The 72,089-nt window shown below is 42.3% G+C and overlaps 1 protein-coding gene across 1 annotated transcript; it reads right to left on the reverse strand.

Annotated features, from left to right (window-relative positions):
- Positions 1 to 12,097: 12,097 nt before the first annotated feature.
- NMS (neuromedin S) lies at positions 12,098 to 46,665 on the reverse strand. The gene is made up of 10 exons (XM_088454070.1): positions 46,390 to 46,665; positions 45,296 to 45,351; positions 42,846 to 42,896; positions 28,711 to 28,770; positions 27,593 to 27,619; positions 27,459 to 27,506; positions 20,948 to 20,983; positions 16,284 to 16,325; positions 15,201 to 15,253; positions 12,098 to 12,362 (listed from the first exon to the last, which is right to left on the reverse strand). The coding sequence occupies exons 1-9, from the start codon at positions 46,532 to 46,534 to the stop codon at positions 15,215 to 15,217; spliced, it is 504 nt and encodes a 167-aa protein (XP_088310196.1). The 5' UTR covers positions 46,535 to 46,665; the 3' UTR covers positions 12,098 to 12,362; positions 15,201 to 15,214.
- Between the last annotated feature and the right edge of the window lie 25,424 nt (positions 46,666 to 72,089).

Genomic DNA, 72,089 nt, shown 5'->3' on the forward strand with positions numbered 1-72,089 from the left:
TATTATCTAAAACTTTCCTCTCCGAGGTCCCGCCTCCAGTCTCTCAGCGCTGCTCAAAATGCCGGAAAATGGCTGTCGCAACCATTTTTCTGGCTTTTGAGCATGCAATGTGGGGAAATCGCCGGGAAAATGATGGCTGCACCATTTCAATCTGCGCATACGCAGTAAACTCTGGGCCAGGGTGAGAAGTGGGGTCCCACGATGAGGGATGCACACGGGCCCCCTCCTCTCTAAAGACGCCCCTGCCAACATCCCTTGGCTCCTGTGAATCAGTCTCAACTCTCTGTGCTCTCAGTGTTGCGGCCTGAATCCAGTTTTCCTGCAGTATCCAGCAGTCCGGTGATTTCACCTGCTGATCCTAATCTGGAATCCTGCTCCGTCAGTCTCAGTCCAGAAATCTCTTCAGCCGGTCCCAATTCAGAATTCTGATCCGCCAGTCTCTTGTAATTCCTTTAGCCAGTCTCTATCCGGAATTCTGCTCCGCCAGTCCAAACCCTTTAATTCTTCCAGCCAGTCCCAATCTAGAATTCTGCTCTGCCGGTTCTAGTCCAGTAATTTCCTCAACTGGTTCCAATCCGGAATCCTGCTCAGTTGTAGCAGTCCAGTGACTCATCCAGCTATTCCAACTTGGCGTACCATCCAGTTGTTCCAGCCTGATATACTGAAGTATTTGCTCCCAGCCTTCAGCTTCCAACTCCTGGCAAGTTTGATGGGAATCCTAAACATTCTCGTGGATTTCTTAACCAGTGCTAGATCCACTTCAAGCTGTTACATGGGAACTTCCTGACTGCTAAAACAACAATTGCTAACATTAGCCCTGGACTGGGCCTCACCTCTTTGAGAAAGATCTGATCCATTATTAGTATCCTTTCCAGAATTCATTGCCACAGTCAGACGAATATTCGTTGAGCCAGGCAGGACTACCTCTGCGTTCGCAGATATGTTACATCTATGGGCCTGATTCAGCAAAGAATACAGTTGCTTATACGCACGCAATCGGTCGATTAATTCGCACTGTGCATGCATATGCATCGCAGTGCGCGTTCGCGAGCTAGGCGCTTCATTAGGAGTTGCAATCGTAGAGGGTACGCAGACCCATGGCAGAGTGATTGACAGGAAGTGCTGTTTGTGGGTGGTGACTGGGGGGTGGTCGGGCGAACGCAGGCATGCGAGTGCGTTTCAATGCCGTTGCAGGGGCGTTCATAAATTATCCACTGCGATACCAGATGCCGCCTGAGGCGTCATAGCATGCGCAAAAGTAAGCGATTCCTGAGTACGGTCTGGGCTTCTCTAACTGTCTGATGTTACTCGATATTAACGATTGTTTAACTATGTTGGTCAAGTATACGAATATGAGTAAGGGGAAGTGGGTGTCTTTATGTCAGACTGCAATCGCAATGCGAATGCAAACAGTTACATGGCACTGCTGATATTAGCAACTTTGTTTCGTGCGTAAAAGCAGAATAGCGATCCATAGTAAATCAGGACCTATCTCAGGGCTCACGATCTGTCACCCAGTACGTCATACAATTCCAAACTTTGGCATCAGAAGTCTCCTGAAATGATGAGGTACTAGTGGCTACCTTCTGGAGTGGCCTGTCTGATAGAATTAAAGACAAACTTACCAACAGGGATCTTGGAAAATTTTTATCACTTTGCACTAAAGTGGATCTGTGCATAAAAGAACGTTCCTTGGAGAAGGTCAGAAGCGACCGATTCAAATCACGCCTGATCCCACATCCTTATCCTCAATCCTCATCTGAGGAGAAACCTATGCAGATCACAGCGCCAAAGACGTTGAATGTATGCTTTTACTGGCCACTTACTAAGCACTTGCCCACAGTGTCCGGGAAACCGTTGCTCCTAACCTCTGAAGGAGAAGTAAGATTGGAGTAGCTAATAAAACGTCTCCAAATATAAACCATATTTTTTTGGTGACTTTAGAAAATGCTCAGAAGTCTAGAGTAATCACAGCCTTGTTGGATTCCGGAGCTGCAGGAAATTTCGTCACCTTGTCAGTGGTCCAAGAATTGCAACTTCCTATTGAATCACTTCAACATCTAGCTTGCTTCACAACAGTGGATGGAAATCGAATCCCTGACAGGAAGATTACTCAACAAACTTCCCATTTGAAGCTAAGAGTAGTAGTCTTGCATGTGGAATATCTCAGATTCCTGATTCTTCGCAAAGCTTCTCACAGCCTTGTCTTGGGTCTTCCATGGCTTAATTTACACAATCCTCATCTGGACTGGTCCTCTTGTCAAATTCTTTCCTGGGGTTCCTCCTGTTTCAATTCATGTCTTCAACAGGTAATTCCCCTTCAATCTTCAGACTTATCTAAGATACTGTACCTGAACATTACGACGACTGTGCTGATGTATTCAGGTAAGAGGGGGCAAATTCCCTACCTCCCCACAGAGAATGGGACTGTCCCATTGAGCTGATGCCTGGAAAAACTCCTCCCAAAAGTCGGACCTGTCCACTGTCCCTACCTGAAACCCAAGCCAAAATCTTGAGAAAGCGTTCATTCGGCCTTCAACTTCTCCTGCTGGGGCAGAATTTGTTTTTGTGAAAAGAAAATATGGGGGACTTTGCCTCTGTATCGACTACAGAGGACTGAATGATATAACCATTAAGAATAGCTATCCCATTCCTATGATCAGAGTTGTTTGTTCGTGTAAAGTGAGCAACAATCTTCACCAAATTGGATTTAAAAGGGGCATATAATTTGATAAAAATCCGCAAGGGTGATGAATGGAAGAGTGCATTCAATACACGGGATGGCCATTTTGAATAACTTGTGATGCCCTTGGGTCTCAATAATGCCCCTGTGGTATTCCAACACTTTGTGAACAAAGTCTTCCGGGATCTTCTCTACAAATATGTTGTAGTATACTTGGATGATATCCTCATCTATTCAAAAGATCTGACCTCCCATCATTACAAGTGAGAGAAGTTCTTCATCGTCTGAGAGCTCATCAACTTTACGCCAAGCTTGAGAAATGCACCTTGGATGCCTCTTCAATCCCACTCCTTGGCTACATTATCTCTGGGTCCGGACTTCAAATGGATGCAGAGAAACTACAAGCCATTGTAGACTGGACCCTTCAAACGTTTCTCAAGGCAATTCAAAGATTTTTAGGTTTTGCCAGCTATTACCGGAAACTCATTAAGGGATTCTCCACTCTTGATGCTCCTATCACTGCTCTTAATCGCAAGGAGTCAGATACATCCCAATGGTCCGAGGAGGCCCGTACTGCTTTTCAACTACTCAAACAGGCTTTTGTGTCAGCTCCTGTTCTGTGCCAGCATGACATCTCTAGACCATTCACTCTGGAGGCTGGCGTCTCAGCAGTGGGCAGTGAGTGCAGTTATGTCTCAGTGTGCAGACAATAGGAAAGTCCATCCATGTGGATTCTTTTCTCAGAAATTCTCTACACCTAGGAAAAATTACTCCATCAGAGACCAAGAATTATTATTAGACTAGTATTAGAGGAGTGGAGATATTTTCTCGAGGGTACCAAGTATCCAGTACTAGTATGGACTGACCATAAGAATCCCTTTTATCTCAAGTCCACCCACTTCCTCAATCCCAGACAGGTACTCTTCTTTTCTAGATTTAACTTGAAGATTTCTTACCGCCCTGGCTCCCAAAATCGGAAATCAGATGCTCTCTCAAGATCCTTGGATCAAGAAGAGAACCCTAGTCTTCCAGAGTCACACCCCATCATTGATCCGTTTTGTTTTGCTGTGGTCCAAGTATCTTCCAGATGACCTCTGGGGAAAATCTTTATGACTTCAAATCTTTGGAAGAAACTTCTTCAATGGGCACATTCCTCGCGATTTGCTGGTCACACAAGAGCTCTCAGCACCTTCAAGTTCCACCAGAGAACATACTGGTGGCCTTCAATGAAGTCTGATGTCAAGGATTTTGTAGCTTCCTGTGTTAAATGCAACCAACACAAAGTGCCCCGTCAAGCACCACCTTGGCTGCTACAACCTCTGAGTATATCCGTTCGGACGTGGTGACACTTATCTATGGACTTCATCACGGACTTACCTCCAAGTTCCATGAGTGAAGTGGCCCAAGTGGCAAAGTTCGCCACAAAATGTTTCCATTGAACAACCCCCATTCTATAAAACAAATCTCCTTTAACAATAAAATATGGTACACCTTCACCTTTCACTAAACCATTAACTTCAACAATGGTTTTATATACATTTTGTAGGGTAGCATCATTAAATAGATCCCTAGCAAATTCTTGTAATGAAATAAGTCTTGGGATTGGGGACCAGTCCTCACTTTCATCTGGTGGCACCAAAGTTTCCACAACAGTATCCTGGCCAATGTTTCTCACGTCTTCTTGGGAAAGACTTGGGATGAGTTGCAGTCGTGAACCTGTGTTCAACATCCATAAACAACAGTTCTCTTCCCGAATTCAGTGATAGTTGGATAGGTTACTTTAAGGTTGGATGTTCGGCTGGTGTATGAGTTACTGACAAGTCCAGCTGGATCCGATCACCAATAACCTCCTGGAATAGGGGAATTTTCACCCCAGGATAAGGGGGTATGGTAGTTTTGGGGGCCATGGAAGCCTGTACCTTAACTGTTTGGCCTTTAAGTGCAAGCAGCAGGCAAACCCACTCATATTCCTCTGTATTTCCATGAATGCATAGCACTTTTACTTTAGGCAAACATGCCGACACTTCTTTTGGAATGACAACTGGAGACTAATGTCAACTCACTCCCAAAGTCACCAGGGCTAGCACATCATGTTGCTTATCAGAACAGTCACTCAAAATAGCAACAGACTCCCCTTAGACAGCAACATTGTGCAGCAACTGGTAAAAGTGGGACCTAGTCAAGCAACTGTACCATCCATGGGTTTCTGAGGGCTTTAGGCTATCAGTATGGAAATGCCCTGCTTCATCACATTCATAGCATTTAGGCGGAGAGACTTTGTTTACTGGCTCCAGCATTGGTAGTGCCAACCTTTGCCTGGGTAACAGTTTTGGATTCCCCTCTGGAGCCTTAGACATCTGTTGCAGTGCAGAATATCAGTCTATTGCCATAGTTAGGTCCTCATAAGACTGCGGGTCCGCTTGCAGGACCCATCTCTGTAATCTCTGATCAAGCCCACAAACACAGTGATCAATTGCTAGAACCTCCATCATACAGCCAGGTGAATTGATTTTTTGGGCTGAAACCAGTTCTTTAACAGTTTGGAGAGCTCTGCCAGTTGTGAATGAACTGCTTTACCCTTGATAAAACGCCAATCATGAAAGCACTGAGCTTTCCTTGGTCCTGTCACTCCTATCTGGATCAAAGCTTTGACAGCTGGGATGCAGCTTTGAGAGCCAAGGTAGTAACAGGCTGAGGTGCGGCGTTTGTGGGCCAAGGTGTGGCTAAACAGCCGGGATGTGGCTTTGAGAGCCGAGGTGGTAACAGGCTGAGAATCGGCCTTATGGGCTGAGGTGCAGCTAGACAGCCGGGATGTGGCTTTGAGAGCCAAGGTGGTAACAGGCTGAGATGCGGCCTTGTGGGCCGAGGTTCGGCTAGACAGCCGGGATGTGGCTTTGAGAGCCAAGGTGGTAACACGCTGAGATGCTGAGATGCTGAGATGCGGTCTTGTGGGCCGAGGTGCAGCTAGATAGCCGGGATGCGGCTTTGAGAACCAAGGTGGTAACAGGCTGAGGTGCTATTAGACAGCCGGAATGCTGCTTTGAAAGCCGAAGTGGTAAGAGATGACTACAATGAGCGGCGAGACCGCAGGCACAGCACAACATCGTGTAAGAAGCATATCACCGTACTATTGGGAGTAACGTCATCTCAGAGCTCCGTCGGGTGCACGAGCAAGATGGCTACAGAAGGAACCAGCCAGCGGTAGCACAGCGCAACGGAGAAGGTAGGCAGCTATAGGGATAGTTCAGCACATATAGAGGCAGATGTATGAAGCTCTGGAAAGTGATAAAGTGGAGAGTGATAAACGACCAACCAATCAGCTCCCAACTGTCATGTTACAGGCTGTGTTTGAAAAATGACATTTGGGAGCTGACTGGTTGGTCGTTTATCTTCTCCTCTAATTCCCAATTGTACTTTCTCCATACCAAAGGTGTATTCTGCTGGTTCTCCTTGAAATATATATGCTCACTTCAGTGATTAAATATACATAAATGTTATCATACTTTATATATACAGTATGAATTTGGAACAGAGGCTCTGATTCAGCAGTGCCTGCTGATTGCTTATTCCCAAATATCTGGAATCTGTACTGCGCATGTGCAAACGGGTCATACAAAATCGCACGCAGGCCCCCGTATGACTCTGCCTGATTGATAGGCAGAGGTGTTTGAGGGGTGGTGCGGGGACAGCCTGCGTTTCCGGAAATGGGGTGTGTCGCCCCGTTTTCCAAGAGTGGCAAGGCCAGGATCTGCGTCCATGGACAGGACTGGGCCAGGCTGCGGTAAGATTCAGCTACTGCAGCCTGACCAACGGAGCAACCATCGCGACCGATGGCAGCAATGGTTGCGATGGTGATCTCAAGTGAGACCGATGTCACAGTGCTGCAATCGCAGATGCAGCAAGGAGGTGTCAGACACCTCCTGCTGCATTGCAGGATGGAATTGCAAAGCCACTTGAGTGCAGCTTTGCAATTCCGTCCTCTGCTGAATCAGGCTCAGAGAGTTTTATTAGCCTTCTTCTGTGTTTTTGAGTTTCAATTGCATGCATCCTTCTTCCAAACACATACTCCTTAAGTACAAGTTCATTTAAAATTATTTGATGCACTTCTTATGTCTTCTCATCAGCCAATAACTGTAAATATCTTTAATTGGACAGAAAGAAAGAACATCAATAGCCTCCATCCTGTAACACATCTTCTGTCCCTAGTCAACATAGCTAATATGTTACTGTACAAAGCAATAAGGATAGAAACTAATGAAATATGTATGTTTGTTAGGCAGTATGCTGCTTAAAACAGCCTATATAAATTTACTTTTCCGGTGGCATAGTAACACAGGTAGCAGTGTTAGCAACAACATGAGTCCTGGGGGAAGCACTATTATATTATATGGTCTCAGTGGTCTCAGTGGAGCATGATCCTTTACCTCTCTTTGTGGTCTCAGAAGCAACAGAATGCTCAGGTTAACAGATAAAAAAGAACTTCAAAATACAGTGCAATGTGCAATGACGTCACTCTTGCATCCGAATTAGGGTGTCCTCAAATTGTTGTAGGGCTCTGCCTTGGATGTTACACCATTGTGTAGATTCTCTGCATCATTTATATATAACACTGTCAAATAATATGTCACTGGGTCAAATCCTATTCTACTCTAATGGTGCATATACACGTAGCGATTTAAATGATCGATTTGAACGATAACGATATCGTTACTGGTATCGTTCAATTCGGTCATTTATTAAATGGACCCTACCAACTTACCATCGTCCAGCGATTCGCGGCCACATATGGATGATAGCGATATCGTCCATTGGCCGTGCATGCTGGTCAACTTGCTCAATATCGAGCAGGTTACTGGGTCGCTATAGTCGTTGGTGAGTAGGTGGTGTGCTGGATGATCGATATCAATCATCCAGCACACCAGGGAGGGTGCATGACGATCAGCCAGCGATACTGTATCTCTGGCTGATCGCTACGCGTGCACGCACCTTAACCTTCCCCCACCATCACATGTAATCTCTAAACTTTCTTGATTGGATGTAAATGTGGTGTAACTGTCTGCTGCAAAACTCTTCTGTGCTCTATCGTATAAAGATAACAAACTGACCACCCCACTTAAATGGGAGGTTGACTTACAAATATCCCAGATGGGGAATGCAAATATTCTTTTCTATTATTTAGAGTGCCTAAATGTATTAATCATTCTGAAATTTTCATAAAATATTGTATGGTCAGCTGTGCTTCTGAAGGTGCACGCTCGCAAAAGGGGTGTGGCTTTGTCCCAACAAAGCCATGCGCCCTGATTTATGCCATTTTGGGGGCATGACCACGTGTCACACCCCCATTCACTTCATGTTGGGGGCTTGCCCAGCACTCCGGTAGCCACTGGGCAGCCCCTGCCTCTCTCCTGGCACCATCACCGCTGCTCAGTGAAACCATCCAAGGAGGTGAAACCAAAATAGCAAAGTAGATCTGCTAATTTGGTGTCACCACTTCAGATAGTGTCACCCAGTGCAGCCTGCACCCATCTAGTGATGCCACAGGTTAGTACATCAATATGAATATTGCATTTAGGAGTTACACGGACAAGTCACATAGGTGTATCAGGGAAATATTGTGGCAATTTTTTTTCCATGTTATTCTGATTAGAAACATTGATATTTTTAATTTCTAAAATGTATTTGGTAAGAGAGATACTAATTTGCATGATATATTATAATATTTAACATGTATACTAATATAAAGTATCAAATTAGTGTCTCTCCAGAGTGCCATATAAATCAAACAATCAAGGGACAGCAAATGGGTTGAAATTATAAATGAGTCTCAGCTATCGCTAACTTGCTCCGCTCTCCAGCTACTGTCCTCCATCATTCTCAGCATTATTCCCCATTCCATATATGACCATCTTTATCCTGCTTCTCCATAAACATATGATGCTCCTCTAGACGCAATTTAGCCTAAAATCAGGCACTGCATCTGCTTGTTCTCGATACACTATATTTCTTCCCTGGGATCTTATGTTTCCTCCCATTTCATAGGTCTCCAGATATCTGTCCAGCGGTGCACTCCTCTGAACACTTTGTTTGATGCAGACTGAAGGATAGGAGATTTGCTCAGGTAAGTAGCAGTACAATGCAGGGAACAGAGAATACAGGTGCACACTCTGGGTACTAAGAACAATGATATTCCAAATAATCCTTATAAACTCTACAATTAAAATGGAGTATAAGTGAGATTCTTAGTACAAGTTTGTCCATCCACCACGTCAAGGTGAACCCAATAAGATGGATCCCTAATACTAACTACAAGTCTCAGCATGGTAGCACCTCTTATTATGTTTAAATTAGGTTGTGCAGTCCAAGCCCCCTCCCCCTTTCCAAGTAGCAGTTAGTGTAAGAACATAAGTTACTGAACTCTACCTAAAACTAAACTTTTAGATTTTGATTCTAGTTATTCTTTAAACTAAATTTTACTAAATCATCTCTCAGATAAAAAAAATCTCTAGGCATGGATGTTTCTTTTTCTGTATGCAATGAAATAGTAATAATTCTTACACGTCATCATACCCATTCACCCCAATGATATGCTGGTTAATTTAGCATTCACATCAAATCACAAATGATCAGAACATTGGGGACACTTTCACAATCTATAACAAAAGCAAGGACATTTCTGTTTAATCTTGAAACTTTATTAGAGAAGTTATGGCAAGTTACTATACTATATATTATATGAAAGACATATTGTTGGTACATAAATTCTGTGATTGCCTGGAAAAAATGAATAATAGAAAATTAAACACTGTTATGTAGATATAGGTAATCAATTTCAAATACATGGAAAACTGGGTGTGTATAAAAGATCAACAGTGTACAGTATATATAGGCAGTCAATAGGTCGACACCAGATGGTTGACAGGGTCAAATGATTGACAGTTAAAAGGTCAACATTGATTTAGGTCGACTGTGTCAAATCTTAACATGGTCAAAAGGTCAACAAAAAAAGGTTGACACAGTTTTTATTATTATTTTTTTAACCCTAATACTCACCCTAACCCTGGCCCTAGTGCCTAACCCTCCCCCTGGTGCCTATCCCTAACAGTCCCCTTCCACAGTCTAACCCTCTGCCAAGTGCCTAATCCTAACCCTCCCCTTCCACAGTCTAACCCTCTGCCAAGTGCCTAATCCTAACCCTCCCCTTCCACAGTCTAACCCTCTGCCAAGTGCCTAATCCTAACCCTCCCCTTGCACAGTCTAACCCTATGCCAAGTGCCTAACCCTAACCCTCCCCTTCCAAAGTCTAACCCTATTCCAAGTGCCTAATCCTAACCCTCCCCTTCCACAGTCTAACCCTATGCCAAGTGCCTAATCCTAACCCTCCCCTTGCACAGTCTAACCCTATGCCAAGTGCCTAACCCTAACCCTCCCCTTCCAAAGTCTAACCCTATTCCAAGTGCCTAATCCTAACCCTCCCCTTCCACAGTCTAACCCTATGCCAAGTGCCTAATCCTAACCCTCCCCTTGCACAGTCTAACCCTATGCCAAGTGCCTAACCCTAACCCTCCCCTTCCAAAGTCTAACCCTATTCCAAGTGCCTAATCCTAACCCTCCCCTTCCACAGTCTAACCCTATGCCAAGTGCCTAATCCTAACCCTCCCCTTCCAGTCTAAACCTCTGCCAAGTGCCTAACCCTAACCCTCCCCTTCCACAGTCTACCCCTCTGCCAAGTGCCTAACCCTAACCCTCCCCTTCCACAGTCTACCCCTCTGCCAAGTGCCTAACCCTAACCCTCCCCTTCCACAGTCTAACCCTCCGCCAAGTTTCTAACTCGAAACCTAACCCTGACCCTAAAAATAATGAAAAACCATGTGTCAACCATTTGTGTGTTGACCTGTTGACCACGCCGGCCATTTGACCCTGTCGACCTAAGCCCATGTCGACCTTTTAACTGTCGACTATTTGATCTTATCGACCTTTTGATCCTGTCAACCTACTGCTTGTCGACTATCTGATGTTGACCTATTGACTGTCTATTTAGACACTGTAGATCTTCCATCTGGGTACCTGATAAACTATCATTGTAATACTTTGTACTTTCATGTAAGGACTGAAATCAAGGAGAGGAATACAGTTTTCAAATAGCAGCACGCTTACCATAAAAGTGTCTCTGCTATAGCATTACCATCTTATGTATGTAAAGTATGTATATATTAATTTAGACAAGAAATGTTCAGCACTTTATAAAATATTTGACATAAATTATGGGACATGATAAATACAACTTAAAAGGTGCAATAACACAAAATAAATGACTTAAATATGTTTTACCATAATCAATACATCACTGTTAAAACTATACATTTTTGTAATAAACATAATTAAAATAACAAGCTACTTATAACTGGTAATTCCACAAAAAAAATTGTTTTGTAATATTTTGTTCCGTACTAGGCCCCTTACACTTCACTGATAAAACATTGTGCCTGCCTAGCGTTTTTTTAGGCAAGTGAAATGCATGCAATCTCATGTGATAATAATACCATCCCTTTCTATTCATTATCTATACCTATCAGCCTGCCGTTTCTGGATGCTGCTCACTACATTAGCATGTTGTCATACTTGACATATAAATATATATATATATATATATACACACACATGCATCTATCTCCATGGAAGCACATACGTATATGTACCCATCTGCGGCTACTAAGAACAGAAATCCCTAGATTTCAACTGTGTTTTAATCATTTATTTCTCAATGCAGGCATTACATTTAATGTTCTTTTCATTTCAATGGCGTTTCCATTGTGCCTGAAAATGAATTGAAAGGAATGAAGCTTCACAGCATACTGTAGGTAATGTCGTGTTTTTTTGATGTGGGATGAAAACAGGGAGTCTAGGGTCTCCTTTTCACCACCAGCTAATTATACTTTGGTAACCTGCTTGTGATTTGTGAATGGCAAAAGATAGTTTCTGTTTTGATTAACTAGCAGCAAGTTAAGGTACCTTAGTGTTCAGGCTCATCATTTTCTTTTCTCAGCTTTTTTCCCTTCACTGGACCACAATAGCGCAATTATTATTATTTTTTTATATAATACATTGATTATTGAGAATTGGTGATTATTTTGATAAATTTGCATATAAACTATGCTAATACATAGTGCTAATGTGCATTTTTTTACACAAATGTAACACCACTGGGTAAGGGGCCTTATTTCTGTAGACTTGTTAAAACAGTAAACAAAAAAATACGATTATGATGATTATTCACTACAAGTGCAATTTCTTATGAAGAATTAATATAAAGCAACACTCCAAGCCAGTGTTTCTCAACTCCAGGGACCCAACAGTGCATGTTTTACAGATCGCCTCAGTATCACAAGTGAAATAATTAGCACCACGTGCATCTTTTATAATGTGCCAGCCAGTAATTAATACACCTGTGCACCAACTAGGAGACCTGCAAAACATGCACTGTTAGGGGTCCCTGAGGACTGGAGTTTGGAGACACTGCTCTAGGCAAATGGTTATTTTATTTTTTACCTTCTTAAATATTTAGAAATATTCTAGTTAGAGGAAATAAGGAATTAATGCATTAAACCATACTATTTCATATGGTATAGAGAAGCTTGGGTCCCATCTTGGTCAGGTCATGTAGAACATCTTCAGTGAATTTCTGTAAGGGAAATAATATCTTTCACAGGATTCCAAAAGTAAATTACTTTACAGAGATATTTTCCTCTTTTCAAACCAATGTACAGTTATGACTTTTGCGTTTGCACATTTCATTAGCCAAAACTTATTACAGGTTTGTTACTACTTTAAAATCTCATGTGTTTTGGTTTCGGTTCTAAATCATCGTCGTGTTTTGGTTTTGACAAAACCACTTTCAAGTGTTTTGGTTCAGTTTTGGATTTTGCAAAAAATGAATAAAAAAAACTGCTAAAATCATGTCATTTGGACCTTTTTTTCTTCCTATAGTACAGTGGCTCTCAAACTCGGTCCTCAGTCACCCAGCAGTGCACAGGTGTATTCATTACTCACTGACACATTTTAAAAGATCTACGGGTGGAACTAATTATTTCATTTGTGATTCTGTGAGGAGACCTGGAAAACATGCACAGTTTGGGTTCCTGAGGACTGAGTTTTGACAACCTGTGCTATAGTACTATTAATATCAATAACATTCATTTTGAGTCATTTCCAGTCAATTTTGGCTACCTCACAGCACCTGAAATCACAAGGGAGGGACTTAAATGCAATCCAAAACACGTGAGATCAGGTTTTTAAATCCGAGTTCCAAACTTGACGAGAAGACCTGAATCGGGACTCTGTTCTATTTGGAACCTGAAAGTGATCTGAGCCTCAACTCGGTTTGACTCGGAACCGCACAGTTCAAGTGTGTTTGTTTTTTAGCAAAACCGAACCACTCATCTGTAATTATTAGTAGAGATGAGCGGTTTGGTTTTACTCGGTTATGTTTGGATCTGAAAAACGGCATGTTATTGGCTATCCAGATCTCCTGTGTTTTGGATGGGCAATAAAGATAAATCTGAACTTGTGCTAATTTGGCAAAAAGAACAGAGCAGAACCGAATCGCTCATCTCTAATTATTAGTCCTTTATATCAAAATTTATGGATTAAAAACTTTTCCAAATGCCCTTGAATATTATATATTTTCCCCTTAATTAGACACATTGTATTTGGTTATCAGAGAGGTCTCTGCATTGCATTATGGACATCAAAGTGACTGTGCATTACATTTTTGTATCAGAGTGTACTGTACATTACACCAGAAAATTTGCATTGTGTACTGATCATCAAATCCTCTCCTGACACATGTATGTTCAAGCATAACACTACAGGCTTACTGGAAAAGGAATCTCATTTTATATGATATCACAAAAATACTATACATATTTACAGACATTTAGACTAATAGGGTGATTTTGAGTTAGGATCAAAGCAAAAAAACAAGTAACTATATCTGGATCAAACCATGTTACAATACAGGGGGTGCAAATAAATTTATTGTTTTTGCTTGCAGGGTAAATACTGGCTACTTTTGCATGTAACCCATAAATGCTGGGCAGCTTTATTTTTACCCTGCAATTTAGATTTGAGTTTTGTCGCCCCCCTCTCATACCTTAACCTCTGCACATTTTACATCTGCCCCACCTGCAGTGCAGCATAGTTTTACCGAGGTGCACAGTTACTTGCTTTATTTTGCTTTACTTCCTATTCTAAATCAGCCCTAAATATGAGAAGTGGTAGGGGATATGGGATATATGTGTAACCAAATGACATATTAGTAAATGATCTAGGAGAATATATAGTGTATATAGAATAAAGCCACATTCTAATGTGACAAATTAAACAGCTTACAAAATGTTTTTAAACTTATTAAACATCAGTTGACTTTAGTGGTTCTTCTTAAAACAACAACAGCAACCCTTTAACAAGGTTAGACTAGGTTACTGCAAGAGTAGTACACACAGCTTAGTATATTGCACAGGTTTCGTTAGGTAAAACCGCCACAATATTAATAGCTTTGATTTCCAAAAATGCCATTGTGTTTATAGTAGGGGTGAGCGGGTTCGGTTTTACTCGGATTTACTCGGTTCTTATCGCCACTTTACCGCAAATTCGGATTTATTATATTGGCTATCCAAAACACATGATAGGCGATAGCCAATAAAATGCCGTTTAAAGATCCGAGTAAATCCGAGTAAAACCGAACCCGCTCACCCCTAGTTTATAGAAGTGTGGAGCGGATTCAAACCCGCTCACTAGGATGCGTTCGCTTGTAGCTGGCCGATTTTCGCAATCTGCACATGCATATGCATTGCAATGCGCGAACCAGTGTGAGAGATCGGGAAGCATTCATTCGCTGCGCATAGACCCCAGTAGAGTGAGTGACTGGAGATGCCATTTGTGGGTGGTGACAGGGACTGGCCATTAAAAACGGGGGAGTGGAGGTGCGAACGCAGGCATACCTGAGCATCTTAATGCTGTTTAAGAGGCGTGCATAATTAACAGGCAGCGTCATTGTACACGTCACCTGGTTGTATTTCACACTGAAGTGATCGCAGTGCTTTTGGCAGAGTTTAGTCAACCTCAAGCACTGCGATTGCATCCGAAGGTCCTCGATGTACCGATGGTTTCATACACTACCTGGAGATGACGTGGGCAAGTGGGCGTCTTATAACAGGCTGGTGGGTGTTTGCATACTCAAAGTGATCGCACGCCAAGACATAGTGGGTGTGCTTATGCCTTGCCCTGCGATCGCCTGCCTTGCTGGGTGTGTGCCGGATTTGCATATGCTGGGTGCAAGCAAACGCATCTAGCGAGCAGGTCTAAATGAGCTCCTGTATGCAAACAGTAAACTCTATACATTAGGATTTTTACTAAACAGGATGTGATCATAGACTTCACAAAGAACTGAGTACAATTCCGAGAGAATTTACAGTACAGCAAATATCATATACTATAATTTCATTGTATCCATATATACCTTTTGCGTATGTGTTAGTGTTCATCTATAGAGACTGTTCTTCCATTTCTAGGCTGTAGGAAAATATACACAGTATGAAATTTCATTAGTAATTAGTATGTAAAGTTATGGAGCATACACACGGTCAGATTTGTCAGACTTGTCAGATGAACGATTGAACGATTTGAACGATTTTACCAAAGTTTTGAACGATTTGAACGATTGAACGATTTTTGACTGCATTAAAATGAATAGAATCGTCCAAGTCTGACTGCAAACACATCAGATGTCAGATATCGTTATCTGACAAACGGGAATGCGCATTGTAGATCGTCCATCGTTCAGGCATGTCAGATATGTCAGATTTTCCTTCAGATATGAACGACTGAACGATTTTTAAATCGTTATCGTTCATATCTGAAGGAAAAATCTGACCGTGTGTACGCACCATTAATGTATGAAATGAGAAGGTAATATACCCACCATAACAGGAAATTGGTATATGTATATTTTGATACTGTGCTACAAATGAATAAGGTATTAGGAAATATGTGTTAACCCTCATACCCACGGGTGTTAGATTACATGTGTTTAGTAGCATTTTTACCATCAGTACAATGTATGTAAATGCATCTGACAATGCAACCCATTTTTCCCAATGTCAGCATACACACTTGCATTTTTACTTGCACTAGGGTGTGTTGTGGTGTAGTTTTCTGAACACTTCTTGTTCCATTTAGTACGTTTAATGTGGCATTCAATGATCTCCTCAATGCAAGTAATAGCACTAGTATGCGCTATTACACATGTGAAATGTAATTATGTTTGACATCCAGTTACACTGGAGTTTTTAATCACAAATTATATCACAATGGGTTCCCTTCCTTAAAAGAAAATAAATTGCCTTTTTACTTAGAATGTTTTATCTCTAAATAAATATGAAGCATGCAATATTTCATTTTACATCAAACTCTACAACTATCTCGAGGTGGGAATTAGAGGACACTTTTAGATCATAGCTAGATTACTTTTGAAGGTTATAGTGAAAGTTCCTTGGTGATGCAAAATTCTGATGAATGTTGACATTTAAGAGCTTTGCATTACCCTAAAAAGGAAAAAGGGTCTTCCCATTGTTCCAGAACTGTCCTGTAAAATATAATACAATATATATTATTCAACATAAATAATAAAAATTTGCAACCTTCTACATGATCTTTGTTAATACACCTTAATTATATTTAGATTTTGTGTCTGGTTTCTAAAAATGTATGCATATGTCATACTTACCTACTCTCCTGGAAGATGTGGGGGAGGCTTGTGTCATTTAGCCAATGACATAGGATCCCATCCCCGTCCCCCGAAGTAGCCAGTTATGTCTCCTCTCCGGGCTTTAAAATGTGGATAAGTATGGCATATGTCCATAGCTAGTTATTTGTAAATATCCGACTGGTATGAAGGAGAGAATGTGCGGGTATGCATAGGTTGAATATATTGGTATGTTCACATAATTACAACTGAATTAGACGTGGACGCAGGTGTGCCTCGCAGGAGTCGTATCTCTTGTGCGGGCTCTGGGGCTGGTACAAGGAGAAGCAATGATAATTATTACCAGCAGCACTATCTAGACACTTCTTATTCACTGTTTGTGAATTGACCTCCAGGCCATCCCCATTTCATTTTTACAGAGATAAACAATAAATATAGAGGTGCTGCATTAACATTTCTTTTTAATCCACTGTATATGATAATTATGACTTTTACTATTGTTAATAAATATTATTCTTCTGTGTATCTGACCACATTATTCTAATTGTACACAATATGATAATGTGTTAAACCATGTTATCTTATACTAGCAGGGATACCCAGTGTTGCCCGGGTTGAAGACTGGACCCTGAAGTACACCTTGCAGGGGCCCTTTTAAGATCTTGCTATGTGGCCCACAAAGTTCTAGTTATGCCCAGACCCAGGCTTGTTAGAGGGGCCCCCCTCCCTCTTACCTGTCGGCAGCCCAGTACATGTTGCTGTGTGCTGGGCTGCAATGGAAGACTGCTTGCAGTCTCCTCTGCCTGTGGGGGGGGGAGCAATCACACTGATTGTGCCCCCTTGGATTTGCGCTGGGCTGGGGGTCTCAAAGCACCGACCTCCCCAGCACAGCACCGCTGCAAAAAGTTTTTTTGTAATAAGGAGGCGTGGTCACACCTCCCATGGTTAGGCCCCTTCCCCCATGCCTAGGACTGCTCTCTATGCCCCTGGTTACGCCCTTGCATGCAAACACAGAGACTCTGAATTTAATATGAACTTGCATGAGTCAAGTTTGTTCAGACTGAGGTTAAGAGGATACTTTTGTTGCAATCTCACAGGTTTTTGTCAGACTACCAGTTTCCACTGGAGCCAGCCCTGGAACCTGTGTCATTTAAGAGTGTCCCCATTTTTAGCAATTGTGTGACAGTGGCCCTGATGAAGTTCAAACCTAGGTAAAAACATAATCCTGGTTCAACTTCACTACCAGGCCAAACTTGGTGGAGCTACAGTAGATCCAAAACTCTGGCTCCATGTATGTATCCTATACAGTACCTCCATCACGTATACTGTGCAGTAACACACTGATATGCCTGGCATAAGTAGTACTAAAGGTGCATATTTGTTTTACTCTGAGTGAGCACCTATAAGTACATGCCCAAAAATAAATTCAGTAAGAAAAACTATTTAGACCACAACAATTAAAAAATAAGACATATTAATAACATAAAAATTGAATCACTGATCTCAAATAAAATTCATGAACATTGATAAAATACATGACAATTCTAAAATGGTAGCATCTGGTGTCATGGATCAGTGTTCAACAAAACTAATTAAATTAAATTATTACTATACAATAGTCAAATGGCACAAAAAACAAAATGCTTGTAACGTAAATTGAGTATATTTAAAAACAATATATTCAATACAAGATGATAAATCAGTGTATTAAATTACAAAATAGAAAATAGGTTATATTTTAGTCATTGTACAAGTGTAGTTTGTGTTTATGGCATGCTTAGAAATATATTGATGTACAGTGGATTTACTAATATGGAAATGTGTAAGAATCCATAATAGATATTTGCTTTCAATTGTATAACTTATAGTAGATAAATCAAAGCGTAATGATGATTGATGTTAACAAATCACAACTTAAGTCTGCTCATATCATCCGCTTCTAGCTCAGTGATCATTACAGGCTGTGTTTGAAAAATGACGGTTAGGAGCAGATTGGCTGGGACTTATCTTTCTTCATTTTATCTCTCTACAAGGCTTAGCGAATAGACCCCCTAATGTCAAAATACATTTTTCTACCCTGCACTGCATTCAGTCACACGTTTTATTTATTTTGCACATATTTGACTTGCAGTAAGTAGATATTCTGTATGCTATACTACTTACCTAAATAAACATTAAGATTATTTTTATTGTAGATACTCAACAGCTGATGTTCTTTAAAAACATAAAGCTATGATCAAACACTAAAGGTGCGTACACAGTAGACGATATGCTCCCTGAGCGATATCGTCTAGTGTGTCCTCGGCAGGCTGTGCTCAATGTCGTTCATGACATTGAGCAAACCCGCTGAACGATATCATTAACGATATCGTTCAGCGCCAGGCTCTCTCCCCCATTCCCAAACGTGCAGCAACCTGACGATATCGTCAGGTTGGCCTGCATGTTAACCCGATGAACGATGATGACGAACGACCCGCGTGAACACGCGTCGTTATCGTTCATCGTTTTGGTGTTAAAAATGGACGATAAAGTGGACGACTGAACGATAACGATATCGTTATCATTCAGTCGTCCACTTTAATCGCCCAGTGTGTATGCCCCATAAGGGGTTTATTTACTGTCTGTCATTTTGTCAAAGTTGCCAATCGGCTACGGCTTTGACTGATAGTTTCAAAACAGAAATAGGAATTAAAGTTAAACAAGCCTGCTTTAGCATTCAGCAGTGTTGATAAACAGTAAATAAACCCCTTACTGCAGCGGTTTTCAACCGGTGTGCCCGCGGCACACTAGTGTGCCGTGGGCGGTTGTGAAGTGTGCCGCGGGGCTGTCAGAGCACATTCTACCATACTTCAGCATCCCGGGCCGCTGAGCTCCTCTGGGAGACTCAGGAGCGTCCGGGCAGTGACCTGCAAAGACGCGGCGGCATGACATCACAGGTCACGCACGCCGCGTTGTCCACTGCCCTCCAGCCCGCTCCGCCAGCCAACGCCTTGCGCCAATCAGCCAGCCCGCGCTCTGTCTCTCTTTACCTCCTGCCCGGCGCCAATCAGCAAGCCTGCTTGGAAGCCGCCCGCACGCGATCCTGCTGCAGTGTGAGTGACAAGGGGGGAAGAAATGTGGGTTTTGTTTGTGTCGGTAGGGACCAGCCATATTTGTTTCTCTAAATGGGGACCAGACATATTTTTTTCTTCTTAGTGGGTACCAGCCATATTTTATTCTTTCATGGGAACCAGTCATGTCATTTTTTTTAGTGAGGACCAGCCATATGTTATCCAGCCATATATTTGCCTATTTAATGGGGAACAATGTGTTTTGTTTTGTTTTTTGTTTCTGTGGGGCCAGCCATGGGTTTCTTTTTCTGTGGGGAGCAATGTGGCAGTTGTTTTCTGTGGAGAGCAATTCTGTGGGGCGCAATGTGGTATGGTTGTTTTATTTCTGTGGGGCGCAATGTATGGTTGTTTTTTTTTTTGTGGGGAGCAATATCGGGGGGGTTTTCTGTGGAGGCCAGCCAATGGGATTGTTTTATTCTTGTGGGGGCCAATGTAGTGTGTTTTTTATTCTTGTGGGGACCAATGTAGTGTGTTTTTTATTCTTGTGGGGGCAAATGTAGTGTTTTGTTCCTGTGGGAACCAACGTAGTGTGTTTTTTCATAGTCTGCGCACACCGCATTGCTGGATAGTGTGCCTTGGCAATTTTAAAATCTTGTGTAGTGTGCCTCGAGTTGAAAAAGGTTGAAAATCACTGCCTTACTGTATGTGTAGTCCAAGATTAGGGTGAAAAGTTCAAATTACTCCACTTTCATTTCTACCTTTTAAGTTGGATATGCACTAAATTCTTTATCACCAATAATAATCAGCCTGCCCATGTCATGCTTAATAAATCTACTGCTTAAGTCTATTAAACTGAACTGGAATGGTATATTGGCTTTTGTTCTTTGAGAGAATCCTAACATTTTTCCTAAATTATCGTTTGTGCTTGGCTTTCTATAAATTATTTCCCAAGATGAATAATATTCTTCACTGATGAGTCCTAACGTGCGAAATAAAATTCTTATAAATGATAATTCTTTCTCTGTACGCCTGGTGTTATATAAATGACCATTCCCAGAATTCTGTTCTCCTAGATCGATGTGGCTTTGTTTGCATATTGTCCATATCAGATAACTTATGAGTTTCCCAGAGTTTCCCAGACTCTGCTCATTGTTTAGCAAAGCTATCTCTGTGGCGATATGAAGGTAATGATGGGAACCGAAAGTTTCACCGTAAACAGAGGATGTCTAAAAGTAGGTATTCTATTTCTATAAATAGTTACAGCAAAGGTTTATCAGCATTAATATATATAATAATAATAATAATAATAATTAATAATAATTAATTTCAGTAGAGATGAGTTAATGGATGACAAAATAAATAATTTCACTAGTGATGATTTAATGGATGACATTGTTTTTCTGTTCCATTGTAAATCCGGAAGCTCAGCAGAATAAACTATGTTACACATACCTTTTTTGTAAACTCTTCTGTGGTGATATGGGATTCCTAGAAAAGGGACCATAAATACAAAGTCTATATTGTATTATATGTCATTATTGGAAGACATAATCATGCAGTTTTCTATTGTTTTAATATAAATAATATAAATATTTCCAATGAAAACTTACCCATGCACTCTGCCCATGCATTCGGTATGGGATCCCGGCTGCCGCATGACCGGCAATTCGATCCCCGGCTGCGGCAGCCCGACAAAAGAGCAGAGCCCGGCAGCGGAAGCCCGACAGCGCTGGATATCCTGATCGTCCCTAAGGTAAGTATAAACTAACCTAACCAACCCTCCTTAGGGGTGCCTAACCCTAACCTCCCCCCCAAGTACCTAACCCATACCCCCCATTCCCCGCTGCCTACACCTAAGTCCCCCCCGGGGGTGCCTAACCCTAATCCCCCCTCTAAGTGCCTAACCCTAGCCCCCCCTTCCCTGCTGCCTAAACCTAAGTCCCACGGGGGGGTGCCTAACCCTAACCTTCCCCCCAAGTGCCTAACCCTAATCCCCCCTCTAAGTGCCTAACCCTAACCCCCCCTTCCCCGCTGCCTAAACCTAAGTCCCCCGGGGGGCGCCTAACCCTAAGTCGCCCCCAGGGGTGCCTAACCCTTACCCTCCCTCCCCTTAGCCTAACCCTCCCGGGGGGGTGCCTAACCCTAATTCCCCCCCCAAGGTGCCCTAAACCTAACCCTCCCCCCGCTGCAGCTGTCCGCTCGCGGCGCCCGTCTTCTCTTCGATCGGGATGCCTCCCGATCGAAGAGAAGGGATGTCTCCCGGCATCGTGAAAATGACAGGCGTCTAGATTTTAGACGCCTGTCATTTAACCCTAGGCGGGATAGAGGATTCGGGAAGCCGGTGGTCTGGATTGCGGGCACCGGCTTCTTAAACGTATCCCCTGCCCATAGGTCATGAATTACACACTAAAGGGGTAGTTCAATTATGTGCCATTGAATGGTGCATGAACACTAGTAATGGTGGCACATCGGAACTGCAACATCACTCATTTTACCTTGCACCTCATAGAAGTGCACAATAAAATAAGCAATGTTGCTCACCCGTAATTATCCGTGATGTATACATTTCGACAGGGGTGTATCTACCTATTGGCCTAGATGACCCTCGCCAGGGGCACCAGCCGAGGGGGGGCACCGTTGCCGTTGCGCTCAGACCCCTAGATACACCCCTGCATTTCGAGCACACATCACGGATAAATTAATTTTTGATTGAATTTAAATATTTATTATTCTTCTTTATTTTGAAGGCGCCACAAAGTTTCCACAATAACAATAAAACATAACAATGGTACAGTAACAGTAAGGAAACACATCTGTCGAACAACACAGAGCTATAAACTGATAAACTAGGTACTAGAAGTGAGGGTTGGGAACTCACTGTGTTTTGACAAGGGAACGTCAGTTTAGCACTCAGTGAGACTATACCCAGTAAAGGGTGAGCACAAATAGTCAGTGTAGCTGAAAGGAAATAGGAGACAAGGTACAAGGAGCACTGGAAGCAAGGGTAGTGCTGGGAAGGAACATGAGAAAGGAAGGCCTTGACCTAGGAGCTTACATGCTGAAGGAGAGATGCCAAGCTCGGGCAGCAGAGAACAGAGGAGAATCAGGAGGACCTATGGTAGACTTTGATGAAAAGGTGAGTTTTGAGTGAACCTTTGAAGCTGGTGGGATTGGTATAAAGTCTGACTTGGTAAGGGAGTGAGTTCCAGAAAAGGAATGGTAAAAATCTTAGAGCTGTGTGTGAGAGAAGCTAACCACAGTGGCGGAGGGAGTGAGAGGGAGTATTGACAGAAAAGAGGTTGGAGATGTAGGAGGGGGTAGAGTTATTGAGTGCTTTGTAAGTGAGTGTCATGAGTTTGAACTAGATTCTGAGGGGCATGGGTATCTAGAGAAGCAGGTTGCACAGTGGGAAAAGCGGTCATGGAGTGGTTAAAAAGGAAAATGAGATAGAGCTTTTATAATAGAAGTGGAGAAGGATTATTAAAGGAGAGGCCAGAGAGGAGAATGTTACAGTGTTTGAGGCAGGAGATGATGAATGTGTGGATAAGGGTTTAGGTGGCAGTAACGGTGAGAAAGAGTCTGATCTTGGAAATGTCTCAGATGAAAACTGCAAGAATGTGCTGTAGATGTAATGTGCAGAGTGAAGAATATGGAGGGTTTGAGGATGGCACCCAAACAGTGGCCAGGAGAAGGATGTTGCTGACAGAAATAGGGGGCGAGAGGATGGGGACCTGCAATTGAGGAAGATGATGAATTCTGTTTTGAACAGTTCAGTTCAATATAGTTCCTCATTTCATTATTGTCCAGTACTGTAGGTTTGCAGATATTTTTGAGAACTTCACTAATGTGATTTACAACTGGTGCAGTGTGGTGTGTTGTAAGGGCATGAATATTCCAAACCAATAACTACTGTAGGTATGGAGACTACAGCAGTGATTACCATACGTATCAGTGCCTATTTATTCAAACACCCACTTCTGTACTCCTGAGATCAAATCCACAGCATATGCACGGTTAGGACATGCACATTCTGGCAGTCAGCCATACTTCTACCCTGCATTCATGACACGGCAAATGGGACTTGCGTAAACTGTAAAAATAGGTATAATGGGATCTAGTCAAAATGTCAACAATTAAAATTTAGACAATCATAAGGTTGACAACAAAATGTTGATTGTCATAATGTCGACAACCAAAAGGTCGACATGGACATGAGGTCAACAGCTTCATTAGCTTGACAGTTTAGATGTAGACAGAGTCAAAATGTCAACAATCATCATAATGTCCACATAGATAAAATAATAAATAATGCTGACCAGTCATAATAGATAAATGTACAAGATAGCGTCCCACTGAGGGAGGAGCACTGCACTGACAGTGATCCTGTCATGTCAGCCGCATTGTCTGATGTGCCTAATTGTCATGTCAAGATATGGCACTTGAGCTGTGGAACTAGATTCCAGCATGGCCTGCCACAGATTTGCTGTTAGGGCATGCTAAAACTGTGGTACGGCATGCTCCACAACAGTTAGACTGGCACAGGATGCCTACTGAGGGAAGAGCACTGATCCTATCATGTCACCCATACATTCAGATTTCCTTAAATATCATATAAGAAAAATCGTAGTCACCTCCCCGCAAGAGAACTGTACACTGACTAACAATGCACCTGTTATGTGACACACCAGAAATGAATTATTGTGACAGTTGCACTAAACCCCTGCTACTGAGGACACAGAGCCGTAACTAGACTCTTTGGTGCCCTGGGCCAGAAAGAGCATTGACCCCCCCCCCAATCAAATAGGCACATAAAATGCGCACTCAAAAAAGGGGTGCTGCCTGATTTATCCCATATGATGATGATGGAGTACCGATCCCGTTGTACCACTGTTATCCAGGTGTCACTGCCAAATACAGTGTGAATCCAATGGCTGCAGTGATAATACACAATAATTATGCGGTGTACTAACTCACCATCTCTAGATGTACTGTAGGAGAGCGCTGTTGAAGCTGCACCTGCATCAGGATTTGTCCATCAGTACAGATGTGCACAAGCCTGGAGCCGGCAATGTAGCTCACCGACTGAGATAGACTTTATTGGCTGGCAATTTTGTTTTTTAAAGGAGATATTGACGTAATTTTTTTTTTATTAGCCGGACAAGGCCGCTTGATTCATTGCCTTTCATAAAATAACATACCATTACGGATTTATGAACACACAGTCTATGCTGCTACTGCCTTAAAACGGAATCGGTATGTAATACCGCCGGCCGCATGGCCAGCAGTTCGATTCCCGGCAGCGTCAGGCCGACAGAGGAACAGATCCCAGAAGTGGCAGCCCGACAGCTCTGGAAATCCCAATTGTCCCTAAGTAAGTATTGACTAACCTAACCTACCCGCCTAACCCTAACCCTCCCTTAGGGGTGCCTAACCCTAACCTTCCCCCTAAGTGCCTAACCCTAATCCCCCCTCTAAGTGCCTAAACCTAACCCCCCCTTCCCCGCTGCCTAAACCTAAGTCCCCCGGGGAGGTGCCTAACCCTAACCTCCCCCCGGGGGTGCCTAACCCTAACCCTCCCTCCCCCTAGCTTAACCCTAACCTTCCGGGGGGTGCCTAACCCTAAGTCCCCCCCGGGAGCCCTAAACCTAACCCTCCCCCCCTGCGGCGCCCGGCATCCCTTTGATCGAGATGCCGGGCGCGGTCTCCCGGCGTCGGTGAAATGAGCGGCGTCTACATCTAGACGCCGGGCATTTCACACTCGCCAGGATATGACAGTCGGGAAGCCGGCTGTCGGTATAATGTCAGCCAGCTTCCCGATTGCATCCCCTTAAAACACAGATCTGTGCAATATCATAACAGACACTTTGCAACTATTTTATTCTTTAAAAGGAAATAGCAACTAGCTGATACATTGTATTGTCCAAAACATTTTGTTACTTCTGTGTTGAAGGTTTCTTATTTATGTGGATCTTAATATAATAAATATGTTTTTTGTGGCACATTTATAACTTATTTATGTACTTGATACACCTATAAGGCAGTTATATATATTTAATTTTTTATTTCTACATTATGTCCCTATCAACATCTTGATTGTCTCCATAATGTACCTGTTGACATTATGGTGTCTATATTATGATTGTCTGTATTTCAAATGTTTACACCACAACTGATATAATGTATCTCTAAAATAAATGCAATGAATAGCCTTTGTTCTCTTTTGGTTATGGCGACGCAGTTACTTGTATGGAGACATCTCTATAATTGCACTTCAAGTGATATACTGTATTGTAGCACAGAATCTTGAACATTTGTAAATCTTGGCAACAAAATGTTCAATTATTACAGGGATATCAGCTGAGTTTTACTTGTGTGGGCTGCGCCTTTCTCCAGATCTGAACGGGTCCCCAAAGTCTTCTCCGGTCGAACACTGCTCTGTCATATACTATTGCTGCTAAATTATTCTACAGTTACTGGAGTTATCAATGCTCCTCCATTTTTACTTTTTATTCATTTGAAATGGGAAGCAGAGCAGTGCTTATTTAACCTCTTAAGGGGCATACACACGAGACGATATCGTTGAATGATATGAACGATATCATTCAACGATATATTGTTCATATCGTTCCGTGTGTATGCAATGAACGACCAATGATGCACGCTTCCGCTGGACGATAACGATGTCTTTTGTCATCTGTACATACAGGCTAGTTTGGACGATATTGTCCAGAATTGCCTGTTCAGAGATGTGGCCGGATAACTTCACTGAAAGATATCTTTCAGTGTGTACACCCAATAACGTTTGTCCTGCACTACAGAAAGTACTAGGGAAATCTTTCACTAATATTTTTTAAACATTGGGGTATATTTACTAACCAATGGGCTGTCAAAGCTGGCAATCATCGATTGATCAATAGATTTGAAACGGCAATAGAAATAAATGCTAAACATGCTTGGTGTTTGCCGATGATTGGCAGCTTTGACAAACCGTTGATTAATAAGTATACCCTATTGGGAGGATCATGAGAAAGGTGCGTTACAGAACAGTAAAACTACATATTGTATGTGTAGGTGGGATACATGATGTCGGCGGTCAGAATCCTGATGGTCACAATGCAGGCTCCCGAACCCCAACAGTAAAAATTCTGACGCATGTTGTTAAGTATTCTAATCCTTACCCTAACCCTCCCCCTAACCCACCCCTCCCGTAGCCTAACCCTAACCGTCCCTTTTGGCAGCCTAGCTTTAACAGCCCCTTCCCGCAGTCTATCCCTAACCCTCCCTCTAGTGCCTAACCCTAAACATAACCCCTAAGCCTAAAAACACCCACCATCAGGATTCTGACCATCAGGAGTCTGGAACCGGTAGTCTGATGACTGTCGGGATTCTGGAGCCGGGATTCTGACTGTTGGGATCCTGAATACACTCCATATGTTTACATAGTGAACTCCACACAGTACAACATTTTGTTTTAGGTAGCGTCCTCCTTTAACCCTACTCAATAATGTTAATTGAGGCGTTGTTGAATATAGCTTGGTTGAATTTGCTCAGTATGAGATCTATGTTTATGTTTACTGGTAATGTAAAGGTGCATACACACGGTACGATCTCTACCACCAACGACTTGAAAGATATCTTTCAATGAAGTCATCCTGCCACATCTCTGAACAGGCAAAGTTGACGATATCATCCAAATTGACCTGCATGTACAAACGATCATAGATATCATTACCGTTCATGCGGTAAAGCGCATCGTTGGTTGTTCACTGCATAAAAATGTACAATATGAAGGATAAATCATTAAACGATATCGTTATCGTTGATATAGTAACGATATATCTGTCCGTGTGTACGCACCTTAAGACTAACTATCACAAATGGATACTTTATGTTACTGTTGATTGTCAGATGATTATTGTATTATTTTGCAAATATTAATATGACTTAAATAATATGTACTTACCCCAGTCTTTAGAGCTGGATTAAGTGCTCTGGAGTAGTGAAATAAAAACTATAGGGGTAAAAAGAACATTATAAAATGAGAGCACATTATATATATATATATATATAGAGTAAATGTGGCATTGCTATACTTACTCTTTTGTAAATTTCTTGGTTATTTGCCTGGAAAATTATTAATATAAAATGAGTACAGTATGCAGTGTTTGTTAAAACCCATTGCTTACCATTGTATACCAGTTTGTGTAGCGTATATTGCGTGTTTTTGCATTTTGCATGTTCTGCAACTGAGCACGTGACTAAGGGTGACTAAGGGTGATGCAGGGTGTACACATTTCAAGCACATTTACACTAATGGCTAAGGAGGTGTATCATAGACTGGCGTAAATCAACTGTACAGATAGAAGATGGGCTTACTGCAAGTTGTGTACAACTCTACACACCAGTGGATATATTAATTTATTACCATACCACACAATCAATGCAGCAGCACATATTGTTAATTTGCATTCTACTCTGCATTAGACCCCTGAACTGCAGCATAAGCCACACTAGCATGCCACCTGTGCACCTACATGGTCTCTCCAGTGCACATTAAGGGTGGACACCTACTTTCTTCTCTTCTAAGACGAAAAAGTTATATGTCACATCAAAATTATAACCTTTTCATTACACATAATTTTTCATGTTTCAGACTGCCTGAGGAAGTAGTCCTATCCTTGAAATGTGTTGCAAATGGACATATTTTGAGACTATTTCTATTATATTTAATTTTATTTTAAGATTTTATTTGTCCATTTGTTTTGTTATTTTTATTGTCATTTTATTGCCATAATGTTTTTACGATGTTTTTACAAAAACTCAAGTGAACTAAAGATGCGTACACACTAGACGATGTGCTCATGATGCGATATCGTGAGCAATTTTCCTTGAACTCTCCCCGGCAGCTCCCCGGCACTCCAGGACACGATATGGTGCTTAAAAGTGTCCAACGATCTATCGTGTGTCCTTAACAATTCCAGTGCATCGTGTACGAGATTGGCAGATCTTGCCTGCTGTAGGGAAGAACTGAAGATGCGATGTACGACCTGCGGGTTTTAAATTTCTAAAGCCTTTAAAGAATACTTATCTTGACCGTGGCATGTTATTACCCCCTTTAACCTTTCCTCCCTCTTACATCGGTATGTATTATAGTCGTTGTTGTGTTTCATTTTAAATCAGTAATATTTATGTAACATAATAAGCTTTTTCCTTACCTCATTCACCTTCATTCTATTGTAAATGGTGCTACAAAGGTTCATGACAAAATTTGAAAGCTGAAAGACAAATTATGTTGTTACTATACTTATTGCATGTTCTATATGACAGTAATTTTTTGAGATTTAAAAACGATTTGATTGTTAATCCGCTAATATAAAAATGATGTACGAAATTTCTGTTTATTTTTTCTTGAAATATATCAAAACAAATGAAGGTTCAAGAATTATAATTATTCATATCTAAAGACGAAAGTTAATAAAAACTTAGAGCCTGATTCAGATGTGGACGCAATGCCGATATTTACGCATTTGAGTGATTATCGCCCGACTGCACATGCATGGCGGTTGCACTGTGCACCAGCCAAGGTACCTGAGCGATGCCGCCTGCAGTAAGAATTTCCTTGCAAAGTGACTGACATTTAGGAACAGTTTGGGGCCGGTTACGGGGAGTGTCGGCAAAAACGTAGCTGTGTCATGGCCGTTTTTGGGGCATGTCTCAGCATACTACTTTGACTTTGTACGCAGAAAGCTTGGCGCTGGCCTCTTGATTTCCATGGCCATTCAGTGCGACCATAGGGTTACTTAGATGGTCGATTGTCGAAGGATTTGCGACCACCGCTGCATGTTTGCACGCACTTGCTTGGATCTGCAAAGCCGCCAGTGTCGGCTGCTGCATGCATTAACATATTGTCACACCGCAGCTGCTTAAGGGATCGCATCTGCGTTTGCATTAGTGTCCACATCTGAATCAGGCCCTTAGTGTCTCTAGGAATACACAAGGGAAAATGACATGCAAATTCAGATCTATATCAAATGTATTCAAATAAAAAAGTACTAGCGCACAAACAATATAGAGAAATGTAAATACTTCAGGAATTTGATAAAAATCAGCGGGGTGTGTGGCCTTGCACTCAGCCATGTCTCACCTCAGCTACAGAGGCTATTACCAATAATCCAGTATCATCAGGATTTCCCCCTAACCTGCTGGTGTCCATCCTGGAGACAGCCGGGAGACATTTTGTGTTGTCATTAATCAACACCAGTGCTTAGAACACCTCTAGGGTATGACAAGAAGACCATATAACCACTAAAGAGCTTAGAAAGCAGAGCAAAGAGCTTAACAAGACTAACTGTATTAAACCATCCTCTACCACAGGGGTCAGGGAACTCTTTTACCCCAAAATATATTTAGATACGCTGACGTTACCCCCTTGATTTGAAAGGAAGGAAATCCTATAGTAGTTCCCCCATATAATGCCCCTGTAGTAGTGCCTCCATATAATGCCCCTGTAGTAGTGCCTCCATATAATGCCCCTGTAGTAGTGCCTCCATAGTTATGCCCCTGTAGCAGTGCCCCCATATAATGCCCCTGTAGTAGTGCCTCCATATAATGCCCCTGTAGTAGTGCCTCCATATAATGCCCCTGTAGCAGTGCCCCCATAGATATGCCCCTGTAGCAGTACCATAGTTATGCCCCTGTAGCAGTGCTCCCCATAGTTATGCCCCTGTAACAGTGCCCCCATAGTTATGCCCCTGTAGTGCCGCTTGTACAAAAGAAAAAAACAAAAAACACTTACCTTAATCCCTGCTCCTGCATCTGCCGCCATCCTGTCCGCCCAGCTGCTCCTCGGAGCTATGGGAGAGATGTCATGACGTCTCTTCCATAGTGCACATGGGGAGAGCCAGAAGCTGGAGTTCAGAAGAGAACTCCAGCCTCCGGCTAACGCGACGCTGCAGGGAAGGAGCCGGGCGCCCGCTGGTAATAACATCTCAGCGGGCGTCCGGCTTAGAGCCTCCCTGCACCGCCGGGCTGGAGGTCACTGGCGCCGGGTGCAGCAGCGCACCCGGTTCACGTGCACCTCCAGCCCTGCATCCATTACCCCCAGGAATTTCAGCTTTACCCCATGTGGGGTAATTTACCCCTGTTCCCCGACCACTGCTCTACCACCAGTTACCCTCAAACTTACACTCAAGCCTGGTGCTCATGGCTTAGGAGCTGTTTCCACACCTAAATAAGAGATCAGATTCCAAATTGAAGCATTACACAGATCACCAATATCTGAGCAGGCTTTGTTGGGGTAAAAAGTAATTAAAGGGTTAAAAAAAATTATAACAAAAATTGTATGGGGTCCTCCCCTAAAACAGTAATCAGCCCTGGAACTTCTCAGCCTGGACTGGTACTGGAAAAAAGGGGGAAAACACTGTGGGGTTGCCCCTATTTTCCCAAAACCAGCACAAGCCATTGGGATAATGCTATAGCAGCGAGACAAACAGCGTGTGGTCCCCCTGCCATAACATTAACCAACTCCAAACTGTGGTCCCTTTAGTGTAAAAAGAACTGTGCAAACAGTTGGTTTGTCCCCAAAATGATCTGTGATGTTGGAAGAGTAACATTAGCCAACTAGTTTTATTGCATATAGCTAATTGTGTTTATTCCCAATACAGTTATTGGACAGTATAAATTCTTCTAATGACTCTCAATGACTCTGTGGATCTATGGCCCTCATTCAGAGGCGGTCGGAGGATGCAAGCGGTCGCTCAGAAACTGCATCCTGACCGGCCGCCTCTGTTTCGGTCGTTAGGCTGTGGGTTAATACCCACAGCTCTAACGACCGCTAGGGTGATGGTCGCGATGGTCGTTGACCATCGCGACCATCGGGGCTTACGACAAGACCATAGGGTAGGGTCTCACTTGTCGTAAGCCCCGAAGAGCTTCTGGCTCTGTCAAAGCTGGAAGCTCTCCACTGACATCACTAGTGATGTAAGTGGGGCCTCCCCCAAACGGCAGGTGTTCCCATGGGAACGCCTCCATTTGGGCTGCCACCCCCCCGGCCCGCCTTCCAAATGGAGTGAGCTGTCAATCAACATCGACAGCTCGCCCCCTTTGGAAAGAGACCCGCTACGACCGGCGCTGTCGCAGTAGACAAACATCGAGGCGGCCGTGCGGTCGTAGACCGTACGGCCTCCTCTGAATAAAGCCCTATATCCAAACCAGCTGCACTATAAATGAATCCATACAAAAGTAAAATATAAAAAATAACTAACAATGGGTCTTTTAAATATTAGTCTGCCTCAAAGGGGTAGATTTACTAAATGTCAGTTTTTCAATGCCAGCCTTATTTAGCATTGATTCCTGTTGCCATTTTAAAATGATCGGTCAAAGCTGCTGATGATCGGCAGCTTTGAAATACCGACATTTAGTAAATTTCAGTAAGGAACCCAAAAACTCATTCAGCAGCATACACTGTGTTGTAATGTTTCAGATAATAATAAGACTCATGATTGTCTCAGTGAATCTATTTGTGAATTTGTTTAAAGTCTGTTCCCTATATTAATAATAGCCACTACACAATGAATAACTTAATTAAACAGCACCTCTGATCATCTGTATGATTAAATATGACATGCATTCACGGAATAAATTATATTTTTATAAACTAGCAGCTAATGTCACTACTAAAATCCCATCATCATATACTGTATCAAGTAAAAGTGATAGTGCCCATACTGTAACTACTGACTACCTGTAATTGTAAAGCTTGCGAGCAGGGCCTTCCTACCTATATATCTGTTATTACCCAGTTTTGTTCTATTAATGTTCCAATTGTAAAGCGCAAAGGCATATGCTGCGCTATATAAGAAACTGTTACTAAATCAAATAAATAATAAGTATAATGCTGGCCATACACTCTGCAATTATCGGGATGATCCGCCCGATATCGGCAGATCGCCGCGATAATTGCAACGTGTATGCGGGCGACCGAGGGTTAAATATTGCTCGGTCGGGCATGCTGGATTGTCCAGCATGCCCGTCCGATGCGATGTTTACCCGGGAAACTGTCGGCCGCATCGGGCAGTGTATGCCCAACGCGGCCGACAGACAGACATTTCCTGTGTTCCTTCCTATGGAAGGAACAGGGAAATGTCTCCTCCCCCGGGGGCGGAGCGCGGATGTCGGGCTATACACTGTGAGATTTCTCTCACAGTGTATGCCGGCGACATCTGCGGCTGGCAGGCAGCCAGATAAAATGTCTGTCGGTCTGACAGACATTTTATCTGGCAGTGTATGCCCAGCATACGTGACAGTATTATAAATACTAATATATTGTATTTCTTTTTTTAATAATGACAATTTTTTAGCAAAGCTGCTACTCTTTAGACTTATATTGCTTTTTCTAGACTGATACAGACATATACTTTACATTTTTCTATGTGGTAAGTTATGTGACAAGTAGTGTAATATAATTTTGCACATTACAGTGTTATTTTGTTATTTTTATTAGTATTATAATATGAAATAATGAAAACACTTGGGAAATGATTTAAATGGATGAATGATCCTTGTTGCTTCCAATTACCTGTACAAAGCTGAATTAAAATGCAATTGAGGTAGATAGATGAGGATACAAGAAATGGTAATAATGAAATAACACCATACGGCTTATGCTTGCTAAGAGAAAATGATATTAATTTTATATATGTCAAGCTTAATTGGACAAACACATACTTTGATATGTAGATATGTCTCAGCCAAAGCTTGCACCTGTTAGCACGCTGCCACTCTAGAATTAGGTGCGTGCGAAGTGTTCCACCGTGGTACATTGAGCGTGCTGGATAAATCAATAGTTCTCCGGAGAGTACTCCGGGGATGTGCTAACTATTTCCTGGAAGCTACAGTGATAAGTGAAAGGCTTTTGTCAGATATCTACTCTACTGTTCAAATTGGTGATATTAATTTTACCATTAGAAAGAACACTCATGAATCCTGCTATTTGTTGTTCATCAAATACATGTGAAAAACTGAAAATGTGCTTTACAATACACCACCTCAATGATATCAGGTTACGTTTTTTTTTGTTTTTTTTTAAATACTGTATATATGATCCATATTATTTTAAGAATAGCATTAATTGTTCATCCTACATGGCAATACAGAAATTGATGGCAGAATAGAACTGATTGGTCGATATTTTTTTTTATTTACATTTTTTATGGAGTTTGAGGGGGGAATTTAGTTTTAAGTTCTACGAATGTAGCCTTATACAGTCAGGTCCATAAATATTGGGACATTGACACAATTTTCATATTTTGGCCTCTATTCACCACCACAATAGCTTTGAAATGAAACAAACAAGATGTGCTTTAACTGCAGACTTTCAGATTTAATTTGAGGGTAATTACATCCAAATCAGGTGAACGGTGTAGGAATTACAACGGTTTCTATATGTGCCTCCCACTTTTTAAGGGGCCAAAAGTAATGGAACTATCAACTCAAAAGCTATTTCATTGACAGGTGTGGGCTATTCCCTCATTATTTCATTATCAATTAAGCAGGTAAAAGGTCTGGAGTTGATTCTAGGTGTGACATTTGCATTTGGAATCAGTTGCTGTCGACTCTCAATATGAGATCCAAAGAGCTGTCACTATCAGTGAAGCAAGCCATCATTAGGCTGAAAAATCAAAACAAACCCATCAGAGATATAGCAAAAACATTAGGTGTGGCCAAATCAACTGTTTGGAACATTCTTAAAAAGAAAGACCGCACCGGAGAGCTCAGCAACACCAAAAGACCCGGAAGAACACAGAAAACAACTGTGGTGGATGACAGAAGATTTATTTCCCTGGTGAAGAAAAACCCCTTCACAACAGTTGGCCAAATCAAGAACACTCTCCAGGAGGTAGGTGTATATGTGTCAAAGTCAACAATCAAGAGAAGACTTCACAAGAGTGAATATAGAGGGTTCACCACAAGATGTAAACCATTGGTGAGCCACAAAAACAGGAAGACCAGATTAGAGTATGCCAAACAACATCTAAAAAAGCCATTACAGTTCTGGAACAACATCCTATGGACAGATGAGACAAAGATCAACTTGTACCAGAGTGATGGGAAGAGAAGAGTATGGAGAAGGAAAGGAACTGCTCATGATCCAAAACATACCACCTAATCAGTGAAGCATGGTGGTGGTAGTGTCATGGTGTGGACATATATGGCTGCCAATGGAACTGGTTCCCTTGTATTTATTGATGATGTGACTACTGACAAAAGCAGCAGATTTAATTCTGAAGTGTTTCAGGCAATATTATATGCTCATATTCAGTCAAATGCTTCAGAACTCATTGGACGGTGCTTCACAGTGCAGATGGACAATGACCCGAAGCATACTGCAAAAGCAACCAAACAGTTTTTTAAGGCTAAAAAGTGGAATGTTATGCAATGGCCAAGTCAATCCCCTGACCTGAATCCGATTGAGCATGCATTTCACTTGATGAAGACAAAACTAGAGGGAAAATGCCCCAAGAACAAGCAGGAACTGAAGACATTTGCAGTAGAGGCCTGGAAGCGCATCACCAGGGATGAAACCCAGCGTCTGGTGATGTCTATGTGTTCCAGACTTCAGGCTGTAATTGCCTGCAAAGGATTTGCAACAAAGTATTAAAAAGTGAAAGTTAGATTTAGGACTGTTTCGTTTGTCCCATTACTTTTGGCCCCTTAAAAAGTGGGAGGCACATATAGAAACTGTTGTAATTCCTACACCGTTCACCTGATTTGGATGTAATTACCCTCAAATTAAATCTGAAAGTCTGCAGTTAAATCACATCTTGTTTGTTTCATTTCAAAGCCATTGTGGTGGTGAATAGAGGCCAAAATATGAAAAGTCTGTCAATGTCCCAATATTTATGGACCTGACTATATATATGTTGGACATAATGTGTGTGCAGGTATTGTTATTGCAGAGTTATATATCCACAAACTAGAAGATTACTCAAATTATGAACAACCCAGATACTTAACCAGTGGTATTGGTTTATTGATAGATTGCAGGTACAGCCATACTCACTATTTCTATACTGCGCTGGAAACACTCTCATCTGTCTTAACTCTGTGTTTCTATGCAGGCTGCACTACATATGTACTTTAAGATGGCGTCTGTCAGGGCCGGACTGGGACTAAAAATCAGCCCTGGCATTTAGAGTACACAGGCCCACCTGCTGTGGGATCCCTTCCCTATATTTAGTGGCGTCAAAAGGGGGGAGGTGCGGCCCACACCCGGGTGGTGTCACTGTAGCATTGAGTGCAGCACTCGACTGCTGACATTGTAAGGGAGCCGGCACTGCCACAAGGCACCTCCTGCACCCCCCCCTTGAGTAGCAAGAACGGGACCACCGGGGTTCGGGCTGCGAGGACACACCCCGTTTTTGGCGGCGCTGCACTACGCCCCTGTCCCACGAGGCCACGCCCCATTTTTGGAGTTCTTCACCACACCCTTGTCCAAGGCCACACCCGTTTTTGGCACCACGCGGCGGCATCTCTGCCTGCACCAGGTAACACTGCGGGGAGGGGCTCAACTGCCTATATTGCCATGCTGATGGGGAGCTTATGGTACAGTGCAACATGGAAAAATGGCACATGCAGGGCTGCAACTAGGGGGGGCTGGAGGTTCACGTGCACAGTTGCTCCACCAGTATCCTCTAGCCCGGTGCTGCAAGGTGGCTCCAAGCCGGACACCAGCTGAGATTTTATTACCAGCGGGAGCCCGGCTCCTTCCCTACAGCGCCATGATAGCCAGAGGCTGGAGTTCTCCCCTGAACTCCAGCTTCCGGCTCTCCCCATGTACACTATGGGAGAGACGTCATGACGTCTATCCCATGGTTCCGAGGAGCAGCCGGGCGGACCAGATGGCGGCAGAGGCAGGAGCGGGGTTTAAGGCAAGTATTGTGTGTTTTTTTTTGTAAGCGGCACTACAGGGGTATTACACCTGCTGCGGCTATTTAAATCCCCGACTTTCAATTAAAGGCTAAAACAGGGGTACCCATAGTGTTCCCCCATGTTTTTACAACTTTAGGGAGGTCTTACAATTTTTTTAAGGAAAAATTCGTTACTTTACACAAATCCAACTTCGGAGTTTCCCGTTTTCGTTAATTTTATATTGAATACGGGGATAAGCGGGAGCGCGCCCGATACTTTAACGCAGGTGAAAACTCCGATATGAAACATTAACTTCGACAGTGAAGTTAACGTTTCATATTGAATACCCCTCATAGTAGTTTACTTCCTTAGTGACCACTGATAGTTTGGCACATAACAGCCCACCCACCACACCAATTGACTACTGCCTGGCCAGGCACTGCTAGCTTGCACATTGCAGCCCACCCACCACACCAAAGGGAATTAAAATTGTGCACACTCACTTTGACAATGTGACTGTCACTGCACACATGATTCACTGGGGTCTCTCAGCTGGCAACTCATGCAGTCCCAAAATGGCGTCCAGGTCCAGTCCTTAGGCTCTCAGGCTTCCTGCCCACGCAGCGCTTTTATATCCCTGAGCGCCTGGGATGTGTAATGACATCACCGCCGGCGCCGTGGGTGTCGCGCTACTGTGCACCAGTCGGCCCCCGCCCCCCTACACTCACAGAAGGCATGCCCTGCCCCCGCCGCATCAAACCCACCCAGGACGTCATGACGCCGCCCACTTACCCGGCAAGTTGCCAGCTCTCGGGAGCTGGATAAAGCTGGCCAATTCACACGGCCGCTGCCAGCGTAATGACGTCATGATGCTGCCGCGTCATGACGTCATTACGCTATGATGCAGCCGCGGCGTATGTAAACAACGGGATCCCCTGAACACTGCAGCACCGGCCGGGTAAGCCTGCGCTCATCGCTTCAGCCAAAATCGGCCCATCTGCCCATCAGCCCTTCTGGCATTTGCCAGAAGTGCCCGATGGCCAGTCCGGGCCTGGCGTCTGTGTGCATGGGCCCATAACCTGTTGGAAATGAGCTGTGTGCAGGTGTTGATGTTGCAGAGTTATGTAGGCACAGATCAGCAGATGACAGAGCAGAGCAGCCCAGTTACTTAACCAGTGGTGTTGGTTTATTGATAGATTGCAGGTACATCCATCCATACAGTTACATGCACACTGGTAATGGAGAGGAGCTTGAGCAGAGCAGGGTTTCATACAGCTCACTGGTCATGAGTGTATGCTGCAAACGGGTAGCGGTGCAGGATGATGGAACAGCTTTATATGCAGGTCTCTCATAATCAGGTCTCTCATAGTAGCTAAGTAGAAGACTTTTGTCTCCCACCATGTCACTCTTACACAGTAAAAACAAGATGTCCCCTGTGCATGTTCATTAGTGTCCATGGTGGCCATCTTGGGACAGGGCATGAAGCCTCCCTGGAGGGACAGGAAGACTGGAGTCTGCACAGTAGTGCACTCCTAATTGAGCAATATATGACTGATGCATTTTAAAATGTTTTTGAGAGGCTGTCCACTTTTGTTCAATATAACCTGCCCTCCATAATGTGCGAAAGCCTGAAGTCAGGGCATCGGATCACACTGTTGCTCACATCACTGGAAAACTCCAGCTGTCCAGTTTTCCTTAACACAGTTCCATAGAGCTCTACTTTAAACTACTAATACTGAGCTCAGCTGTGAGCTGATCCTTAGCAAAATCCAGCTCTACTAACAGGGAGTATTCCGAGGGCATGTGCCTATTTTCTGTTGTATGAATCCTCACTACATTTGGTGGGAGACTGGGCCTTAAATCTATCACCCTTACTATAAAAATATTCTCCATTATGTTACCATTTGCAGAATATTTTAGTGCATTTTGTGTGTTATATTATGCTGCCTTCTTTATTTCTCTCCATTTATACATTCAATATATTTAAAAAATCTCATACCTCCTCTGTATCTTCTCTAAAGTATATTATAGTATAATATGTTAAGTTATTTTATTCTTTTCTGATAAAATTTTTTCTGTACAGGGTTGGTAGAAGCTTTGTGGGCACCATAAGCAGTTCTCCTCCCTCTCGGAGATGGTGTCCACCCACTATTTCTCACCATTTAGGCTGAGTAGGTTGTAAGCATCTATTATTCCTCAGACTGGGAATGTGGCACTGGGCAATGAAATTATGATCCAGTGCCACACTCCCAAATATTAGCGACATAGAGGAACAGCAGCCAGCAGAGTTTCATATGTCTGTCTTCCATCTTTAAGCCCAACATTGCCATCAAATTCCTTGTCAAAAGTAGGTAATGTTTGCTTACTTATTAGTGCCGTGCGATTTAGAATTGGGCTGCCTATTTAAACTAGCACTAAAAACTCCATATCTTTAGCCACAGAGCTTATATTTGTTTCGTATTGTTTGCACGTTTACCAGTTCCTTGACAGTTACTCAGACTTTGCACCTGTGCTTGTTATCCTAATATTACTGCTAATATCTCCACCTCTGAACCTGTGCTTGTGCCCCTAATCAGAATCAGAATCAACTTTATTGGCCAAGTCTACAAACATATACAAAACCATGATTAATATACACAATAAAACCTTTTTAAATAGAACAATTTGAACAATGACGACCTGATATTTACAATTATGGAATTTAACAGCAAAATCGCCTGCAGAAATTTTTTTTGATATGTCAAGTGGTCTTGGCAAGACATGATCTATATCGCCTTCCCGACGGGAGCAGTTGAAACATCATGACTCGGATGAGCTTCATTTGCCATGATATTATCAGACTGCTTCCTAACCCTAGACAAGTATAACTCCTGAATAGAAGGAAGTTTAGCTCCAATTATCCTTTCCGCAATCCTAACTACTCTCTGCCTTGTCTCGTTCACTGGCTGCACCAAACCACACAATTATTGAGGTACATAGGACAGACTCAATTATTGCCAAATAAAAAAAAAGAGTAATCCTTGGCTACTTTTGCTTTGGATCCTGATCCTGTAGCCTGTTATTGGTTCCATCTGTCCACACTTCACATCTAGCCAAGTAAGAGGGTAGTTATAGAGCTGTGACCCGTGGGCTTCTGGCAGCAAGCCCACATCACCTGGAGTCCATATGCTCCGCACCTCAACACTGCCAGTACTAACTTTTTACTGATTAAATGAATCCAGATATTTTTAGTTGCGACTAATGCAGACTGTGACACCCAATTATTGATATTTAATTCCCTATTTATTTTTCTTTATTTTTGAATTTTTTTCTCCCCCAAGACCTGCAACTGCCACAGTTTGTATTATTTTAGGCGTATGTTTGATAACATCAATTTATACACGTTCTTATTGAACGGCAGCATACAACCAGCTTTGCTTATCGCATTCTGACAAGATCTGACAAGGTTAGTCTTTAATGGCACAAAAACTCACGTTGAAGATCCTGATTGGTGCTCTCTGGGGTATATTTACTAAATGTTGGATTTTTAATGCAGCCAATGATCAGCGGCTTTAAACAATGGTTTTTAAATGACATTAGTAATTAGCTCTAAATCTGGCTTGTTTAGTATTAATTACAATTGTCATTTAAAATTCATCGGTCAAAGCCGACGTTTAGTAAATCTACAGCTCTGTCTCTGTACCTGAAAGGAAAGCATTTGGGTGTTTAGATGAATGTGTCTCCTGGGGAGGCATCTGTGGAGGACAATTATCAGTTATGCCTCATGAGAAACAGGAATGCAGGTTACAGTCAAAAAATTCAAAGCCAAAAATAGTTCCTCTACACTGTATGCATCAGAATAAACATTGGACCATTATTTCTTCAGCATGATACTTATCCTACATCACCTCCTAAGAGAGATATCATAGGGAGGCATCAGTAGTTTCTGGTACTTTATTGTTGCTATTTTATAATAGCACTTTGTGGGGGAGATGTATCAAACCTTGTAAAGTGGGGGTGTTGCCCATAGCAACCAATTTGGAGTTGTGCACTTGTATTCCCTTTTGTGCCCATAGCAACCAATCAGGTTCTATTATTTTCTATAATGCAATAGAAATGGTAGATAAATCTAATTTGTTGCTATAGGCAACACCCCCACCTGTGCTCTTTACAAAGTTTTATAGACCTCCCCCTGTGCATGAACATGCATCTTCCCTTCAGATCATACTCATGGCCCAGATGCAGTAACAAGTGGTGTCACACAAGTGGCATTATGAGGCTTTCCAAGGAAAGTGGGATGCACACAACATTAAGGGGAAGATTTACTAAAGCTTCCAAAATAGACAGGTGGAGGTGGTGACCATAGCAACCAATCATGTTCTATTACTCTATAGGATGCAATAGAGAAATGATAGCTAGCATCTGATTGCTTGCTATGGGCAACACCTCCAATTTTCATTTTTAGAAGCTGTAGTAAACCTCCCCACATACGTGTGCATGTACCATTTATTGTTTAGCCTCACACTAAACAGCTCAATTTAAAAATAGATATTACCACACAAATAGTTGCAGTCAGTGATTTCAGTTCACTTCCAGGATCTTTATTATTATCATTTGTGTAAAATTGGTCAGATATATTATACATGGTTTGGTAGGGGGATGGGTCCAATGATGGTTGCATGCTCCCTGAGCTCCCACCCCCGGCTCCAGCACCCAAATGGTTGTGCTATATCTGCCTCCACTAGCTTGAATAAGTTCCTGGTTTCCTTTCTTCTGACCCCATGGGAGTACTCAACTCCCAGGCTCTGACTGCTTGTCCCGACTCAACACCTGGCCTACACTTTGGTGGCCTACATCCATCTTTTGGGTGGCCACATGGATAATTCTTTATGGGCCTATCTCACTCCAGCTCCAGCTGTTTGAGTCTCCCGAGCCTCGGCTGTGCTGGACCATTCACAAGGTCCATCTCACCTGTCATGGATGTTTTGGCCCTCCTCACACTTACAACCAAGGTTTTGGTCTGGTGCCTCATTTGGCAGCCAGGGAACTGCCTCCTGTTTTGGGTCAACTCCATGTAACACAGCCCATTATCTAAGATGGGATACTGCACCACTACTCATAACCTCCTGCTTTCTGTACTACATCTACTGGACATAATCTTGGTATCTGCACTATCTAGCCATTCCAGGACACTGCTGCATTATGGCTTCTGTGCCATCATTACTCCATTTAGGTCTCTGCATCTTCTGACCTCAGCTTCTGGCTGACCTCTGCACCATTGCCTCTCCTGTGCCAAGTATTCCCATTGTCTCTCTTTCTCTATTTGCTTTAGAATGTAAGCTCTCACAGGCAAGGTCATCTACCCTTTGTCTAATGCCTGTCTACTATCTGTCTACCTCACTTGTCCCTGTCATGTCTTATTCTGAATTGTTTCTGAATGCGATTTTGGTTGAAATTGCATCCATTTATATTTTTCTGCATTATTGTAATGTTCCTGTCTTGTTTTTATTGTGACAAATCCTTTTGTAACAGACACATACAAACAGGTGTAGAATTTTCATACTGGCACATATTGACTAAGGACTAGTTCTATGTTCTTTGGTATATGTAGATATGTCTCTGACCGCAGACCAGATATTAAAGCAAGCCCTGGAGGACAATTCCACAGGGTCTCCCAATATGACCCCAATAATAGAAAATAATGGCTAAAAAGTAATAGGTAATGACCTTATGGTGATATATTTCTAAAACTTATAGTTCAGCATAAAATTGTGAAACATTTATTGTAATAACATAATGACAGGATACATTGAGAATAATAAACAAGCCAATGTAAGCCAATAGTAAGACAATAAAAGCAATAAAACGTTTAGCTCTAACCAGAGCAAATATTGAGCATAATAAATATGCAAATAATTTTGACTCCAAATAAAGAAATACAGATAAAAAAAATATAATTATTTAGATCAAGTTAGAGCCAATATGAGCAGCAAATGGAAGAGTTCCTACCCGGCTGGAGAAAAGGAGCCGCAGGTGCTGAATGCAGAGTATGCCTTGAAAAAGAGCAAAGGGGAGGTCAAAATGCGTCGGCCCTATTGTGTCTGCAGTAACCACCTGGAAGGACTTGCTTTTCCTCCCCGTTCTGGACAACTGCATAGGCTCCCGATAGTTGTATTTCTATTATTTGGAGTCAAAGTTATTTGCATATTTCTTATTCTCAATATTTTCTCTGATTGGAGCTAAACTTTTTATTGCTTTTATTGTCTTATTATTGGAAGTTTAAGCCATTTGCTTTTTTATTATTCTCAATGTATTCTGTCATTATGTTATTATAATAAATAGTTCTGTGTACTACTACATACTACAGACTAGAAGATGTTATAATTGAATACATGAAACTGAAGCAAACATACATGACCTAACTGGAACACACATTACTTTGTTTCACTGTTATTAATTTTACCTGTGGTTGATCTGACAGTGCTGTCCACTGACTGAAGCAGAAAGCTAATCTCTAGGTGTAAAAGAAATAAAATACTTGTTACACAATGTCCAGCAGGATTTTAAGCATTGTTAATTACATTTCAAGTATAAGATTTATGAATGCATATCAATGGCATTTTTCCAATTGTCTCAGCTCAAAGCCAGATTAAAATCATGTTAGGACCTAGTCACTGGTTTGCGTTACCTTCCCACCCTAAAAAATGGTTTAGGGTAATTTGTACCCTTGAGTGCCAACTAGGAGCCTAGGTTGTGTAATGTATGGTAATTAATAATGAATATTATTGTATATACAATTGTATTTAAAAATGGAAAAACAAACTGCTTTGCACCATGCTCTTTGAGGAAATTTGTGTAATTAATGCGTGCGTAAAATATTTTTTTGCATCTTTGCAATCTATTCAGAGTGAAATCGCATTTGCAAGTCTCAAGCTGTAATTCCCTCCTCTGGTTTGCAGCTCCCTCCCCTTGTTCTAACTCAGGGCCTGATTCAGACCCGGTCGCAAGCGCTGAGCGCTCGCAACCAGGTCGATGGTGGCCCAGAGCGCATGCGCACGATGGAGCCAGCTCCGTCGTGCACATGCGCGAGACCCGGATAGTGACGGGCACTCCGTCGCTCTAGGTCTCGCACCAAAGGGGGCGTGCTGTTGATGTTGAGTGACAGCACGCCCCCTTTGTTGGGCGGGTCGGGGGGTGGCTGCCCAGACGGAGGCGTTCCCATAGGAACGCCTACCATTTGGGGGTGGCCCCACTGACATCACAAGTGATGTCAGTGGGAGAGCTTTCAGCTCTATTTGACCCGAAAGCTCTCTGGGGCTTGCGGCCACGAGACCCTACCACAAGGGTCTCGTCGCAAGCCCGATGGTCGCGATGGTCTTGACCATCGCGACCATCATCCTGGCCGCTCGCATTAGCTGTGGGTGGCAACCCACAGCAATGCGAGCGGCCAGGAGGCCCCTCCATAAAAAAAGAAAGACGCCCTGATTTAGAGCGTCCGGCTCTGAATCAGGGCCTGAATCTGATATGACTGGATTCCAACTGGGATCATGGTATCACTGTGAGTTCTGAAATAGCTAAAAATCTTTGTACACAATGAAAACACATAATAGTTGATGGATAGATTAGTTAATAAGTACTCAAATGTGAAGAGTAGCAGACTCAAACAGGATATACTATTTTATTTAATTACACACACTTAAAAATGTATGTGCAGGCTCCCTCTATCACAACTTAATATGAAGCATTCTATATTTTTCGTAAAATGTGTAATGCAGTGTCGACAAATGTGTAATGCTGTGTAAAACCGCTTTTAAAAAACTGTTGCAACAGTTTTAGGAGTTTTGCATAAATGGCTGTGTTGCATAAAATGAACCAGTGTTTTTACAGTGTGTGCCCAATCGCATGCAGTCATCATTATCAATGTTACACATACACCAGGGTCAGAGCACATGAAAATCAGACCCCTACAGGAACCTTATTGGCTGTCATTTTAGTTGCACTTAGTGACTACTTGCCCTTACTTTGGCTGTGATTGCACACCCATTGCCCACCACTGCATGCCCACTCTATCCCCGGTCTCGGCCCCTAGATGTACACAATCCCAAGCCATGTTTATGAATTAAAAAAAAATGCAGATTGCAAAGATTTTCTCATGTGCAATCAAAATGAATGCAACTTGAGACAAAAAAGACACAAATTACCGTCTGACTGAAAAAAACAGTAAAAATTGTTATTAATTCATCTTAAGGATGCTTGTTAAATATTGTATACACTATAAATAGTTTACAATTGTATTAACAAAAAAATTGAAATAAAAGCTAAACACTTTTCAGATTGTTAATCCAGTTAAATATAAATAGAGATGCACGTCGCAAATTTTACTCTTTCCTGGAAGATGACGCTTTGCCTTGTTTTCAGATCCGAACTTGGTGGTAAGAACCAATTCAAAATCAAACCTCTCGTTTCTAATCATAAGTAAATAATGGACTATAATTTTTTTTAAATAAAACATTAAAATTGTGTGTCATATAATATTCTGACCCTGAATTTATTCCTTGCAATCAAAATGACACTTACTGCCATCTAACTAATTGTGTATGTGTCTGTATTAACTGCTCACTTTTGATTGTGTATTTGGGCACTGCTTGTATGAGAATGACTGATTTTGATGAGGAAATTACAGTGTACTTCCTTGAATTTCTAAACTAATTTTAATTGCTTTTGTTTCTGTTTTTGCCAATAACCTAACATTTTTAGTAATCTGTTGTGACCAGAGTCTGGTCAACATAAAGTAGGATAATCTGCCTCTTGCATACATTTATATTGTAAGTAACTATAATATATTTTTTCTGAGACATTTGTTAGGAATGCATGTTATTTAATTGGCTGTACTATATAATAAAGCAAACATACCTCACTTTCTGGAATATCCAATTCATTCATGTATTGTGGTACTGACTGAGGGAATCCTGTTTTGATAATACAATACATTGAAACCAGTTTAATAACTCATAAACTATCTGATTTAATTAAAAAGGTTATAGTCACACTTCCCATAGGTAAGTAAGCATTACAAATACTAGATTAACTTGTCATCAATCAAATACTTAACCTAATCTATTGACTATATTTCTAAAACAAATATTTACAAGTATTAAAAATTGAATTTTGATTTTTGCACAGTAAAGCAAATAATACGGGAACTTTCTAATCTCGGACGATAGTTCTTAATTTGCCGAAAATTATTCTTCGCAAATGTAGGGAACAGGGTAAAGAAAAAAAAAGGTGGAGGGGTGCAAAAGGGCATGGGGACATATATCAAAGACAATTGTAATAGCAAATGGTAACCAGAAAACAATCAAAAGAAGATGTTATTCCTGACAGTTGTAAACTGATTTTTTAAAAGAAGGTTGTTTGCTTATAAACTGGGCTGTTTTGTTTTAGACATTTAACTATGGCACATAGTCATTTTTTTTTACAATACTCTCTTATGCGTTTGTCCTCATTCTTCAAATAATCCCTTTCAATTGTTCTTAATTCAAATGTAATCCTTAGCACACTGTGAAACAACAGTGTAAATAATTCACCTTAAATAATTAGCAACATAACAGTTTACCATAGTTTGTTCTCATTTTGTTATTAATACATTGCAAAGTTTGTATTATTGATAATGCATTTTATCTTGGTTAAAATAGATGTCAAGTTTACAGTAATTAAAATAAATTATTCAAGGAAAAACAGTTATTACATAATTATTATAAACAATTTTGGCAATAATTACTAGATGCATAATGCATTTATTTTGAGTTGGGTACAGGATCCCTTTAGTTTAGCACCATGGACAGCTCACTGACACTACAGCAGGTCAACCACTTATGTCACTGAAATGCTGTAATCCATGTTGACAGTTTTGTCTTTTAATAGACAGTTAAAAATGTTAAAGAAAACAAAAAACTTTGTATATGGCATTTTTATAAACAGCGAATAAGTAGTATTTTGTCTCTTACCTGATGAAAGGTGAAGGGCACTCAGGCAGCAGATAGCAAACAATAGTGGTAGTGGAGGATGCTGTTTTACAGACTTAATTTTAAGCAAACATCTCTTTCTTTCTGTAAGGGACATACTTCCTTTGTGTTTCCAAGACTTCAGCATCTTCCCGGGTACTCTTGAAGGTTATATCTGAGAGTCCGTGTCTGGCTTTTCCACAGTGCAGATCTATCTCTTTAACTGTGACACTGTATCCCATAGGAGTGCAAGCAATCAGCACCTGGTAGGATCCTGCTTTCCCTTCTAGTGTCATGCTGAAGCTCTTATTTATGAGGCACTGGCCCCCCCAAATCAATTCTGTCTGATTAGGTAAGGGTTGAGTAAGTAAGGATCCATATTATTGCACAATAGGGAATCTTATAACTAACATTGACTTTGTGGTGGATAGGAAATGCTGCTGATGAACACTATGTGATATCACTGCACGTGCTCTTGGAAATATAATAGCTTTTTTGCTTCCCATGGAGTTTATTAACAATTACCATTTTATGACATTTGCTGATCCTTGTTCTCAGAGATCAAACATGACGACTGGTTTACAAGAAGTTGATTTTGGATTATCTGGTAAATAAGTGTGCTAATGTATTCCCCTGTCATGACTGGCTTGTGGCTTGTCAGAACCAGTTTCAGTAAACCCTTTATGGTGTAATTTGCACATTTAACTTACTAAACAACAAGCATCAGTTATAATACTTTTTAACCCATACAGTATGCCAGTGTGCAATAGAAAACCCTACAGATAAATGACTGTTTTTATCATATTGTTTTATTTATTTGGGTTGACTTGTTAACATCTACAGTATACATTATGGTTTTAGTCAGAAGCATAATAAATTTACAGTGTAGGTGAGTTAAGTATCTGCAATGTTTTAATTGGCAAGCAAGTGGATAGCTAAAATGTGGATGAGCTGAGAAGAAGCTGTTTGAATTGTATGTGTATGTGCTACCTATAGTCTTCAAGAACTAAACTATAAAAAAAATATATATTAAAATTATCTTGCAATTTGTGTGTTTTGTAAATAAAATTTTAACTGGAGCAGGAACCTAAAATATAAAAAAGTGATAAGAGAAAGACTAATATATTTTATCTGTATAATTAGACAGCAATATTTAATGGTTAGCCATATATTTGTGTGGCTAAGGTTCAGGTGCTTCTTAAAAATGTAAGAGCAATCCACTGAGTGACTCCAAGGTGTCTACTGATATACAAAAGAAATAAAAAGAGAACATAGGGCCTTATTCAGCAGTTCATGCTAGTGCACTGCTGAACACAGATTCCTGATCATCGGGAATCTGCGCAGGCGCCTGACCCGTTGTGCACATGTGCAGAACGGGTCTTCGATCCCATATGCAGACAGGCAGCAGACTGGCAGTGATTGTGGCCGATCATTACCTCTGATAAGGACCTTAAACCACTCCATAGCACGTCATTGATGTCGTGTTATCGCAGAGGCAAAAATCTTAAAGATTATTTAGTACATAATGACATATCTCAACTAGGCAAAAAGAAGAAAACATCATTCTTGGGTATACCTAAAGTGGGGTGTTTTAGATGTCCTAACTGGATTACTTGTAGCTCATTGCAGATGGGTTCTACATTTTTTCACCCCTTTACTGGGGTCAAATATCATATTAGACATTATTTAACTTGCACCTCGAGTTTTATTGTGTATGCTATCACATGCCCCTGTTCAAAAATGTATATCGGTAAAACCGAGTGTACCTTGAAAATTCGCATGGCCCAACATCGTTCAGCTATTAGTGCAGCTTTAGCCACTGGTACAAGTGAACAACCAGTGGCTAGACATTTTGCGGAGGCCAAACATGGCATTGCTGCCCTCAGATACTGAATCATTGACCACATACCCCGCTGACCAGAGGAGTCGATCGAGCTAAAAAATTACTCCAATGTGAATCTAATTGGACAAGTAGATTGGACACTTTGGCCCTCATTCAGAGCCGCTCGCTAGCGGCAGTATGCTCGTTCCGAGCGATGTTCGCACATCTGCGCATGCGTACGGTTTTTAGTACGCATGCGCGAACCAGTCAGTGCGGCCGAAAATCGTTTGTATGCTATATAGCGAGTGCCTGCTATTTTGAGTGACAGAATGAGGCGTATGTGGGTGGTAACAGGGGAAGGTGTTGGAAAACGGGGGAGTGGAATTCGAACGCAGGCGTGCTTAAAGGTCAAAACGGGCGTTTTAAGGGAGTGCATAATTAATACAGCAGCGTCATTGACCACGTCACTTGTTTTTTTTTAACTCAGAACTGCTCGCAAAATAGCGGTTGAAAAAACCAACCACAAGAATAGCAAGCAGTTCATACGCTGTTCGATGTACTCGATTAATCTAATAAATAGCGGACATGACGTATGGTGCGAGCGGCCAGGGGGCGTTTTTATCAAATAAACGAGCGTATGTTTTGCTCGCTCGTTCAGACTTAGAGGTGTGAACAGACTGCAATTTGCGAACGGATCATTTGAATAGCCACCCCTTGTTTTTGAACGAACGACCGCAAATAGCGAACGGCTCTGAATCAGGCCCTTTGTCCCCATGAGGCCTTAATGAAACTTTGGGGCTCCATTGTTTCATTTGACCTTTTTACAATGGTTACAGTTTCCACTTTAGCTGGGGACAGTTTTACACAGGTCTTTTTAACAGATAACATTTAGGCTGTTCAGCTAGAGTGGTTCATTCTGTATTTTTTTGTATATTTTTGTGTATATTGCAAAGTAGCCATTACTGCTCTGGTTAAATCAGCATATACTATATTATGTCAATATGGACTGCACTTAGGTAGCTGGATGACTATGCTAAGCGACACGAGTGGGCTGCACAAACACGTGGCTGGATGACTATGCTAAGCGACACGAGTGGGCAGCACAAACACGTGGCCCATCTAGGAGTGACACTGCAGTTGCAGACAGGATGGCAGTTTGAAAAATCAGGCCCCAAACAGTACATAATGCAAAGAAAAAAAGAGGTGCAAGATGGAATTGTCCTTGGGCCCTCCCACCCACCCTTATGGTGTATAAACAGGACATGCACACTTTAACAAATGAATCACTTCAGCGCCAGGGTCTGCCACACGACTGGGTACCTTTTATAGAATCCAAAACCTACAAGATCCGACAGCGTGATGATGACGTTTTGCCTCAATTTCAGATCCGAGTCAGGCGGGAAAAGTCGAGCCTGACTCGGATACGACTCGGATCGGGGGGGCTCGGGGGGGGGGGGGTTCGGATTTCAGAAATCCGAACCCACTCACCCCTACTCCTTTTGCGCTATTGTGACTGTTTTTTTTATATTTTAAGTCCTTTTCACAGAATTAGCTCTATTTACATGTGCTTGTTGATCAATGTTATTTTAAATGTACGTTTTGAATGTATTGATTGTCTAGGATGTGTCGCACACTGTGATTCTAGCGCGTGGTATCCTTTTTAAGTTTACAAGGGATATTCACGATATTATCTTTATGGCGTTATATACACTATTACTATTTAGCCCTTTTGTTGATTAAGGCTATCGTTACACTATTTTAATCGTATAGCGTTTATTGTTGTTTTTGATTTGTTGACACATCACTATGGATACTGAGGGTAGTGTGACGCAACTTCTGGTGCGACTGCCTACGGGCGTCGAACACGAGGAGGTGCGGGATGTTCACATGTGGTTGACTTGTTATTTAAATGTGGCAATTGTTTTGGTATGTGTAATAGGCTTGATAAAAGCACCAATAAAGGTGCTGAAATGTTGCTGCTAATATCTATCTATCTATCTATCTATCTCTCTCTCTCTCTCTCTCTCTCTCTCTATATATATATATATATATATACAGTCAGGTCCATAAATATTGGGACATTGACAGAATTTTCATATTTTGTCCTCTATTCACCACCACAATGGCTTTGAAATGAAACAAACAAGATGTGATTTAACTGCAGACTTTCAGATTTCATTTGAGGGTAATTACATCCAAATCACGTGAACGGTGTAGGAATTACAATGGTTTCTATATGTGCCTCCCACTTTTTAAGGGGCCAAATGTAATGGGACAAGCTAAACAATCCTAAATCTAACTTTCACTTTTTAATACTTTGTTGAAAATCCTTTGCAGGCAATTACAGCCTGAAGTCTGGAACACATAGACATCACCAGACGCTGGGTTTCATCCCTAGTGATGCTCTGCCAGGCCTCTACTGCAAATGTCTTCAGTTCCTGCTTGTTCTTGGGGCATTTTCCCTTCAGTTTTGTCTTCATCAAGTGAAATGCATGCTCAATCGGATTCAGGTCAGGGAATTGACTTGGCCATTGCATAACATTCCACTTTTTAGCCTTAAAAAACTCTTTGGTTGTTTTTGCAGTATGCTTCGGGTCATTGTCCATCTGCACTGTGAAGCACTGTCCAATGAGTTCTGAAGCATTTGACTGAATATGAGCATATACTATTGCCCGAAACACTTCAGAATTCATTCTGCTGCTTTTGTCAGCAGTCACGTGATCAATAAATACAAGGGAACCAGTTCCATTGGCAGCCATACATGCCCACGCCATGACACTACCACCACCATGCTTCACTGATGAGATGGTATGTTTTGGATCATGAGCAGTTCCTTTCCTTCTCCATACTCTTCTCTTCCCATCACTCTGGTACAAGTTGATCTTTGTCTCATCTGTCAGTAGGATGTTGTTCCAGAACTGCAATGGCTTTTTTAGATGTTGTTTGGCAAACTCTAATCTGGTCTTCCTGTTTTTGTGGCTCATAAAATGGTTTGCATCTTGTGGTGAACCCTCTATATTCACTCTTGTGAAGTCTTCTCTTGATTGTTGACTTTGACACATATACATCTTCCTCCTGGAGAGTGTTCTTGATTTGGCTAACTGTTGTGAAGGAGTTTTTCTTCACCAGGGAAATAATTGTTTTGTCATCCACCACAGTTGTTTTCCATGGCTTTCCGGGTCTTTTGGTGTTGCTGAGCTCTCCGGTGCGTTCTTTATTTTTAAGAATGTTCCAAACAGTTGATTTGGCCACATCTAATGTTTTTGCTATCTCTCTGATGGGTTTGTTTTCATTTTTCAGCCTAATGATGGCTTGTTTCACTGATAGTGACAGCTCTTTGGATCTCATATTGAGAGTTGACAGCAACTGATTCCAAATGCAAATGTCACACCTAGAATCAACTCCAGACCTTTTACCTGCTTAATTGATAATGAAATAACGAGGGAATAGCCCACACCTGTCCATGAAGTAGCTTTTGAGTTGATAGTCCCATTACTTTTGGCCCCTTAAAAAGTGGGAGGCACATATAGAAACCATTGTAATTCCTACACCATTCACGTGATTTGGATGTAATTACCCTCAAATTAAATCTGAAAGTCTGCAGTTAAAGCACATCTTGTTTGTTTCATTTCAAAGCCATTGTGGTGGTGAATAGAGGCCAAAATCTGAAAATTCTGTCAATGTCCCAATATTTATGGACCTGACTGTATATATATATAACACTGGAAAGGTTGTCAAGGGTAGGTATATGCTTCTGTCTGGTACAACAACTGGTAATTATTCCTTTTATGATTGAGGACAGTAAGCTCTTAATTTTAGAACATATGGGCCCGTATGTTTTAAGTGCCTCAGGCCCCCAAAGTGTAAATCCTGCTCTGGTTATGGAATACTTTTCTTATTTATTGTCTGCTCGTCATCCAGAACACCAGTTCTGAAAAGATGCCGCCTTACTGTGTAAATACATATGAATCGGTCTAGTTACAGTTGCAGATAAGGCAAAATCTGCCATGTCACACACAGGGAAAATTGCTTTTGCCCTGTACTCGCCTTATTTTGTGCTTTGTTTGACCCCTATGTGTCATACTAACTAGACTAAAAACACTTTAATCTTAAAGCTACAATTATGTGTTTTTATTACTTCATAATAGCAGTTTTATTCTTTGTACAAGATCACCCATATTTGCAGAATCATTTTCCAGATCCGAGCAGATGTTTTAGATGTGAAGTGTGTTGATACTGTGAGGTGAGCACCTTAGGGATACCATAAAGTGAATCATGACATAGTCTTTATGTGAGTAATTACCAGTCAGAGAAGTTGAGGTATAATACTGTGGTAAAGCAATTTATCTAGTGAAAACAAACAAGTAGTTAAGTCTACAAAATATGGATTGATTGACCTATATACATGAAATGTATACAATCACAAAGTACATTATTATTATGAAAAGTCTCAGAACAAGCACTTTTTAACCAAACTGCAGACTTAGGGCGTGATTCAGAGATGGACAGTACTGCACAGCCGCAGGGAAGCGGCTGTGTAATACCGACCATCTAAAATGCTGCAGGTGGTGTCTGTAGAAAATAGGCACCTCTTGCATACATCTGCGATCCGAGTGCTGCGTCCATAGATGTTGCCTCGGATCACCATTACGACCATTGGTTGCTGCTTTGGTGAGGCTACATAAGCTGAAACTGTCCGTCAGAACTGGACAGCCAAGTCAAGGAAGTTTCTTTATGTCCGATGACACAGACCCTGGGCTCGGCACGCCTCCAAACGGGAGAGTTTTGGAGAAACTTCCTTGTGTCCGCGCCTGCTCCACCCCCCAAACAACGCAGCATGTCTATAATACTGCTGCTAAGGGGGGACTGTGAGCTATCACACAGGGGACCTCATTCAGAGCCGCTCGCAAGATGCGAGCGCTTGCTCTGAATGAGGGCGGACGCTTCTCTGTAAAGCGCAAGCCTCCTGACCACCCACAGCTTTAGCGAGCGGCCAGGTTGATGGTCGCGATGATCAAGACCATCGCGACCATCGGGGCTTGCGACGAGACCCTTGTGGTAGGGTCTCGTCTGCCACAAGCCCCAGTGAGCTTTCGGCTCTAATAGAGCTGTAAGCTCACCACTTACATCACGAATGATGTCAGTGGGGCTGCCCCCAAACAGCAGGCGTTCCTTCGGGAACGCCTCTGTTTGGCCAGCCATCCCCCCACCCCGCCTACAAAACAGTGCGAGCTGTCGATCACCATTGACAGTCGCCCTTTTTGTAGTGAGCCCCGGAGCGAGATAATTTCTCTCTCGCTCTGGGGTTTGCGGCCGCTGCGCATGCGCAGGGCCTCAACATCGACCCGCTTGCACACGCGCAGACCCCCAACAATTGGAGCTGTATGCAAATCATCGGATTTTCCTACATCTCTGAATCAAGCCTTTAATACTTGGAGCAATATGAAGCATAACTGATCTTGGTTGATCTTAGCAATACATTTTTATCTGCCTATAATGCAATCCCCTGATCTTACGCTGTTTGAATAGCACTTTTTTATACAAAGCTGTTTTTATTCCATAACTTGGCTGTTATGCATTTTCAATATTTAATGCTATGTATATATCAAATATGACACAGAACATAGAGACACAGCATCTTTGGACTGGATACCTGAACGCAGGGAATATCCAGCACACAGGCTCCCTGATACCATCGTGAGCTGAATACCCGTCCCCAGCACTATCCTCTCTTTAGGCGATCATCTTGCCACGACAGGACACTGCATGTCCAAGAGGTCTCTCCCTCTCTCCGGATACAGGACTAAGGGTAAGTCACAGCATGTGACTGTAGACGTACAAACCTTGAGACATTACACACAGTGTGTGTTCTTTGAGACTGTAACATACCAGCACATTCTTACAGGGGTAACGTACGCTATTCCAGCATACGGAAAGGCACTGTTTCATCCAGATTCCCTTATGACCCCCAGAAGCATCTTACACAACTTAGTGGTTACGTAAGTATCATACGGTGAGTAACCCTCCGAAGGGGCACACTACCCTCACCACCAACAACACCCGGGCAGCTATCGCAGTGACTTACCTGAAGAAACACCTGACTGCCAAGGGGGCACTGGGACTAGTTGTATTTGCAGCTGGGAACGTAGGTACACTACGGATAGGAGCTCCCTAAAGGAGCCTACTAATTTCCCGGTCACGTATTCAAGCCACAGTCCTGTAGCACATTCATAACCATTTTTGCCTTGATTTTAGTTTTGAGAATTTTTGTTTTTTTTAGTTTTTGGAGCAATGTGTCTCCTATGGATTAATGAATAAATTTTCTTTTGACATAAGCATTTGTGAGAAATCTGACATTTATAATTACGATTATCCTATTAATACACAGGCTTCCATCAACATATAGGTGAGCGTTTATGTGTCATATTTGATATATACATAGATTAGCCTTATACAGTCTGGACACCTCTAGACACGCAGCAGCTCCCGAAACTGGGTTGATTCACTAGATGAATGCGGCCCCAGCAACCTTTTAACGTGTAACGAATAGAATTTTAAGACCCCACATAAATTATGCAGTGGACTATCTGGATGATGTGGTAATCCACAGTCCAGATTGGGAATCTCACTTAATCAGAGTACAAGCGGTGCTGGACTCAATTAGGAAGACCGGCCTTCCTAATTGAGTCCAGCACAGCCAATAGAAATGTTGCCTAGCAATGGAAGAGGTTAAATACTTGGGGTTTTTCATAATAAAAGGTCTGATTAAGCCCCAGTTAAACATAATTGAAGAACTGTCCCTGTCTGGTAAACAAAAAACAAGTGAGAGCCTTTTTAGGGATCACTGGGTATAACCAATGGTTTATCCCAAATTTTGCCACCACAGCAGCTCTGTGTGGCCATGAGGCTGAAAAGGTGTTTCAGGCATTGAAAGTCGCCTTATGTACACAACCGGTGTTGATAACACCAGACTTTTCTAAAGAGTTTGTGGTTCAGACGGATGCCTCAGAGGTAGGGGTAGGTGCAGTGTTGCCCCAAAGTAGGGTTGGGGAGGAGCCCCCCATTGTTTATTTGCGCAGAAAACTCAATGAATATGAAAAAAGGTACGCTATTGTTGAAAAAGAGACATTGGTCATTAAATGGGCAGAAGACACTTTGAGGAATTACCACTGAGGCAGATGGTTTAAGCTCATAATGGATCATGGCCCGCTGAAATGGATGTCGGTAAAGAAAGGCCAAAATGCCATGGTAAAAAGGTGTTTTTTACTCTTGCTTTTTAGTCTTGCAGGAGTTTACATTTACTGTTAAGCATAGGCCCGGGACCCAACTAGCTAATGCAGATGCATTGTCTCGCATCTTCTGGTTAGGGTCTGCAAGTGTTCCTACCCCTATGTCAAAACAGTGGACAGGGATGTGTGACAAGATTACTGGCATTGTGGTGGAAGGAAGGTATATTTGCCCTAGGTTCCTAACCTATGTATTTAAAAAAAAAGAAAACAGGAAATCGTTTGTGTTTTGTTAACAGCTTTGTGGGCTTTTTGACAAAGCTGGAAAAGGGTTCCTGGAGTTAATGGATGGAGAGAAAGAACAGGCTCCATTAGGCCCAGTTCGGTCTTTGGGCTTTTGGCCTCACCGAAGGCTAATTAGGGCTTTCAGCTCTGTGTGTGTGTGTGTTTAAAGGCTGTCAGACTGAACATGGCTGAGACACACTGCCTTGGGAAAAGGAGAGTCTATAGTGTTTCTGTGAGAGAAACCTGCTGTTGCAATCAAGTGAACTGTACCTGATAAAACTTCTTGTATGTTTTGGTAGTGAGCCAGGATCATGCTATGTTTAGTTAGTGCCAGAAGGCAAGGTGTTTATTTTTGTTATTTTGTTTTTTGCTGCACAATAAAACTGTCTGAGACCAGTTGCACCAAACCAATGGATTTGTTTGATCTCTCAGCTGCTGCACAGTGCCATCTCCCCTAGGAGATGGTGCCGGTCCCCCGACCCTGATACAATATTTTGTGGAGACTTTGTTATCATCACTGCCTAATTCATCTTGGACTGATACAATTCAGCTAGCCACATATAAATTAACCTTTTTAATGTATGCTCTCATTTATGTTTCCTTATTACATTGATTTGGCAGCTAATTATTTAAGTGACAGTTTTTCTCTGGGTCCTTTAGTAATTCAATTACTATAGGTATTTGTCTGTAACTTATTATAATAGCATTGTGTTTAGTACCAGCACTTTTAATCCTATTACTTGTGTTTACATGATTAAATATATTTCTTTGTTAGCCCAAGTAGTTCTATTTTGACTGTTTAAAGTATATTATAGCGCTGCTAATATTTTGGCAATTGGTTTCTCCCTTTTGAGGTTTGGCATTCCCTTCTGGTAGCAGATTTTGGGAATTTATTTGCTTTCACATCTGGGTTTTATTCTCTTTGCAATTCCAATCTCTCATTGCTTTTTCAGAGGAATTTCTTTTTTGTGCTCAGCCCCTGAGCAGGTGAAAAGGTAGAGAAAATCTTTATTTTAAGGTTAAAAAAAAAAAAAGTCATAAAACAGTGCAAAACCTCAAGTACACCCCCTCCCAATGAATTATCCTGCACTTGGAGGGATTTAGGCCCTCATTCAGACCCACTCGCAAGCGGGCGCACGTACGTTAGGCGTACGTACAAAAATATTTAAATTCAATGGCTCGCTCGTATTTTCGTTCGCATCTAAAAATCCTCCCAAAACTCTGACGACCCCTCCTCTAACTAACGAGCGTACGAAATAGCGAGCGTACATCCCCGAAATGGCTTGAAAGGAACGCACGCACAAGTATAAACAGGAAGTGGCCTTGTCAGATGTCGATTACCTGCTCCTTTATTCTGCCTACCTCCATCAATCGTATCATGCCAATCAATGTATCAATTAGCTTAATTGTTTGTTTTTTTCAACACAATGCAAGAAACTTTACTCTTGTCCGTGTTTGTGTTTACCCGCAGAATACGTACGGATGAAACATTCGCTTTTATTGTTCAAAAAACATGTGAACCACAATTAAACAATTGTACTATTGCTGTGGATCCCCGCATATTTCCTTGGGTTCATTTCTTTATTTAAATTTGCTTACGCATGTCACTGCATCAAGCCTATCCTAACTCTCCAGAGATTTCTGGCCCTGTCGAACACATGACTCATACACTAACCAATAAAATTGCTCCTGTTAATTTCCAAAATACATTAGCCAATCAGAAAATTTTTACACACTTTATCAAAAATGATTTTTAAGAAAAACACCATTGCCATCATGAGAGCCTCCGCATTCACCAGGCGCGAGCTGCTGGTGCTTACGGAGGTCATGGATCGCCGGATCACCAGCCAGCCTCAACCCATGACCAACCGGCAGAAGCGCTCCGCGTATGCGGAGGCACGGTCCCGCCTGCGGTCCTTCGGCTCACGCTGCAACATCGGGCAGCTGGAGCGCAGGTGGTCCGACCTGCAACGGCGAACGCCCCGCTTGCTGGCATGCTTTCGCATGCAGATCCTGGCAAGTAAGTGTTATGTATTGTGGTTTTAATGTTTGTGTTTGTGGGGCAAACTGCGTGTGCATGTTTTCCTGTCTGTTCTATTTATTATTTGTACTCATATCTGCGTGTGCATGTTTTCCTGTCTGTTCTATTTATTATTTGTACTCATATCTGCGTGTGCATGTTTTCCTGTCTGTTCTATTTATTATTTGTACTCATATCTGCGTGTGCATGTTTTCCTGTCTGTTCTATTTATTACTTGTACTCATATCCGCGTGTGCATGTTTCCCCTCTATTTCTGATTTATTAATTCTACTGCTATTTGGCTTATTTGTTTTTTTTTTTTTTTTTTTTTAGTTTGGTTGCCCGGATTTGTCCATAAACTAAACGCAATTTCTTTGACATATTTTAGGGGGACAGCCAAGACTCCGCCGTCACCGTCCGTCCAGACAGCGTTCCCGGCCACTATCCCCAACCCCCAGCCAACACTCCACCCCAAATCTTTCCCCTATTCCCCACTCCTCCCCATCCTTCCCAGACCCTCTCCCGGAAATGTCGGGCCTCCTTCCCCTCCGTCCCACTTCCCCCTCTCCTCCACCCACCCCTCTTCCAATTACCCCCTCCCCGGAGTCCATCATAACTCCTCCCCATTCTTTGGGTAATGACGGATCCTCCGAGGAGGATCATGGAGGTTTGCCCGGAGCTCCCGTTTTGTCTCCCGGTATGTTTTTTTTTTTTAAAGCACAAACTGTTTGTATGTAATCATGTGTCGTGCCTTTCTTCGTGTTTTTGTGGCTTGACTTTTGGTGATTGTGAAGGTTTGCCTTTACCTCTTCCTGGTGATTTAAACATACACATATCATACCTGTGGGAATTTGTACCTAGGCCTTGTATTTTTGCCAGCCCCCCCTTTTTTTTTTTTGGTTTGGGTTTAGGAGTGATTTGGTTGTGTTTTTTTTTTTTTATGTGGATTCCCTATTGTTGTATTAACCCACACACTTTTCTCACCCACAGAGGAACAGAGGCGTCGGCAAGAGGTGGCGGATGTTGTGGGGCAGATGCGCCAACATGTCATCGGCATTCTGGTGGCCCTCGACCGGCTGTCTGGCCTCCTTCGGCAGTAGTTTTTTTATTTTTGTTATATTTTCCAATTAAATTTATTAAGACAAATATACGTTGTGGCTCATTTTTAAAAACCCAAACCAAGATAGTTTAGCATGACATAAGTAGACTGTTCCTGCAAGGATTTCCCTTTTTTAAAAGTTAGATTGTGTTTTGTCTTTGTATGTCAAACAGACACAAGAAACACATAACAGTAACAATGTCATTTCCCTTTTTGGGTGTAGTGTCAATTACATATTTCTACATTTTCCAGGTTCCTACTTGGTGCGCAAGCTGCTTAGGCCAATCTTACAAATCCCAAGGTTGGGCCAGGCTTCCTTTTGGTGTGGATTGGGAAGCTGAAAACATATTTCAGTTTAGCTCAACTGGCGTCAGTACTGGTTTACCCCTTAGTCAAATGTAACTTGTGTTAACCTGGTTACACTTGCTGTTAACGTCCCAAAAAAGGAAGACCATTTCACTCTCCAAACATTTATTCACAACATAACAGAGAAAACAAAGTGGTCACTCCCAAAAAAAAACCACAGTGATAAATTCAAATACAACACATACCAAGAAATAATTAAATAAAAACACAAAATCAAGAACTGGTTGACGAAGGACCATGCCAACATGATTCCACAAACATGGCGTTGCGATATGGGTTCCAGAATATATGCCCAAAAGGACCAGATCCAGGTTTGGTAAAGGTAGCAGGAAGTAGTGAGCGTTGGAGTGCCAAAGATTATGTGAACAAACAGAAGATGGTGAGAAAAATAAAAATAAATTAGATGTTCGCAAACAAACACAAACACATTAGGTAGAAACACTGGAATTTTGTTCAAACTTACCTAAAAAATCTGGCCACCACATCATCGCGTATGGCCCCCCCACATACTGACCTTCGACCAACCTCGGGGGGGCCATCCTCAGGTAAGGCATCCTCTGGCTGCATTGGGACACCACTCCTTATGGCAATGTTGTGAAATATCCCACACAGGACCACAATTTTAGACACCATATCCGGCACATACATGAGCTCGCCACCAGAGCGGTGGAGGCATCTGAATCGGCCTTTTAAAAGGCCGATACAGCGCTCCACCACTTGCCTGGTGGCTGTAAGTGCGGAATTATACGCACTTTGTGGCCCTGGTGTGGGAGCCAAATAAGGAGTGAGCAGCCAAGACATGCAAGGGTATCCACTGTCTCCTGTGAACAAAAATAGACCACATCAGGAACACTGTGTATCAAGCTTAACATTGTTATGTACTAAAGGTCTCCACTTACCCAGAAGCCACGCATCACCAGCTTGTAGGTTGGTTAATTTCTGCCATATCCCTGATTGCCGGATGACGAAGGAGTCATGAGCACTTCCGGGTAATTTAGCATTCAGGGACAGGATCTGGAGGGAGGCATCACATACCACCATTACATTCAGGGAGTGATAGTGTTTCCTGTTTCTAAATATTGCCTCCAGCCGTGCTGGAGGCTGAAGTGGTATGTGAGTACCATCCACAACCCCTATGATGTGTGGGAAGCCAGCTATTTGGTAAAAATTGGCCTTGGCCACACTAAGGGCACCCATATCCAAAGGCATTTTAATAAAATGATGGAGGTGCTTGAAAAGTGCCTCCATCACTGCCCTCAGGATCCGGGAAAAGGAGGATTGGGAGATGCCCGCCACTATTCCCACCGTTGTTTGAAACGATTCTGAGGCACAGAAATGTAACACCGCCATAAATTGCGTCAGTGGTGGTATTGCTGTTGGACTGTCAATTTGCCGCTCAAGATCACTTTCTATTAATGAGAGAGTGTCTATGATGATTTTGGGAGGTAGACGGTAGCGTCTTAAAACCTCATCATCGGGCATTCCAAAAAGGGTGACACGTGTTCGAAATATCTGGGGCCTTGCATGCCTACGATGCCTACGCCTGGGACGAGTTTGAGGTTGGTCGTCTTCCGGGAGCAGGGCCAGAACAATTCGCCCCAGATCTACCTGAAATTCAAAGTTTACAATGTAAGGCTTTTGAGCCACCCCAAAAGTAACAAAAAACAACTTAGCTTTCTGATACCATCCATAGCTGCTTACATGCCGGGGTATTGTCATGATACGTATAAACTGTAAAAAAGCCAAAAATGAGACATCAAAAATTTAGAGGGTGATTTTTTGTTTTTCAAATTGTTGCAAGCCAACACAGAAAATAGCCGAAACACACATTTGGCCATCGATGAAAACGACATTGCACACCGTACGTCAAATAGGGTTCAAATGGACCCCAAAAATGGAAAAGGGAAAAGCAAAACTGGTTTACATGATGAATAAGCCGCCAAAAATGCGTTAATTAGTTCGCAAATGCAAGTCACTACACCAACAGTCAAAAATGCGGTAATTAATTCGCAAATGCAAGTCACTACACCAACAGTCAAAAATGCGGTAATTAATTCGCAAATGCAAGTCACTACACCAACAGTCAAAAATGCGGTAATTAATTCGCAAATGCAAGACAAAAAATGGACTTACCCAACTCGAATATATAAGATTTCCAAAAAAAAGGTCTTTGGGTCCGAAAGCCAAAAAAAACTAAAAAAGATGAAATTAGTGTTAAAAAAATTAGCTAACCAAAAAACAGAAGTAGACACCAATTGGCCACAAATTTGACTGCACAAAACTTACCAAATCAGGAAAGGATGTGGAAAAAAGGAAAAAAATGCGAACGGAAAAACAAAAGAACTGTAGCAAAAACAAACAAAAAACCAACTCTGCCAAATCCTCCAACCGCAAACAACCAAATCCAAACAACTTAACCGCCAACAATCCAACAACCCCACCTCGACTCCACACACACCAAGCCATAAATAGTGTTTATTTTCCCGCACAAATTAAGGATGAATCATAGGGACGCACAATCAATGATGCGGCCGCAAACAAAGGACGCATGTATAAATACGTCACGAAATCACATTGAATTTCTGGTTGATTTCATTCTGGAAGCAGAAACATGGCTTCAGACCAGGGAAACAATGGCCAAAAATCCGGCGGTAAGGCCTTCATGCATTTTGTCTCCATGATTATTTTAAAACAAATATATTGGTCAAGTTGTGAAGTGGCTAAATCTGCATATTTACCCAAATAGGTGAGGAGGATGACATGGAAGAGACTGCTGGCCCCAGTCAACCCGCCAAAGCTGCCAAAAAAAAAAGGCAGCCACATTTCACAAGCAAGGAGATGGAGGTTTTGATCCAGAAGTGCGTTGACATCCTGCCCCAGGCAGCCAGGAATATGAGCCAAAGCCAGAAGTGGAGAATGTGGGAGGAGGTCGCCGTTGCTGTCAATAGGGTGGGTGATTATGTCCGTCTAGCCCGGGATGTCAAACGGCGGTAAGTAAACACTTTCCCATCCTATAAACAAACCCCATTGTAAAAAAAAAGAAAATGGTTCCAATTTCATTCCACAGATGGGCAGACTTCAAATATCGTCTCAAGCAAAAACTTGCCGACAGGGCTAGGCATGCAAGGGGGACAGGTGGGGGTCCCACCCCTGTGTCATTGGAGTTGACAGACTTAGAAGAGATGGCACAGGGGTGTGTGCAGGCTGTGGAGGTGTTTGGCGTGTCCAACATGGATACGGACATGCCAGACTTTGCGGCTCCTCATGTTGGCCAAGGTAAGTCTTGTGATGTCACCAACTCTGAAATGCTATTGTGCCAATATGTAGATTCTAATGTGAGTCTTTTCGCAATTTTCCTAACAGAGACAGAGGCGGATGAGTCTGCTCCAGAGGGGAGCCTTGGCCGCAGAATTTCTGCTGGCTCTGCAGGGGAGGAACCAGTACATCCGGCTGAGGACCCTGCAGAAGCCAGTCCAGGGCGTGCCCCCTCGCAGGCAGTGGGCCTCCTCACAGAACTCAATTTTAAATCGGATTGCCATACGGAGATTCTGCAGAGGATGGACGCCAGTCTGATACGGGTGGCTGAGGCCCTGGAGCAAAATGCTGCGGCCAACGTGACCATTGGTCAGGCCCTGGCGGAAAATACCAGGGCCAACATCCGCATCGCCGATGCCCTGGAGCAGCTCATTCGCCAGCACATGGTGGAGCCGACCTCCCTTCCTGCCGGAACATCCGGATCCTCCACCTCTGGCACAACATCAGCCAATCCTCCAAATGTGCCTAGCCCTGTGCCTAGTCCAGAGGCCACAACATCTGCCTCTGGACAGGCCAGCCCGATGGCATCCCGGACCCGGTCTGGCGCCCACCCTCACCCAGCCAAATGGGCGAGAAAACGGTGACAGCAATGGCGACTTTTCCCACACTCCTTCTGTGCTTGGCTCATATTCCTTTCTGGTCAAAACTTCCCTCTCCTTTCTTGTGAAATGTTTTTAAATTTTGTATTTACGCTTATGTTAGCAGTTATGTTTTTTTTTTTTTTTTAACAAATATCTTTGCCACAAAAAAAGGCAACAAAATATTAGGCCAATTTGTTTGTGTTTAAACAATAAATTAAAAACAAAAAAATGAGATTGTATTGTGACATTATTGTACAAATGGGTTACATTTAATCCTGGCCCTAAAGGCAAAAACTGACCCTCTTAAAACAAAAAAAAGGCCTCTTTAAGGAACGTTTAAAAAATCACATAGCGATGCAAATTCCACAGAAAACCAAAAAAAAGGGGAGCTAATTAAAAGATGATGACATTATTGTTACAATAGGCCATAACCAACAAATTGTGGCCAAAATAAAACCCCAAAAATGTACGCTAATTGATTGTGTAATCATGACATTAGCAGCTCTGATTTCCACCTGCGTACGCTTTTGTGCTATCCCAATAAACTGCTTTCCAAACACATACCAAGCCGGATTTCAATCCAACACTAATTACTTTACTGACCAGCCGCGATTAATCGCAGCACCATCGTGGAGTCCCGGGACGGAGGAGAAGGCCATCGCCAATGTGGTCGAGTAATCCTGACCCTAAGCTGTGCGAGCATTTTGAAGGGAAAGCGGATGTTTCAGTGACGTATGAGACGGTCCGAACACATTTGACGTTCGCATCTGCTAATGTATGTACGCCCCAAAAACGCCTCGCCACGCCTGCGTTTTTTCATCTCCACCCCCGTCAACACCCAAAAACGCCCTGTTCTGTCAATCACATTTGACATGTCACTTCCTGTACGCTATTTTAGGAACGAGAGAAAAAAAACTCGCAATCTGCCGTACGCACATGCGCAGTGTAACACCGACGCATGCGCGGTTAGTCAACATCGGAATGCAACGAGCGTACTGTTGTTAACGTGCGGCTCTGAATGAGGGCCTTAAATAGCAAAATTTGTCCAAATGACATGTCAGTTTTCAGGTGAATTTCTCTAAAAAGCTCAATAATGGATTAAATGATGTGGGACAGCTATGTAGAGGTGTTGTATTGATGGGAGAGGGTATTTTGAACTTGCAGTTGAGAGGTAAAAGTCTTTGGGTCTAATTCATCACAGATTGCAATTGCAACAGTGTACGTGGATTGGCCAATGGTGCGTAGTGCGTATGCACCGCAGTGTGCGTGCAGGTCAGCATTGCGATTGTACTGCGATCACATACACAGATACAAAGCCATCGCAGAGTGAGAGATGGGACGCCAGCGTTTGGGGTTAGTGACAGGGGAATGGTTGCAGAAACGCAGCCATGCCTGTCCATTTGAATGCTGTCTCCTGTGCGTGCATAAATTAGCCACTGCGACGTCATACGCAGCTTGAGTATTCACTGCGTGCGACAAGACTTGCAATTTCTGAGACAGTTCAGACCTGCTGTAATGCTGCGTGAGGTGCTAATGTTACTCGATGTTACCGATGTGTACGCAGGACTGCGAGGTCTTACAGATGTGAGAAAGCGGTAGTGGGCGTCTATGCTGGCTGTGCAGTTGCAAACATTAGCATATTTTTGCAGCAGAACTTCATGTGTAATCGCAGCTGCGTACATAATAACGATCCATAATGAATCAGGCCCTTTATTCAAACTTTTTACAAACTTATATAAAAACACTGAAAAAATATTCTGCAGACATTTTTCCGTACCCCAAAATGCTGGAAAGACTTTAATTTTCTGAAAAACACTTGCTTGCTGTCCTTTTTCAACCATTAATTTGCATTTCTATTTGGATCTCGCATTTATCAAGTGTGCGCATTCGTACAATGTATGTGAGCTTCATGAAACAAACTTACATTTGTCATTTTTTATGGTCTTGGATAATTTTTTAAAACAGCTGTCTCATTTATGGTGTACTATATTTACTGTAAATATTAGTGAAATATACTATGCTGCCTATAATATCATTTAATAAAAAACAAAACAAAATACATTCATAAAAAATGGAAAGAAAAATAAAAGCATTTCTATGATCAACGTAATAAAGTTTTTGCTATTATTTAAGTTACAAAATGTTTAAATCCTGATTTTTAAGGAAGGATGTGACAGGTGCCTGGTAAAGCTCATGACCACAATATTTGGGTACAGGTGCCTACACTCACATAGGGGGTGGAGTATGCACACTGTCAGAGGTCATCTTTAATGGGATAAGTAAAGTGAAGGGGGATGCTACAGATGCCTGGTGAAGCTAATGACAGCAATACTTGGGCACTGGTGAGTATACTCACTTCATGTAATGTACAGGAGATGGCACATTGTTATCACTCCTGCCCCCTGCAAGAGCTACACTTGGGGTTGACCACATGCCACACTTCATCTGGAACTATGCATGCCTTGTCATAGTACATTTTGCTGTGAAAGGCATGCTGAGATGTGTAGTTCCAAGGTAAATTGAGTGCCTCACACAAGCTTTCCCTGAGCTACTGACATAATGTTTGTTTGTCTGCTGACGAGGCGTGGGAATTCACGTCATTGCTGATTAAATACAAACACCAACAAGCAAGACGTGCGTACGATAGTCTATCGTCTGACATTGGGTCGAGGTACGTACACACTCCTCTTTCTGAACGATACCAAAACGACGTTAATGACCTGGCGTGTGCAGCACACACTATATCAGGAGCCGATTCTACAGGTATTGGACCAACCATCGGGCCCTGTTGCAGCACACACTCTAAACAATCATTGGGCCGATCTGACATATTGGGCCGTTTGCCCTATAATCCAGTGCATGAAATCCCAAACGGTCGAGAGTTGTATGCTACAAAATTAAAAAATTCCCAATTTGTAATCACATCAATCAGTCCTCTAAGCTAGTTGAAAAAAATAAATTGTGATGTTTACTCAAATTGTACACTAAATACATTTACTATCCAGTTATTTACTCCTTAATTCACAAGTATTAACATGTCTCACAATTCCATCACAGCACCTTGTGTAAAAGCATACTTGCCTACTTTTGTTATCTCCTCTCCAGGAGAAGCATGGAGAGGAGATACAGCTGGTCACTTCAGGGGCAGGGCCAGGAACTGACGTCATTAGGCCCCCTGTCACCATCACTGCAAAATGCCACCAGGAGTCCTTGGGCAGGTGAGGGCCTAAAATTACACTATAAGATTCATTTTAGCCCTGTCCCCACCATTCGAACCGCAATTCACTAGGAAGTAGGTATGACGTGGGAGATCCACACACTCTCACAGGGAACTACTCGACCCGCAACTTCAAGGAGAGTAGGTATGTGTAAAAAGGATAGTAATAGTATCAGCTCTTTAGTACACTATAATCCAAGTAAGTGATGGATGAGCTGTGTGTTGCTCTTACTTTTCCACTTGCTTGCTGGTCTCACTTTCCCTGTTCCTCCATAGGCTGCAGCAAGCATGCTAGTAATGATATGTTTAACATGTTGTTATAAACACTAAGCAAACTTGATCTATTTCATTCATTAATACAATTCAGTTACATCTGTAATTGGAGTTCTTCATAATCGACACCATGTGCTGTGGACTGGGAGCCGCTGACAGTCTGTATTTTGTATAATCACCACATATATGATTTATTCTAATTAGCCATTCCTTAATAAAAATAATGGCAGTTTATTGGGCTTTTTGTTACCTTCTTAACTCAGGTATAGCTGGGGGTATGCGTTCGGCATCCTGGCGGTCTGGATGCCAACGCACCTATTACCGGCACACAAATCCTGACGCTGGGGGGAAGGTTAGGCACCAGGGAGGGGGAGGTTAGGGTCAGGCATATGGGTGGAGGTTAGGGTTAGGTGACAAAAATGGGGGGTTAGGGTAGGGAGAGGGGGAGGGTTAGCATATCGACCAACAAGGATTCTAACTGCCGGGATCCCTGGCACCAGCATCTCATACCGATTCCTAGCCGAGTACTGACCTATGTAAGCAATATCTGAAGACGAGGAATTCCTGTTGATCTTCACTATGTAGACAAGACACCCCTGTGCAAGTGAAATGATCCCATGCATACCATTGCACACGAGTTCCAAATGCCCACTAATGTGGCAGTTTTGACAAGAACACTTCTATGGGAGACCCATGCACTTGCAGTTTTACATAAACAATTAATGTTTTTATCAGGATGACAATGTTTCTTGGACGATGCTGGAGTGGTGTACAGAAAATTCGATAACCCGGATGGACTGGTCAGGTCAGAGTCCAGATCTTAACCCCACTGAGAGCCTCTGGGACAAATTGGAGCGACAGGTGCATTCTAGGCCGATCGATCTTCTTTAGTGTCACAGTTGGTCACTGTACTTAGGCCCTGATTCAGAGCCGCTCGCAAAAAGCAAGCGCTCGCTCTGAATCAGGGCAGCCGCTTTAAAAAAAAAAAAAAAAAAAAGGGCCTCCTGGCCACTCACTAAGCTGTGGGTGACCACCCACAGCTTTTGCGAGTGGCCAGGTGACGGTCGCGATCATCGGGCTTGCGACGAGACCCTTGTGGTAGGGTCTTGTTCCCGCAAGCCCCAGTGAGCTTCCTGCTCTAATAGAGCAGGAAGCTCACTACTGACATTACTAGTCAGCCACTCCGTTTGTAGCGAGCCCCAGAGCGTGTGAATTTCTCACTCGCTCCGGGGCTTGCGCACGCGCATTGCGCACGCCGCACATGCGCAGTGCCGCACTATCGACCCGCTTGCGAGCGGGTCTGAATCAGGCCCTTAATGCAATATGGTAAAACTTACCGCCTGTTGTTGTCCAGGAACTTGTGGACAGTTTGCCAAGAAGTGTCTCTGCAGTAATCACTGCACATGGTGGACCTACAAAGTACAATAGAGTCAATAAAATCTTGTTGAGCTATTTGCTGTAGTGTCCATTTACTTTTTTCTACATAGTGTATATGTCTATCTCGTTGTTATATTTATCTCGTTATTATCTCTGAAAGTAATTGTGCCTGATGGAGTGTGATATGTATTACCCGATCGTCCTAAAGGTAAGTATTTACTAACCTAACCTAACCCCCCTAACCCTAACCTTCCTTAGGGGTGCCTAACCCTAACCTCCCCCCCTGTGCCTAACCCTAACCCCCCCTCTAAGTGCCTAAACCTAACCCCCCCTGCCCTACTGCCTAAATCTAAGTCCGGGGGGGGAGTGCCTAACCCTCCCTCCCGCTAGCCTAACCCTAACCTCCCGGGGGGTGCCTAACCCTAAGTCCCCCCCAGGAGCCCTAAATCTAACCCTTCCCCCCACGCGGCTGTCCGCTGCGGCGCCCGGCATCCGCTCGATCGGGATGCCGGGCGCCGGCTTCCCGACGTCGGGCAGATGACAGGCGTCTAGATTTAGACGCCTGTCATTCATCCCTAGTCGGGATAAAGCAATCTGGAAGCCAGTGGTCGGCATTTAGACCGTCGGCTTCCAGACTACATCCCGGCTGATGCTGTCTGTCTCAAATTATGGGGTTTTTTTTAAATAAAGCTAATATTGTTTAGTTGCACTTTTACTATAGATGGATGTTATAAAACACTATTGTATATGCATGCACAGTGTTCCACAGTATATTCACAATGACCAATATTATATTATATAATACATTTCCATAAAAATGCTAGTTTGAGGCATTCAAATAATGGGTTCTTCAGTTTTCAGCTAGATAAATGGTGGGGGGTATCAATTGTTGGGCTTTAGATGGGTTTAGTCACTTTACGCTGCTAAACCTGAAACATTTAGGCGCAATAAGTAATGGGAGCCTGCGGCACTCATATCCATCGGAGCAACAATTTAAATACTCTACTAGGCGCCCATTACTCATAGGCGTGCAAAAAACTATTGAATTCCCACCAAAGATGCTGATATTGTTGTTGGTCTGTTATTGAATAATAAAAATAATAACACAGGATACTTCCAATTCCAAAATCACTTGTGGAAGTATGGTTAGGGTTAGCATAATTGGCTTAATAATGTTGTCTGCATGTTTCCAACCCCTAAATGAAATATATTAACCTCTAAATATTTTTTCTTCTGATTAAATACATTTAGCACTGAACTGAGCATACTATAAAACTAGAGGATGTAAAAAGATCAAAGAGATTTTCTCCCTTTACTCCACCTCTCATTTAGCTTATTATTTGCTAGAATTGGTCTTTCTACTCTTGGATTTATGTCCCTGGGTGTCATTGCAAAGAACATTGCCAATATATTTACCAGTGCCATTCCAATTTGTTCAAGATTTAATTTGAATTTACAGATTAAATCCCTGCTAGGAGTCCCAGAGTTGGCACATAATAGAAAGGATTTGACGCATGATAGATAGTGAATAATGCTTCCTAAATTAGAGAATTATGGTCTGGATATACAGTGCCTTGCAAAAGTATTCACCCCCCCTTGGCTTTTTACCTTTTTTTGTTACATTACAACCTGTAATATATTTTTTTTAACCTGAATTTTATGTGATGGATCTGCACAAAATAGTCTAATTTGGTGAAGTGAAATTAGAAAAATATATATAAAAAAGAATCTTTATAAATAAAATTCAGAAAATTGGCATGTGCATATGTAATCACCCCCTTTGCTATGAAGCCCCACAAGAGTTCTGGTGCAACCAATTACCTTCAGAAGTCACATAATTAGTGAAATGAAGTCCACCTGTGTGAAATCTAAGTGTCACATGATCTGTCAGTATAAACACACCTTTTGTCCCGATTTCAGCGGGACATTACTGGTAAAATCGGGGGGTTGGGGACCCCCACTGTCACAGCTGTGCGGCGGTGCCAGATCCGGGAGACTCTGAACGGATGCTGCGCGCATGCGAGCGACATCCATTCAATGACGGGAGAGGGCTGGGGGAAGCCCAGCTAGTGAGGCTCCCCCCAGCCTGACGTTATTTGGAGGCGGGCACGCCTCCTAATAACGTCACGTAAGGGGCGTGGCCTATGGTATGAAGACCAAGGAGCTCTCCAAACAAGTTAGGGACAAAGTTGTTGAGAAGTACAATTCTGGGTTGGGCTGTAAAAAAAATATCCAAATATTTGATGATCCCCGGAGCACGATCAAATCCATCATCATCAAATGGAAAGAACATGGTACCACAACAAACCTGCCAAGAGAGGTCTGCCCACCAAAACTCACAAGCCGGGCAAGGAGGACATTAATCAGAGAGGCAGCACAGAGACCAAAGGTAACCCTGAAGGAGCTGCAGAGTTCCACAGCAGAGACTGGTGTATCTGTGCATGTGACCACAATAAGCCGTACACTCCATAGAGCTGGGCTTTATGAAGAGTGGCCATAAAAAAGCCATTACTTAGTGATAAAAATAAGAAGACATGATTTGAGTTTGCCAAAAGGCATGTGGGAGACTCCCCAAATGTATGGAGGAAGGTGCTCTGGTCAGATGAGACAAAAATTTTACTTTTCGGCCACCAAGGAAAACGCTATGTCTGGCTCAAACCCAACACATCCCATCACCCCAAGAACACCATCCCCACAGTGAAACATGGTGGTGGCAGCATCATGCTGTGGGGATGTTTTTCAGCAGCAGGGACTGGGAAACTGATTCGAGTCGAGGGAAAGATGGATGGTGCTAAATACAGGGATATTCTTGAGTAAAACCTGTTTCGGTCTCCCTGTGATTTGGGACTGGGACGGAGGTTCACCTTCCAGCAGGACAATGACCCGAAGCATACTGCTAAAGCAACACTCGAGAGGTTTAAGGGAAAACATTTAAATGTGTTGGAATGGCCTAGTCAAAGCCCAGATCTCAATCCAATTGAGAATCTGTGGTCAGACTTGAAGATTGCTTATCACAAGCAGAAACCATCCAACATGAAGGAGCTGGAGCAGTCTTGCCTTGAGGAATGGGCAAAAATCCCAGGGGCAAGATGTGGCATGCTCATAGAGACTTAACCAAAGCGACTTGCAGCTGTAATTGCCGCAAAAGGTGGCTCGACAAAATACTGACTTTAGGGGGGTGAATAGTTATGCACGCTGAGGTTTTCTGTTATGTTGTCCTAAGTGTTGTTTGATTCACAATATTAAAAAAACACAACTTCACAGTGTAGGCATTATCTGTGAATGAAATGATGCACACCCTCAAACAATCCATTTTAATTCCAGGTTGTGAGGATAGAGGAACTGCACGAGTTGTGACAGGTGCATGGTGCTAGAATGAAGACTAAATAATGGTTATTACATTAGAGAATTATGTCAGAGAGGAAAGAAAAAGGACTCCGTATGTGGGGCACACTCCTATAGAATTAACAAACTATAAAAAATAAATTTTATTGATATTCATTAAAAAAGGAAAAGAGAAAAAAAAAAAAAAACACCTATCAGGTTTGAACAATACAAACAAACAATTCTCCAATCGTAGTAGATACACTGCAATATTACTGCAATTTGTGTTGTATATTTTTTGTCAGTACCAATGGAAAAAATATATCATGTACATATCTTTCAAAAATCACAAGGCAGGACTTTTGATATTAAAATATACAATTTGGATGTAATCGGCAATCACAATTGTTTTTTGTATATGATGAAATATATACAACAGTCGATAATCACAGTTGTTTCTTATATATATATATTATATATATATACATATAGCATATAGCAATGTAGGTATTCAGGATTGCCTCTAAGCAGATTCCTGCTATGCAATCATCTCAATTTGTGTTGTATATTTAGTCAAAAACTATGGAATAAGTATATATATCATGTTAATATCTTTAAAACCCACAGGACAGAACATTTAGTATTGAAAGAAATACACAGTTTTGAATGTAATCGGGAATCACTATTGTATCCTGTGTATATTGAAATACATATAACAATTGGTGATCACAGTTGTTTCTTGAATGTACCTGTATTAAACGCTACATAGGAATGACAACTAGGCCATTGAAACAAAGA

Source organism: Taudactylus pleione, unplaced genomic scaffold (assembly GCF_031769625.1).
Source record: "Taudactylus pleione unplaced genomic scaffold, aTauple2 ptg000609l, whole genome shotgun sequence".
NCBI classification, from domain to species: Eukaryota; Metazoa; Chordata; class Amphibia; order Anura; family Myobatrachidae; genus Taudactylus; species Taudactylus pleione.

Excerpts from the sequence above, each read along its gene's own strand:
- NMS (XM_088454070.1), bottom strand. The coding sequence starts at position 46,534 with ATGCTGAAGTCTTGGAAACACAAAGGAAGTATGTCCCTTACAGAAAGA. Across the intron at positions 28,771-42,845 it reads CACTGTCAGATCAACCACAG|CTTTCAAATTTTGTCATGAA; the intron begins GTAAAATTAATA and ends TTTGTCTTTCAG. Across the intron at positions 27,507-27,592 it reads ACCAAGAAATTTACAAAAGA|TTTTTATTTCACTACTCCAG; the intron begins GTAAGTATAGCA and ends TTACCCCTATAG.